The following is a 70965-nucleotide window of genomic DNA, read 5'->3' on the forward strand; positions in this document are numbered from 1 at the left end:
ACAATCTATATAAGTTGATGAAAAATATATGATTGAATTGTTATAATCTGAGAGCTGGATTGTTAAAAACTAAATTGCATAATTTGTATGTTTATTTTAACTCGTAGATTGTGATCATTATCTATAAGCTAAAATGAATAGGACCTTAGTAGCGCTTCAAATTACAAAGCCTGTTTCCACCATGTTTGGGGTCTTATTATTATTATAGACGGTTCTTGTTTAGAGTCGTTCATGATAATCTTTGCACAGACGGCTCCACAGAACCGTCTGTACATGATGTCCTACTAAATTATTTTTTATAGTATGTATATATATATATATATATATATATATATATATATATATATATATATATATATATATATATATATATATAATTCTCATCCAGAAATAAACGAAGAAGGCCGATCTCACGATCTAAAAATAATAATAATGATTTCACGTATCATGTTGAAAAGAATGACAAGAGGTGCCTTAATTCATTCAAAATAACATAAATAGAGTACACTTAAGAGATGAAGAACCTCATATACTAGAAATATACAAGAGACGAAATGGCACGCATGTATGCACATACTTATGTGGGCTCGAGCACTCGGCCCAAAAACACAGTAAATCTAAAGGCCGTCCAAACACAAATATGTTCGACAATATTTTTCAGAGTTCAAAGGCTTTCGACCCAGTCTCATTCTATTACTAAGATTTCAGCTACATCTAAGTCTCAACTACACACTTACTAACAAAGAAATCATACTAAGATGTGGATCATCCAAGGTACATTAGCATGACGTATTCCTCATGTTTGAATTGGAGTTTGAAACCAAACAAACTTCTCCTCAAAAGGATAGATGGGGCGATTCAGGTGAGATACCAGGGGAGGCACCACATCTCCTCTCTTCTCAAGCACTAGAGTGCATGCCATGAAAACAATAGGAAACCTTTAAATGCTCCTAAAAGATTAAGGATCCTAAACTATATAAGTAATAAAATTTAGTCCTCCTCCTATCTAACATCATCCATGCTACATTGCAGGTAATGTTGTTGAAGTTTCCTTACAAAATATAATTACTATCTTTATAATAAGGTCCATAGGCCAGTGTATAAAAAAACCTAAGGTACATAGTTTGGAATCTAAGGGGTATATTTAGTTTAACCAATTCATATATGATGATTTCTGGCAGACCAGTTGTCGAAATCCAAAAAGAAGTCTATGCAAATATAAGAGAGTACGTGGCCATTATTAGTTAGATGGGTTGCATAAGAATGCATAACAACATACTTTTAAGAATAAAATCTTAATGTCTACGTATCATCAGCTAAGCCAAATAGTTTGAAATCCAAGGGTTATATTCAGCTCAATATATTATATTCCACGTATGATGTTTTCAGATAAATTGTCTGTATACAATAAAAAGAAGTCTATATACATATAAGAGAGGATGTGACCATTATTAGCTAAAATAAGTTGCAAAAGAATGTCATTTCTCTAGCAATAACAATTAATCTTTATGAGAATAATAATGCCTAAAAGGTACTGCAAAAAAGGAAGAACAATCTACAAAATCTTCCTTTTGAGCCTAAAAAGAAACAATGAGCTCCATTGCACTAGTTTGATAATCCAAAAATGCAAAAATCATTGAAAAGTATCCGACAACTCGAATCTCCAACACATGTTTGACGAAATCCACGCTAATATTTATGTTATCCATCCTTATCGTACCCAGTGGAAGACACATGCGTAGCATTTATCCTTCGAGAGACTTCTCTTCAACACCGTCTCGTTGGATGCTTGTGGTTGATCAGTGGTTGAGAGCACAAAGCTTATTCCAGCTATAAAACTCACCTGCCATGTCGATTCGCTTGACAGATGTACTTTGAGCATCGGACAATAGTTGCGTATTTTTAAAGTTAACCACCTTGCGATAATGTATTTAAGCTGCAAAACGGTCCTAGTAATTGCTTGCAACTTTGGTCTCTCGAGGATCAGGACCCGAAAAAAAAAAAAGATTCCAAACATAGGGAAACAAACGGTACCCAAGGTTGTGCTTTGCATCTGTAGCTGAACTGAATCGACCGGTGGCTGCTTTTGCTGGACAAGATCTTGCTTTTACTCTGGCAGGTAGAGGATGATTGACACTTGGAATCCACGAGAGTCCTTACCTTGGACAAAAGTTAACGGCTCCCGAAAAAGCCAAGTCGTACTTGGATGACCAGGCCGTGTGCCGCCGCTGCCACATCGGGAATGCTGCATCCCATGCTCGTTTGCTACGCCGCGAACGTGCAACCACTGCGTGGCCGCATGGGCGTCACATGACTCGGCCAGACGGCCGTAGCCATTCTCCATCGGCCAATAGCAGGACGAGGGCTTCGTCTGATCTCGAGCCGTTGCGCAAAAGTTAACTGCCTGCAACAGTTCACGAACAGTTGGTCCATGCATGCCGCCGGTGATCGCCTCTGATGTAAGAATTGTGAACTGTGAAGCTGTAGCTGTAATTTCCCCATTTGTATACTCCTCTTTATCTAGCTAATCAGCAACAGATCTGTATTAGTAGGCATAAGTAGTTCAACTAATATGTATTATAATAAATAGAATAACTATTGTGAGTTATATTTGTGCGAAAACATAATAGATGTTAGTTTTTTCAATAAAATATGTATGCAATACTAGGAATGCAAGTTTACTAGTTTTTCTAATAAAATATATACGTACTTTTAGGAACCAAAGTTTACTAGTCTAGCTACACAATCAATGATAGCAATACAATAGACAAACATTTTTATTAAAATTGTAGGTTATTGACCGACCCGAATCGGTTTCTGTAGAGTGGGTCCCATGTTGTATAAAATATAGTTGATTGCTTTAGTGGTTCTCGAACTTATCGGGACATGCTAGAGCCATCATTTGATTGATGCTTGCCTCATAAGCAATGTTATACTATGTTAATTGTTATAGGATGTCCAATTTTAATAAGGATTTGAGTCGATTTAAACCATCTTTTATTTTAATTATGTAATCTGATGCTCTTTCTTTTTTACATAGTGGAACCACAAAATATATGCTACATCAGCGTTGGTCCATATTTTAGTTGTATTACTAAAAATGCTCAAACCTCACAAAAACCTCTGGTTCACTTGGGAAGGCTTACCTGCTATATATGTCTTTCATCGAAGCAATAACCCCCTAAGAGATGCACAAATTATTTTGCCTAGAATGCAGCTTAAGCTACCAACTACTATCGATCTAGCTCTTTCACATGTAGACGATCCATACCCAAGCACTCAAGTTTAAGATGGATCGATGATTACCAATAATCAACAGGGAATGCAAAAAACCATATACAAATTGGCTCACGCGATAGGTCCCGCAGGTGAGGCGCTCACGTACATGTGCATGTCTCATGCTACGCCATTGATCCATACGTGAGCTTTGGCCAGCTAAAACTCGTAAAGCCTTTACGCCAAAAGACGGATCTAGTGCGTCTCCTACGACTAGATTTTTTAATTGTCCTCGGTTAATCCATCAATTTATCAACTGCACATATATAGGCTCATTATCAGATTCGGTTCTGACATTTCGGTGGCCAGGGCGAGATTAAAAATGAGGCATTATTATTAAATATAAATCGTTCAGATCTAATTTTTTTAGTTTGTTTTGGACCGATATACACAATATACATATACATATGGGGCATTTGGATTTTGGGGGCCTGGGGTGGCCGCACCGCTCGACCCCCCTCCGGATAGGTTATGTTGTCATCTCTATAAAAAATAATGCCGAACTCTACGGAAACTGTTCAGAGGATCAATTTAACTGATTATTATTTGCAACTTTTTTTTACATATTCTTTGTATATTTGAAACAAGCTGCTAGCTAAAAGTGGATTAATAAATTGTAGCCAAGAGCTGGAAGGGGTGACGTATCATTCATAAAATCAAGTTGGCGCATAGTGAAGAAAAAGAAAAGGACGAGATAATGTGGAGAAAGAAGAAACTGTCGATCGAGATTGCACGCTAGATAATCCCAAAGGTTGCACGTAAGGTGTTAATTTCTCTAATTCCTGATAAGAACACGTAAACGTGAGGCCCAAAGAAATAGGTACATGATGCTTAGGCACTGTTTAGCGGCGCAATGTCTTTTCAAAAGCACTTATTTATTTATAATTTGGGTGTAGTTGCTTTCATAAAGCCTTTCATCAATTTATAGCAACAAAGTCTTTAATTAGCAAAGATTCCCTAAAGCTATATTTAACTTACCGCGTGTGTAAATAGATAGACACCAGAATTTGAACCCTGAGGAGCAGAGTTGTACTCTCATGGCTTCATCAATCTACCAAGAGGTGGTTCCCTAAGTGTCTTGTATTCGGCAAAGCCATCTTTTTCATATTTATAGAACCACACAGTGGAAGAACGCAAAAAAAAAAAAAAAAAATCGTCACAACTTGCTTTAGTTAATTAAAAGAGCAATGGATGATTCGAGCCATTTTGCCCTCTTTCGTTCCATATTCAGAAACGATCTATAAGTCAGAAAGACGAGTACGTACTCTACCTGTACTTCTCTATACTAAGTTCAAGTAATCTAACTTAATCACATAACTACTTTTTTCGAGGTAATCAGGTACAGCTAGTAATTAGCTTACGGAGAAGGAACGTCTTGACTTTGAACGGGACTATGGCTACTGGAACGGTTGGTCATTTTGTCGGTTTGTTCAATTTAGAATAATTAACCCTGGCCATTTGGCTGATGCCTGATGGCGCGCGATGTGCGTTAGGTTCATCACGGACCGATGGAATTATAATAGGCGCCATACGTGTGATCAGCGCGACAATTTTTGTGAGATGCAAGTCTCAGTTTAGTACTCGTTACAGTTTTTTAGGTTGCAGGCTATTATATACTATTGTTTAAAATGGTACTTCGGCGAGCTGAGGTACGTGATCAGATGGAGAGAGAGACAGAGAAGTCTGACCGACCTCACCCAAGGACTTCGATCCTCTGTCCTGTCCTAAGTAGATGTAGATATACAATCATGATAATTTAATTTAGACCACTCTTGATGTTACCTTGCTATCCTTCAAAATCAAAAGAAAACTATCATGGACATGTTTCTCCATATATTGATAAATTGGACATAGATTGCATTATGTCACATATGGCACGTTTCAAATATATTGCACTGACAATTGTACAAACTCAGATAAGTGGCGATTTCTCCATGAAGTTTTCCAATTGTCCAGTTAACCCAATAAACCATCCTTTTAGTTGTTTTACTTTACCCCGAACTACTAAAACGAGATCACTTTACCGGACATTTGTCTTTTTTTCCTTTATAAAAGTTTTGTTCTAAGTTGAAATTTAATAGATAATAGATGGCATAATGCCCTATGTTATGAGATTTTCAGCTTTTCTATAACTATTAGCATGCATTTTCATATATCTTGGGGGTTGTTAAACCGGTTTAGGTGCTCCCATAGTATTCATATATATAGTGATGAATACTATGAAAACATTTTGTAAGATAGGTTATGTTGTCATCTCTATAAAATTTCAACTTAAAAACACAACGTACATTGAGAGAAACAAAAAGGACAACTTAGTGTTTCTAATTATTTTGAAGCTAAGCAGGCATGGCACAAAAATCGACTGGATCTATTTATATAAGTTATATGCAATTGCTTGGATAAATAGTTTTGGCATGTGTACACTAAGTTGCGTGCATACAGAATAGAAAAAATTTGGTGAATTTTATATCATTGTTAGACTGGTAGACAACCTAACAATTCATATAGTACACGTATAGTCTCTCTTAAAAAAGTCAGCTCTAATCTCATCGCTGAAGTTTCCCTGTTAATAACTCTACACCCATTGAAGAGAGGTTTTGTCATGCATGCATGGTGAGAACATAAGAGAAAGATGGTGTTGGAAAATAGCATCGAAAATACCACACCCTCCGATCTAAGATACGAGTCGTTTTAGGATTGGTGTTGGTCAAAATTTATAGTTTTGACCATCCATATAAAAAAATTATGTAAATTATTGATAGCATAAGATTCATATTTAGAAACTGCTAGTCTGGTGCCAGCTTGAAGACTGTGCCAATGTCCTAAATGACTTGCATTTTGCACGAGAGGGACTAGAAGGATTTGAAGAGGCTGTAACTCATGTCACGTGTAGACGCCGTGGTGACGTTTAGGTACGGTACAGCATAAAATGCGGTGCATTTGGCAATGCCGTCACTTTAGCCTTTGTGCGCGCAACCAATTTTAGGCATCCTCTCTTTCCAGAAGGTACCAAGCCCCTTGGTTACCACCATAGTTTAGCATTTCCAATAAATTAACCCATCTGGTGACACTAGACAATCGGGAGAGATCTCTCCTCCTTGATTTCCTTGCTAAATAAAGGAAGGAAAGCAACTAAAGGAAAGACAGCTTGCAAAGCCACCAACAAAAGACTCATCTCTCTCCCGTCTTCTTCCTCTCTCTCCCCACTCCAACAATTCGACTCTCTGGGAAACCAGCTGGGATTCGCCTGTGCGAGCGCGCAAGACCGGCCGGAGCTTGAGGATGGGGCGGGGAAAGATAGTGATCCGGCGGATCGACAATTCCACGAGCCGGCAAGTGACGTTTTCGAAGCGGCGGAACGGGATATTCAAGAAAGCCAAGGAGCTCTCCATCCTCTGCGACGCCGAGGTCGGGCTGATCATCTTCTCCAGCACTGGCCGACTCTACGAGTACGCCAGCACCAGGTTATAACTGATTCCATGGAAGTCATGCATATCTTTCAATTTGCTTGTTTAGCTTGGTGTTTGCCGATCAGATTATTCATCTTCAATTATGTTCCTTTTTTAGTTGATTAGCTCCAGACGCGTGTGTATTCCTTCTTTCCGGAAATTATTTGTGCATCCTTAACTTGAATCGAATAGGGTTCCTCAAGTTATAGCATACCGTGCAGCCGCCGGTGGCCAATATCCAGTGTTTAACAAAAATATTTGACAAAATTATATTGAACTCTGAACTTCGGGTTCAGCTCGTTATTCAGCTTTTGTTTTCTCACATTTTTAGATTTGGTATCACTACTACAGAACAGTACATCACTGCCGACTCTAAAACCCTATTTACTGTCGGTTTTAAGCCGGCAGTGGGTAACTGGCAGTGATAGTTGAGGACTATCACTGTCGGCTCTATGGATCGGCAGTGAAAGGGATTATCACTGCCAGCTGAAGGATTCGAACAGCAGTGATTCCCAAGGTATTACTGCCGGTTGAAAGTTTCAGTCGACAGTATTGTGCCTCCTCCTTCTACTCTGGCTCTATCCTCCCTCTCTATCCTCTTTATCCTCACTCTCTCTCCTTGATCTTTCCGTTTCTCTCCCACTTAATACATGCATATAATGAGACATATGTAATGTAAATCAATAATAAAAGTACCTTCATTAATACATAGTAATTTATATCACACACACACATATATATATATATATATATATATATATATATATATATATATATATATAATAGTTCTTATAGGTCACCCCTAAAAAGTTAGTCGAGTTGAGCCAGTCCAGTATCCCTTTACCTCTCCCACGATGAGGACCGCGTCTCCGCATGGACAACTAATGACGTGTGTACGTGTGGGGACCGGGGGGGGGGGAGGGAGGACGATGGTGGTGGAGCGGAGAACTCGACCACACCTGATCGATCGCAGCATCGCCTAAGCTCCAGGCTCGCCAGCGTGTCAAAGACATCGAAGTCCGACTCATGAACGCTAGTACGGTTTGAGCATTCGGCCTCCTCCGCAATGCACTGACAGGTCACCCTCTCGTCCTTCTACTCCTGGGCACGCTTACGGGACACTGCTTCTTGCTCCTCCGCAACGCACAACTGACGGTCAGCTTCTCATCCTCCTCCTCTTGGGCGCACTGATAGGCCACTGCTTCTTGCTCCTCATTCGCATCATCGTTGAAAGGCCATTCAGTCGAAGAGTCGTTCGACGGTACTAACTTTGAAATACACTTTCATTAATATATAGTAATTTATATCCTATATTAATACATAGTAATTAATATCCTTCATTAAAATAGTATCATTTGGTTATATATAAGCCGTCTAACCCTCTGGTAGACTTCCTCCTTGTCACATACTCTGTACTAGAAGGTATAGTGTAATATGAAGGTTTGTCACTGGTCGATGGCACGATCAATTCATGAAACTCACCGTTTGGGTTGATAACATATTCCATGAAGAACTCGACGGTCTGTACTTGAATGGCATTTATTTCTATAGGTTGTAACTCTTTTGTGCATAGTTTGGAGCATTGCGTTTGAAGAATCGAAAGAATTAGTCCTTAAACACGTGTAGAAATTGAAAAGGTGGCATCGATATGTTATTTCACATCTCAAGATCATTGAACCTGACAGCGTCTCCGTCCGGGCTGAATCCGTGCATGAAAGTTATAACATAAAACGCGCAGATATTCTTGCTGGGTGGCTGATGATGAAATGATCGAGTTTACCTGTTTAGCATATTGATGAGGTTTTGGTAAGTCGTCGGAGCTCTCTTTTGTGAGTCCAAGACAATGATCTTGGTCAAGTCTGGGTGGATGACAAGGAGGATCCAATGAAAACTGCAGGAATATTATGTCACCATAACAAATTAGTATTAGAATTGAGTTGCCCATAAAAGCATAACGCTCTGGCGCGCAAGCACGTACTCATAGTTATAGGGTAAGAGTATGAATTTTGGTATTGGTGGTGAAACAGACATTTCAATATGTAGTTCTCAGTGAAGTCTGGATTCTCCCTTACAAGCGTCTGGTTCACAAACTCAGGATCGATGAATCCTACATTATGATCAAATTATTGTCTGCATGCGCGGTTCTGCATTCTATGAAATAGAGAAGTTAGCCATACAATTTCAAGTACACGATCATATAATGTGATTTATATGCATAAGTCACTTACATAGTCCACGTTTTGACTATAGCCACATTGAGAGCATCTTCCTTGTATAGCTCATACAAGTCTTTAAAATACACCCAAAAGGAGCCATCCCAGTTGAGGAAATATTCATATGTGTATCTTATGGGGAACGCCTGCAAACCCCGCCTAGATTGCTCCAAGTACTACTGATGTAATCGTCGCATTTGAATTGTAAGTTTTCTTTCTATATCTGATTTGACCAAAGGTTTGGTCAACTCAAACGGCCATGTAACATCCAACTTTGCAATATCCGCTCCCATAGTAAGCCATGCTAGTTCTTCTGCTGATAGTCCAGAAGTAGCTAGGAAGTCTCCAATGTTTGGAGCATCCTGAACGACTGGAGTTGATTTACTCTTAGCCTGTTTCTTACTGATACGTTCATAGTCACTCGGTGACTTACTTGAAGCCGCCCCCGTCTATTTAGGTTTTGATCATATTCATGAAAAATTTCATGGTATCGTTAGGCACAACAAGCTTCGGTGGAGGTGGTGAAGGATGGAAATGAGTCATGACATTGACATCCACAATCTTTTTGTTTCCTCAATAGTGAGTGAATAGACATACTTGGGTTCCGCCAACTTCTTAGATGCCACCGACTTCTTAGATGATATCGTCTGCTTGAATGTTGCAGAACCTGATCTTGTTTTCCGAGTTGATGGCTGGCTTTGATGGTGCTGGCTTCTTGAGCGGTGTACTTCTTTGAGACGATGGCTGAGGAGGTGGACTTCTTTTGGGAGATGGCTGAGGAGAGGGAGATCTTTGAGGCGACGGCGGCCTAGGGCGTAGTGGAGAGTAGATATTTTGGGTAGCTGTCCCTGTTGGAAATACTATGCAGGCCTTCTCCCACATGATGAATGTGTGCTCATTCTTTTCTATAGTGTTCGTCCCCTTCTCTGCAGGGTAGTCCACCTCAACATGACAGTATTGGTCAACTGCCTCGTATACTTGAACCACGGTATAGCCCTCCGGTATCAGACGTCTGTGCAAATATTCATGGGAGCCGTGGGGATAAGCCATGTCGGAAGTCACCTTGATGGTAATGTTTCTAGCACCAATGTGCAGTTCACACGGTGTTCGTTTTGTGATGAGGTCCACAGGATAGGTGGTTGGGTCAGCTCCTGGAACTCCCATGGATGCACAACTACTCCGACAAGCACCAGGGCTGGAACCCTCAACATTAGGAGACGCTGCAAGTCGTTCCTGATCGCTCACAATGGTGGCCCGTTCATGCATGAGGGCTTGTTGTACCACTTGTGCTATCTTTTCATCTCTATGTTCCCTCTCATGTTGTAGCGCTTGTTCAAGCATTTGCATCATCCTAGCTTGTTCTGCCTCTCGCTCTACATCTCGCTCTGTTTGGGATCTCTTTCGACTCTTGTAACTGTCGACATCACGTGAGATTCCATATTTTCAACCCATCACCCCTACGCCTCGTGTGCGACCACCGTGCTCCTTGTTTTCCAGGGCCAAGTTGAGCTCGTCCCTATCCCTGTCTGGCTTGAAAGAACCTTGTGCAGATTGCTTGTGGGCTTTCGCAAGTTTTTTTGCAAGAGTTTATGTCACTTTCTGGTCTTTGGAGGTCGTCAAGTATAAGCTTCCATCAGACGAGTAAGAAGCACCCCTCATAGGAAGGAAGCGCGTCGATCGATCGCTCCAGCCCTCCGTCTTAGGCGTGACACCTCTCTCTCCTATTTGATCCAGCTGTTGTTGCCACTACCATTCTTTCCTCACATACCATGACTGCCGACTTTGTAGGGGTAGAGGTTCTTCTTTGAGTTCGCTTTGTTCACCGCACTCAACCTCTATGCTTCTTCCGACGACTTGTACTCCACAAAGGCTTGCCAATGATTTTTCAGTTACGACCATTTATGGAAATCTGGCGTTGTACCTTTCTGCACATATGTTCTATTCAGTGTGCTTTTTCAGTTCTTAAATGAAATGCCCATGATCATTAGTGTCTTACGCTTAATTACTTCCATATCTGTCCCTTCAGGGAAGTCGAACTTCTCTAATATCTTGGGCGACAAGATGTCGTTTTTGATTTAATCAAGAACCACATGCGGATCACCTCATTCGTCAGTCTACAATCTGTAGATGATAGACACGTGATCCTTAACAGCAATCCCACAGACTCACTTGTATGGCCCCAGAACACTCTCAGGTGCAATTGGCTCCCCTGCTGGTGAGACCTCTGTGATCACAAATCGTCCCATAGACATCTTCCAGGGACTTTGGACACGATGCCACTACTGGGATTGCTCATTGTCGTGACCCCAGAGCATCAAGCATTTGCGCATAAGCAAAAGAAACTATTAGGAACCTATACGATAATATGTAGAACATATGCATTTATCTACTTATGAATTACCTCACGCCTCCATATGCGTCTATTTGTTCCAGGTTAAGGTGGTGGCTGGGGCTACTTTCTTAAATGTTTGACGGTGACACTACATCTCCTTCTGGCACCTAGGCCGGATCGGTGGTTGGTGGTGCCATTTCTTCCTGGAAGTTTTGCATACGATGACAACTAGTGGTTGAGTAGTCTACGTATAGAGAGCTGAGAAAGGAGGGAGATAGAGATAAAACCGACGAGGGAGGGAGAGAGACCGTCGAAAGAGTGAGATAACCATGAAGGAGTCGATACATAGAATGCATACACATACAATATTGTAATGAGTATGTTAGAACCACATTTAACAAAAAAAGTCACATCTAACGTAGCAAAATAGACATAAAGGTACTGACAATTGACACATTAATCTTATAAGTCACATTATCTTACATAGCAAAATAATAATGATTACAACTAGAACTAGGATTATGACATCTTTTATACGTGAAATCACACTTCTTATTTTCGAAGTTAGCCAATTTTAGCTCGGCTTGGATGACATGACTGTTGTATGTCACAACAGCTTCATATTTGAACTTGTATCCTTTGTAATATGCTCCTTTGAATCCATTATCTTGTACGTGGCATTCCTCTCAACTGGAGGATGCTACACTTTGCCGGCTACGATGGACAGCATACCATGTCATAGCAGTCCTAAATTTTAGATAATAGGCATAAATGATATACTGGGTAGTACTTTTCATACAAACTCATCATGACAGTGCATTGATCAGTACTAAAATAAGCATAGCATTGGTATCTATACATTAGGGTGCGTAAGAAGAAAAACAACAAACAAAAGCAAAAATAAGTCACCGGCATCATATGTAACCACCATCCAACAAAGAGTCTATTATTTGATTGATTCGTATCAGATTATGGTGATAATTATATACGATTGCAAGCTCGACTGGAATAGTAAAAAGACGTGTAAGGTGCATGTGTAATAACCATCCCAGTCGAGCTTTGCATTCATATGTTTGTTAAATAGTTCTCCAATTTCATCATTTGCAAAAAAGTAAAAAAAAGTATGAAAATAGTATAAATTTTAATACAACACATAACAGAAGTTGAACTATACCAGGGTTGAACAACATACCATGTCATTGAAGTCATAAATTTCAGAGAATATGCAAACATGATATACTATACAAACCACACTAATACCAAAAAATGTTACTACGAAGAAAAGATAGTGTTCATGTTATATTACAGCGCAGAGGCTCAAGCAAATGGCCTTATTAGGACTTCAGTACTGATTACCTATTCAGAAAGGAAGCAAATGACCTTATTAGGACTTCAGTACTTGAGAAGAATGCTAGCTTGCTCTCTGAACAAGTAATCAGTACTAAAGTCCTAGAAGTAATAAAGAAATACGGCCTCGAGCCATATCATCATCGTCACTATTTTATTGTATTTCAAAAGAAATGTTTGCTTCTCCGTAGAGAGCATAGCCTTATTTGGACTTCGATAATTTGCACCAATATCCTCTACTGACCTATCATATCAATGTACAGAAACTGACACCTCTTGTAAATAACATTTGAGCTTAAAAAAGTCAAGCTCTAATTGCTTGAAACGCAGAAAGCAAATAAATCTTTCCTAAGGAATAATTAGCTTGCATAGCACTATCAAAGAAATCCAACAGGATAAAGACAAGTTTGGTAATCCAAATAGTTGTGCCTAGCACACCTCCATGTTAGTAATTCTATATCTACATGCCATTCTCACTGCATTTTGAAACAAATAAAACATACAAAGTAATAAACTAGAGAAGAATCTCCATAACTTACTAGAAAAAAGGAACCAATGTAAGCCCATAAGGCCGTCAAATTTCTGCAAGGAAGCCACTATAATTTAGTCTCCATCCTGTTCAAGTTTGTATAATCAAACCCTTCTAACTCACTAGGAACAAAGTGACATATATCCATCAATTTAGGCAAAATATGAACAAATGTGATATATGAATGAACCTTATTGCACAATGCGATATGACAGTGGCACGATGGCCGGGCATCACAGCGACATGATGGCCGGCATCACACATAGAAGAAGGGAGGGGCATCACACGGCTTGGCCGGAACACCAGCTACGACGGCTCGGCTAGGAGGGGGATGGCTACTCACCACGGTTTCGACTGTCATCGTCGGGGAGGAGGCAGCCAGAGTTGGGGAGGAGGCGGCCAGAGTCATGGAGGAGCGCGGGTCAGGGATGAGCGCAGGCCGAGGAGGAGGCGGTCAGAGTCAGGAGGAGCACGGGCCGAGGAGGAGGACGACGACGTCGAGGAGGACGAGAATGGCGTCGGGGAGGAGGACAATGGCGTCAAGGAGGACAGGGACAGCGGGCTCGGGCTCGTGGTCCTCTGGCTGCGTGGGCTCCTTGGCGTCGGGAGGCGTTTCGTCGAAGGGCATATGAGGGAAGGGAAAAAAATTCTAAGTATCAGAGGGTGCAGGCGTCGAACCATTTTATCGGAGAGGGCTTTTACTGTCAGCTCAATATACTCAACGACAGTGAAAGGGTACATTCACTGCCGGCTCAAGAGGATGATCGGCAGTGGAACCCCTTTCATTGCTGGTGCCGCAGGGTGAAAAAAATTGTTTTAGTTTCGCGCGCGCGCAGAGAATCAAACCCACAACCTGCACCAAGTAAGATCGAACATACCGCTGCGCTACTCAAGAGTTTTATATCAAGTTTGTACTATCTATATTTATTAACATTTTATTGACCTAAAATCCTAATACGTATTTATTTAAATTTGAACTTGCTATATACCAAAATTAGGTTTTGCATATACCTAAATTTCCTGGTTCAATTTTCTAATTCAATAAAAAAATTAAAATAAATATGTTCATACCTAGGTTTCTATATTGGGGTTGAAGAGGATGATCGACAGTGAAACTACTTTCACTGTCAGCTTAATAAATCCACCTGTTGTGAAAGTAGTTTCACTGCCGGTTTAATATGTCCACTGGCAGTGAAACCCCTTTCACTGTTGGTACCATGGGGTGGAAAAAATTTGTTTTAGTTTCGTATGCACGCGCAGAGAAATTGAAGCTTTCATAACAAAAGTGAGGTATAATTAAAAAATATAATTGGAGCTTCCTATATATCTTAATTTCATCGATAAATATTTTAAATCATTAAAAATTGCTAATTCATTATTAAAAATCAAAAATCAATATACTCAATAATAAAGACATCTTCCACCATCGCCACTACAAATTGAAGCTTCCATAACAAAAGTGAGATATAATTGCATCTAAAATAAATTCATACATAGTAATTAATACAATTTAGCTACTTTGTCTTAACAATTTGCCCTTTATTATGATCATGACATACATAGGGAGGTTCGTCAGTGTCTTCCATGGGACTTAGGTCGATGTCCTCTCTGAAAGGAGATAGCGCGTCGAATTGATTGTAGTCTTCCTCGTCAATTACATTCTCCTCTCCGACAATCTTTCTTTTTCTTGAAGAACCATGTGACGCTCCTCCTTGTTAACCGGGTCCGGGTCCTTTGCATAGAAGACTTGCATAACATCATTCGCAAGTACAAATGGTTCTTCACTGTATCCAATGAGTTTTTAGTCCATTGTAGTCATACCATACTTGTCGATCTTCACACCCCCTGTGAGTTTGACCCATTGGCACTGAAAAAGAGGAACCTTTAACACTCCATAGTCGAGCTCCCAGATCTCCTCTATGAATCCGTAGTAGGTCTCCCTATTTTCGTTGCAGTTGTAGGCATCTATACAGACACCGCTATTTTGGTTGGAGCTCTTATTATCCTGAGCTCTAATATAAAATGTATAGCTATTTATGTCATATTCTTGGAATGTGAAAAATTGTAGTTGACGGTTCATGAGCTAACACATTCAATTGAGCACACTCTATCTGCTTATCCATCACCTGTCTATTTAACCAAGCACCAAAATGATCTCGGTGTTCTCGTGCGATCCAAACATCGAACTTCCCTGGGTTTCTGGTGCGTAGCATCTTCTGGTGTTCTTTGACATACGGGTCCACTATAATTGATTGTTACAAAACTATAAAATGTGCTTGCGTGAATGAAACATGGTCATTAGTGCGGAATGAGTTTGCACCTATCGTCCCTTTACCCTGTAACCTCCCCTCATGGCGAGATATAGGCACACCAATCGATTTGAGATTCATGTTATCTATGCAGAAATCAATGACCTCCTTGGTTCCCCAGCCCTCGGCCACGCAGCCTTCCGACCATACGAACATATTTCTTAAGAACTCCCATTAACCTCTCGAAAGGGTACATTTGATACAGAAACACATGACCAAGAATCCGTATCTCTTTCAGAATGTGAACAATGACATGCATCATGATATAAAAAATGATGGAGGGAACAATGCCTCAAGCTGGGATAGAGTCTCGACCACGTCTTCCTACAGCTTATCTAGCTTAGTCGGATCGATGGCCTTCTATGATATCGTGTTGAAAAATGAACACAGTTTTATGATTGGGTTTCGATCATTTGGCGGTAGAATACCTCTAATTGTAATTGAAGTATATGTGTCATTATCACATGACAATCATGAGTCTTCATGCTAGTTAATTTCAAGTCTTTCATGTTTACTAGTCTTTTTATGTTGGTGGAGTAACTGGATGGAACTTTGATTCCATGCAAGTACTTGCACATTACAATTTTCTCCACCTTGCTCAGATTGTAGCTAACGAAGCCATGATATTTGTTGCCTTCTTCTATCTCTTCGGGATATAGATCATGTCTGAGTTTCAAATATTTCATGTCTTTTTGTGCTTAGAGTGTATCCTTTGTTTTACCAGGTATGTCTAGTAACGTACCAATCAAGCTATCACACACGTTCTTCTCAATGTGCATGACATCGATTGCGTGTCGAACCACCAAATCCGTCCAATATGCTAAGTTATAAAAGACATATTTCTTTTTGAACATAGGAGTTCTAAGATTAGATTTTGGAACCGGTGTACTTCCGCGTCCCTTTCTAAGGATAACCTTAAGTCCTTTTACCATCTCATATACATGTCTCTCAATGCGATGCTTAGGAGGTGATAGAGTCTCAACTTTCTCATCAAAAGTTCTCCTGTTGCTGCGGTACGGGTGATCCTTACGAAGAAATTTACGATAACCTAGGTACACCATTTTTCGACTGTTCTTCAGCGACAAGCTCTGGCCCGATAAGTTGACAAGGGCTGGCCAATTTTGGATTGTTACGGATAGCATTGCGTGTAAGGTGAAGTTTTTTCGTTTGTATGCATCCCATACATGCACACTATCGTTCCACAGTATTATAAAATCTTTCATTAATGGTTTCAGGTAGACATCGATATCGTTGTCAGGTTGCATCGACCCTGGTATCTGCACCGACATCATAATGTAATTTCGCTTCATACACAACCAAGGAGGAAGGTTGTAGATAGATATAGTCACAGGCTAAGTGCTATGATTACTACTTATGTTGTTGAATGGATTCATCCCATTCGTACTCAACTCAAATCTTATATTGCTCACATCTTCTGCAAATAGTTTCTTATATTTTCTATCGATGTTTCTCCACTGTGTAGAATCAGCGGGGTGTCTCAGCATTCCATCATCCTTACGCTCATCAGCGTGTCATCGCATCAGTTCGGCATGCTTTTTCTTCGTGAATAAACGCTCCAAACGGGGGGCTATAGGAAAATACCATATCACCTTCACATGACATCTTTTCTTCTTTCCTTCACCATCGATATCATCACCGTCATGCTTGTATGTGCTGCACCACTAATGAGACACGCTTGCAAGTCTGCATGCTCTCCGCGATACAACATGCAATTGTTTAGACATGCATGCATTTTTGTACTTCAAAACCCAATGGGCACACAACCTGTTTGGTCTGATACGTGTTTTCTGGCAGTATATTTTCCTTTGGAAGCAATTTCTTCAAGAATAGTAACAACTCTGTGAAGCTTATATCAGACTACCCGTTGCTTGCCTTCAATTACAGCAGTGAAAGCACGGTACGCAATTTTGTGTGCTCCTTCTCACAGGCCGAGAGCAACGGTGTTTTAAAGTCCTCTACCATACGCTGTAACTTTTGAAACTCTCTTTCATTGGTGAAGTTCCCCTCCCCATCACGCAACATCTGCTCCAGATCATCGACGTCGGCGTCGGCCAACATCTCCTCTAGATCATCATCGGCCAACGTATCTCCGGCATGCGGTGTATCGATCTATTCGTCGACCGGCATATCGGTGCACATGTCTTCATCTTCTCTTCTAATGTATTGCCCTTCCTGTATGATCTCAGCTTCACCGTGCTTGGTCCAACGGGTATAGCCAGGCATAAAGCCCCTTAGTATCAAGTGGGAATGTATCTGCTGGGTGGTGGAGAACCACTTCTTATTCTCGTAATCGACGCATGGACAACACATGTATAGAGACTGTGTATTTGACTTGTGCACTGTGGCTGCTACCAGGAAACCCTCCACGTTGTTCTTGTACTCTGCGCTTACATGGCTCGCATCGTGCATCCATCTTCTGTCCATCTACAATTATATTATTATTGTAAATCCAAATTCAAAATATCTAGAAGGTTTTGCAATCACCAACAAATAAATTACCTCGCCACTCCTACCGTCAATTGGCTCGGGTTGGAGGAGCCGCCTTTTGTATACTTTCGTGTCCGCTTTCGATGAGTATTTGTTGGTGCCATCCCTAGAAATTTTCTTATTCAACCCTTATCTAGGACTCATTAAGAAAAAATGAAAAATAAATACGCTCATACCTAAAGTTTCTATATTGGAGGTTTCTAATTTAAATAAAATATAAAAAATACAATTGGATCTTGCTACATGCCTAAATATCATGGCTAATTTTTCCAATTTATTAAAAATCAAAAATAAATATGCTCATACCTAAAGTTTCTATATTGTAGATTTCTAAATTTATTTCTATGGTTCATTAGGATCAATTTTGAAGATTTACCTAGGTATCTATAGGGATAAGATCAACTTTGGTTTTTCAGGTAACATTTTGAGTTAAAATGCTAAATATAGGATTAACCTTGGGGATTTCAACTTACTTTACCTCATGAGGCTCTTGCTAGAAGCTTTCTTGTTGTTGGAGAAAAATCCAGAGTTCATTTGCCCTAAAAAATAAAGAAAATGCAAATGAGTAAATAGAGAGGAAAGAAAAGATTTTGTTTGATAGCTAGATAGAGCTCATCTAGACCTCCTTCTTGACCAAAATTGAGCTTGAGTGGTGGGAGAATCAATGCGGGAGAAGGGATGAAGTGATTGTTGCCATAGGAGATTTTATGAGAGAGAGAGAGTTCTGAAATGGCTCTGTTAGCTCGAGGTAGAAGAATGTGGGGAAGATGAGGATATCACTGCTGGCTCATATATTCCGCCGGTAGTGATGTAGAGATATCACTGCCGGTCAGTAGATTAAGCCGACAGTGATGAGGGTGGGTGCATCACTGCTGGCTCAATCCATCAACCGGCAGTGATAACCCTTATCACTACTGGTTTATAAGCTATGATGGTTGATTCTTCTCGCATGGCTAATGAACCGGCAGTGATGCCCTATCACTGCCGGCCCATGAGGAACCGATAATAATGGGCCGACATATAAGTCCAGTTTTGTAGTAGTGTATATATACATTACTTGAGTAAAAGTTTGAGGATATCACTCAAATTCCTTGCCTTTGTTTTTTAAAAGTTAATTAGTGCTACAGTTGTGGCCGTCTCCCCTCCCCCAACTGTCATTGTTGGAGGTGGAATATTAGGGTTAGGGTTCAGTTGGCCCCAAACCTTAGAACTTGGGATGACGCCTTACTGTTGCGGCAATGCGGCAATATAAAAGGGATGAGGTGGTTGAGTGATGGGTTAGATCATGTGGGCCGGTGTGAGAGGTGGTGGCTTAGGGTGGTAGATCTAGCAGCGACAGGCAATAAAGGGGAGTGGTAGAGGAGGTCAAACTTGAGCATAGGTGTGTGAAGATGTGTTGGAAGGGTTAGCTGATGGGACAACGACGTCTGCTAGGTGCGAGGTGGCAGCATGCAGATGAGAGTGGAGGGTATGGTGGCTCTGGTGGCACCAGCAAAGAGAGAGGGGTGGGGTAGGGTCCAAGACGGGGTGGTTGGGGAATATATTCGAGTGGTGGTGAAGAGATCTTGGTTACTAGATCTAGATTAATAGGATGCAAATTTGAGTAAATATTTTGGAAGAACAATGATGTATAGACATATTTCTATTTCTTTTTTATTGCATCCCATGGTTTCCGATCAGTACGCTCGAAACAAGAAATATAGATCTGGCTTGAATTTCCTGTTATGTATATATGTATTGCCTGTTATTTGCAAAGAGGGCTATTACCTAGCCCAGTATCCTCTCAAAACCATCCCAAAAACTTTTGGTTGACCTTCATAATGCCCTTTCAAAAGTGAGTCTCTAGCTTCCGTTCCACTTGGATGAATTCTTTACCTCCCTAGTACTTGATCATGTGCAGTTTCTGCCAAATCTCTTCCTCATTCACATGTATCCTCCCAAAACCTTATTTGGGTCTCATCTATTTGAAACGAACCCATCTCAGAAACTCTTATTTGACCTCCATAAGGCCAACTCCAGCAGACCCTGCAGATTCGGTGATACAGTGTTTTACGGTCACTGTAGCAGTGCTGTAACAACACTGTATCAGTACTGTCCACAGAGGCTGACAGCGGGACCGGAGAGAGAAAAAGAGGAGTAGAAGGTAGGAAATGGGGTAGCTGCTGGAGATGAAAAAATAAAGGATACTGTAATAGTGATAGGGGATGCTATAATAGTATTTTTGAGAATGAAAATTTAAAGTAGCTGCTGGAGATGGCCTAAGACCATTTCAAAAGTGAGAGTCTCATGCCTTCCCTTATATTTAGGTGTGTGTTTTACTTTCCAAGTACTTATTCCTAAGTAGTTTCTGCTAAACTCCTTCCTTATTCAACAGCTTGAATTGCCCATTTAATTACTGAGTAGGCATTTATTTTTTATTTCTAAATCATGGATGCCTTGGTCTTTTGCATGGTGTAAAACATTCCACTTAGCGTGCCTATATTTTCTTTTATGACTATTACTTCGCCAAAAGAATTTGGATGTGAAATAATATCTCTCTCTCGTGTGTGTGATATTCAACTTTTTACTTCATATACGAGAAAGTATGTTGTCTTAGTCAATTGGAGTACCTGTTTATATTAACCTTTTTCAGATTACATGTGAGTAGTGTTTTATCGGTATGGTGTTTTCTTGTGCAGCATGAAGTCGGTGATTAATCGATATGGCAGAGCGAAGGAGGAGCATCAGCCTGTGGCAAACCCCAACTCAGAGCTTAAGGTATGCTTTTATAACTGAGATCAAACATTTATTAGTAAGATATAGATCGATTGCAGCAGTGCTAGATTGGTTTTTTGCTAGTTTTTTGCGTTTATTCGATTTTCTATTTATGGATTCAACTAACGAAAGTCCCGAAGGTTTCAATCACGAAACTAAACTTTATAAGCTGTAATTCCTTTAAAGACAAAGTAGGTAACAAGTTAGATATATCAGATACTGAAAATTTTAAACAGACTGTTGTAGCCAGAAAATTGGTCTGTACTGCAAACTATAACGCTACTAGTAATACTGTCCTGAGACCTAAAGAACTGAGCCGTCATTAAACTAATATTTGAAAGGACGTTACCCAGCTGCATCCATATGCATCTGTATTGGAAAACGATTTCATGTCTTCTCTCATAGTGCAATACTTGTATTATCTCTTTCTGCAAACAATAAAAGATCAGGTCTGTACTAGTATGCAAAGTTAATTTTACCGGGAAAATAAGATTATAGCCAACACTAACTATGCAAAATGGTATTAGTTAGGGCCGGGGAATATACATTGATAGTTCATTGTCACTGGAAAACAGCTTACTCCCATGCATGCATATATACACATATACAGCAAGACTAAGGTTCTCAATGCAAAGTGTTAAGAGGAGATCAAATGGTCAGAGCTTGCTTTCTACTAGGCTCCAAAAACACTTTACATACGGGCAGCCTCCAAAACCTATCTGCCCAAGGATTGTTTTTAAAGCCAGATAGAGAAAAATACGTTCTAGATCTCGCTTGGTAGTACAGGTTACCTGTTATCATCGGGCTAATAGTTACGTTTTATACTCATCAAATAGCACTGTCCAAATTTTCGAATATGTGACAGCTAATCCGCTGGTTGCTGCTAATAACCATAGGAAAATGACAAGCTTATTTGCAACCATACACAAATATTATTTGAATCATATGTTGACTAGATCAGATAACAAATATTCAGTACACAAAATTGATATCAAATAATCAACTAGTCACACAGAGATGGGCTGAGAAGAAAGGCATCTTGTCTTTTCTTCTTTCAGTATGATTTATCTTCATTATCTTAACTTTGGTACTTTCATCAGCTTGCACACAAGTAAATAGTGACAATCATTAGAATTTTAAATTCAAGGCTTAATTTTCGACTGTTCAAATGATACTTATTTAATTACTGTATATATGTACGAGACGTTCGTTGAGATTAATTAGGCATTTGGGCGGGCGGGCGTAGCATGATCATATAGCTAGCTTTCTTACATATACCCAAGTTGTAGCAAGTCATGAGTCATTCTCGCTAGTCGCTAGTCAATTGTTGTAACCTTTCAAATATGGTACTTTTTTTTCTCTGTCTTAATAAATAGCTTCAGAAATAACTAGAAAAAAAATCTTATGTTTTACGGCCCTCTCTCTAGCAATTTCTCTAAGTGTATTTCCTGCTCATGGTTCAGAAGAAACATTGACAACGTGAAACAAGTTTCCTAAGGATGCAAGATTTCAAGGTATATATTTCAATTTCAAGGCTAACCAAGAATTTCGATATGAACATACCAAGGGAAGATATTCCACAAACTACTTGTGCTCTGAAACGTGCACAATTGAAACATGCACTCAGTGTGCACTTCAAACAAACTGTCCATGGAGTACAACAAAACCTAGATGGCTAGATGAACAAACTACAGTACAATTATCACAATTGACGCCTTGTTCCATACATAGATCCCGTCGATTTCAGCATGGATGCTTCTCTTCATCAACTTGTTTATAAAATGCTTCAGTGACCGAGAAGACTGCAAGCAAAGCATTTGTGAGTTCACAGGCATATTTAATCAACCCAAGAATTTTCCACAGGGCTGGACAGAATGTGCCTTCAAAAGAGGCTAGTTTTGAATTGAAAAGTAGCTAGCTGTTCTGTTCATGCACATGTCAACTTAGCACAGACTACAGAGTACCAGGAAGTTTTATCTTTTCCTAACAAAGATAGCAAGTAATTAGCACACAAGATAACAAATAGGCTCTGTGATAAATTCTGCTGGTAACAAACTGCAAAACCTGAGAAATAGTAGTTAGCACACAAGAAAATGCATTGAAGCAAAATTCCATATCTCATCGGACTTTGCACTAGGCAAGATCTGCATTTTGCTCTACTTCGGAACAGTCGGACAACCTCCATTCTGTATGAAAGTATAATCCTAACAGCAAGAATACTAGATCAAGTTCTACTTTGCTCATACCATTACACATTTGCATACTCATACATGATGCATCCTTATACATATTTGCATGCATGGGTATTGTACAGTAACATAACTAATTGCAAGTCAGAATTATAGAAGCCTGGACTGGAAACGAAATATAGAGTCAAGAGGTTAGAGCTCTGGAACCCATTGAATTCAAACCAAAAGAACAGTATCAACTTTGTATCGAAATGTAAGGATTACTAGGTGGTGACGATTTTGTATCTTCACCTATTTTTAGCACTCGTCATGTTGCAGTAACAAGAAAATGTTACATGTCAGCTAAGTACTTGCAAGGGGTCAAGAAAATGCATCGATGCAAAATTCCATATTTCACTAGGCTTTGCAGTGGATCTGACAACATATTTAGAGTTCAATTGCAAGCTGCAGAAGCAATTTAGGTCTAGCAGCTTCAGAGAATTTCTTGCTGTTCCAAGAACCAACTAATTTTTTGCCACTCTTTAACATAATTCTGAGAGCAGATGAGATCCCAAAAGAATCCGATCTACAGACCATGTAATCAATTTCAGCTAATCCTTTCCCTGAATTACTTCATCAACCCAGATGGCGCCACAACAGAGAGAAGAGAGAAGGAACAAACCTATCAGATGAAGGCGAAGGCACAGATGCTCTGGCCAAGGATAGCAACGCCTGCAGCCACCTCACCCGCAAGATCCTCAGCAACCAATTCCGCCAGAGCCCCACCTCAACCATCGCCAAAGCCGGGTGGCCAGGGAACTGGAGGAAGCCAAAGTTCCTCTCGTGCGCGGCCGAACCTAGCGGTGATTTTCGCCTCGTGTGCAAGAGAAGGCAGCGGTCGGCGGCGGCGTAGGACAGGAGGGACCAACTAGCGGTGGCGGAGGAGACCCCGACCCCCTCGGCTGTTGCAGCGTCGCGCCACCCTGCTAGGAGCCTAGGATTAGGTCCTCGTCTCGACTGTGCAAGGCATGGATTGGGGGCCGACCCAAACGAACCTGCAAAAGTATAACCCATTCCAACCCCACCCAACCCGCATGTCCTGCAAACCCAACCCAATAGCTATGCAAACCCGCTCCCACCCATCCAAAGGAAACCCAACTGTCAACCCAACCCATTAGCAGGCCTTGTTGTGGCAAGATTCTCTTAACAAGCTGTTAAGCCCTTTTGTCCCCATAATTTGTTCTTCACCACAAATTTGGCAAGCAAGATAGACATGTTGGTCAACTTAAGCATCCTCACTAGGAACTAAACAGAAGACCTTCGATCAAAGATCGAAGTTCTATACCGATATAATAAACCCTTTCCTCTTCAGTTGTACTCCAGATGAAACTTATTGAGGGTTCCAGGCTGAGATGCGCCTTGCTTAGCCTGCCCCTTTGCGTGAAGCTTGTCAGAAAGTCAAAGCTGGTGCTACCTGTGGCCTACATCCAAATGACTCTACATAGGTTATTTAGAAGATAAAAATATCAAGTTAAGACGGGATTGCATTACTTAGTAAGACGGTGTATTTTTTTCACTTGATCCGAATGCTTAAGTTCGTACATGAATAGTCTAATTAGCAGAAGTGAAACAGCTACAATGCAGATGCTTCCAATGATAAGAAACAACAAATGAATTGAAGAGTGGACCGTCATTCAACCACTTTGTTATGCGTAAACAACAAATGAATTGAAGAGTGGAGTCATTCAACCACCAAGCACCCTTTGTTACGCGTATGCAGAACTGCATATGCACGGCACCCAAGAACAGTAGAATTTATGGGTTGAGAAAATAGACTGCAAATGTGCAGATGATACAAATTGTTACTGAAAGACACTAAACGTGATACCAAAAATCCTTCTGAAGGTAACCATACAGACAGCTCATATATAGACAGCTCCTCTTAGATCCAAATGTTACTTTTTGTTGAAGGAAGCCAACCATACGATCCTTTTTAACCCCAGAATAAAAATATTCAAAAAAGATGAAACTATCAAAATACAGAACTGGTAAAGAGGCATATGAAATACAGGGGCAAAAAAAAAGTACCTGGTCCAAGTTCCCATCTTCTGAAAAGATCAGCATTCAATAAATGCTTTAGACCATCCTTTTTCAGTTTATATTGAACCTTTGAAGATGTTATTACGATCCTCTAATTTCGTGCTCAAACTTTTTCCAAAAAGATCATCACCAATTTCCTGACCTGTACTTTTTTGCCCCTAGACCCCAGCACATGCTGTTATGAAGCTAATTTAGCTCAATTCAGATGTTGGAGAACTTGTGTGTGAGAAGTGTGGATAACAGCATAGAAGACAATACAACATGTGTAGCATGCCAATATAAGTCCAGCTTGATAGTTCACCATCACAATAAAGTTCCTTAATATAAGTATTTGAATGAAATTGAATATTAACTTTCAAGTTACAAAGGTTTTGTATATGCCTTGTTTTGCTTCTATAATCGTTGTTTCCCCCCATCTTGTTACTATGCATACTGTATAGATTTCTCGATTGAAATAGTGGCATTTTATCTCATGTAATTCAGTTATTTCATAAGAATATACAATTTATTTAGCTAATAGCTCAGCCATGCTCCGGTACAATATGTCTATACCAATGCTACCTTTTGGCAATCCTGGATGTGGCATTGCTTAACTGTGCTTTCATATTCAATAGTTCTGGCAAAGGGAGGCAGCAGGCTTGAGACAACAACTGCACGACTTGCAAGAAAATCATAGGTATGTCTAGAAACCCCTGCAAGTTTTACAAATGTCCGAGTCAGAAAATTTGCCTTAACTTAAAAGAATAAAACTACAGAAACGGTCAGCATGAACACAAGTGCCTAACTTCTGAGTTAGGTAACTTTCAAAGAAGGAAATCCTTCCTACTATCTGTATCAAGAATATACAGAAGTTCAAAACACACAACTGAATAGAACCAACAAATGGTGAAATATTCTCAATTCCCAGTTGAATGTGCAATTGAAAGCTCACAGTCCTATTATAAGGGTAAAACTGATTTCTGACGAGAAAATTATGAATCAAATGCACCATGTTACAGATCATCCATAACACTTGGTGATGCAAGTCAAGGGCTGTGAGGTAACAAGTATACCTCCACCACCTAATTTGTGCAGTGTATAAATTTGTAAAACAATAGATAAGATGGATTTAGTATACTAGATGCATAAGCATACAACTTAAGTTTAAGAAGGTGATATATACTGATTCCATACATAGCAATATGCTTATGCGGACATCAGTTTTCACAAACAAATAAATGTAAAGGATGTAACAGTTTATGAATTTCCTATGCCAAGCCAAATATACGTCAAAACTGTACCTTTAGTCATTTAGCTGTTATTCATTCTGATTTACTACCAAAGAAGCACGGTACATACAAAAGGAAAACTGTGATATTATCATGTGTTCTTTTGACTAGTAGTTTATTTAGAGCACTCTGATTTTGTCCTCGCTTTAGTCCCAACCGGCACGACATTAATGCATGCACACCCAGACGCTGAAGCTTTAAAATCAGCGTAACAAGGTTAATAAATTATAAATATCTAGTACATTAAGATACAGTCAAAACAAAACAAATAAAGCCGTTTGATTGATTGCAGGCAATTGATGGGACAAGATCTTTCTGGATTGAGCGTCAAGGAACTTCAAAATCTAGAGAATCAGCTAGAAATGAGCCTACGCTGCATCCGGATGAAAAAAGTAAGCATGCTAACCATATTTCTTTTGTTACCAGATGGCCTCATCCAAGAATACAACTGAGGATCACAATTCTTACTTTCAGGACCAACTCTTGATTGATGAAATTCACGAACTGAATCGGAAGGTTCTGGAGCATTTATTACTATGAAATACGATGTCTAAGAGTGGATTTCAGTAAGCTGACTCCGTAATGGCTCATTTGCAGGGAAGTCTCATACAACATGACAACATGGAACTCTACAAAAAGGTCAACCTGATTCGTCAGGAAAATGCGGAGTTATACAAAAATGTATTGTTAAATCGTGACAGATAATTTCCCAAGGTATACGCCACATCTTATGATTGACTATGATATATTTCTATGCTCAGCTATACGAGAAAGAAGCAGCAAGTGGAGTCAACCGAGATTCACCAACTCCATACAACTTTGCAGTTGTTCAGAATGCCAACATTCCTGTTCATCTTGAACTTAATACTTCACCGCAAGAAAACGATGTTGAGCAAACTGCACCACCTAAACTAGGGTAATACTGCATTTTCTGTGTAGGATCTATTGACTCTGTTCTTAGTTCTTTAGTGGCATCTCATTATTCTAACTGAAAACTTGCAGGTTACAACTAAATCCATGAAGAGATGCAGTATGGCATTGCTTATGTTCTCATTATTCTCAACCTCTACAACTCAAAGCAGCCAGAAATATGATTGGTTGTAACAAGCCTAAACATATAGCAAGACAGACGCAGTATGTATGCTATGGACGATCGACAATGGTAGTGTAAATCTATTTCAAATAGATGCATTTTATTGAAGAACACAGCAAATAATTTGTCATATAACTACTTGACACATTCTGCAAGTTTGTTTACCAACATGAGTACATGACAGCTACAAATTTTAATGCAAACTTATTGACAGAAAGATATAGCGTGTAAAGTGTGTATCGGAAGAATTCATGTACTACTTTCTCTGTCTTAAAAGTTGTGCATGGCAGAAGAGCAGACATGTCATTCCAGTTTATCCGTGCAGACATTCCAGAATAAAGAAAGGACCATAATAGGGATCAATATAAATATATGGATGTTCAATAATCATTTTTTTAATGTTCCTAAGGATAATAACAGTAAGCCATTTAGTCATTTAAGCGTAGAGAAATTAGCTGGAAGCAACTAATTGTACTAGGAAAAAGTCCAACTTTCAACCCCCAACTATAGCCTTGGTTCATTTTTCAACCCTCAACTCCAAAACTGTCTAAAACAGGACCTTGAAGTATCAAAACCAGTTCACTCGGCACCCTGAGCCATTCCAAGGTGGTTTTGGCTTGAGTTGGCGTTCACGTAGACTCGTCTCTGCTGATGTGTCATCGACTCATCGTAGGCAGCTAACAAATAAAAAAGGTATTGGGGCCCATCTGTCAACCCCTACTCTCTCTCTCTCTCTCTTCTCTCTTGCCTCTTCTTCCTCCAATCCTCCTCCATGGCCCGCTATCTCCTCCGGTGAGTTGGGTGGTGAGGAGGGAGCCCCGGATTTGAAGTTGGGAACAAGCACGTTAGTGACGCCATCTGTGTTGTCATTGCCGGAGAGGAGGCATCGTCCAATGAGATCGAGATAAGTCCGTATCTCATCCGTGCCTCACAGAGTGGAGAAGAATCCACAACCCAACAATGGCGAGCAGAGCCTCACAGATTCACACGCCGTGTCCCGAACCTAGACTCGCCAATGTGGATTGCATCTGTTGGGTATCACGTAGCACCCAAATCCACAAGAGAGAAAAGGCATTGAATTTGACTGAGAGCAAGGCAATCTATCCAAGCAAGCTAGGATTGCTACCCATTTAACAATGAAAGAAAAAAATAATCCATGTCTAGATGTACTCCACTCGAGTGGACAAATGTAGGAGCGGCCTTGCTATGGCTTGTACTTGTAACCTTGTACAGGAGCCGCACCGGCGATACACTTGCATTTTGCTTAGCTGCTTTAGAGAACAGAGGAAGAGCAGTGGGCCCCACCATTGGATTAGGTTAGAGCTAAGTGAGATTAGCTAGGGTTAACTAGAGACTAATAGTAGTCAGACTGGTGGTCTAACCATTAAAAATTTAATTAAATGTTATTTTCGAACTTGTCTCATGATAGGTAGGCTCCACAAACCAAAATCGGCATTGTGAACTCAGTCCACATATACCAAGGCCATGTCACAAGAAACCATCTCGGTTTGGGTTGAGGGGTGTAAAGTGAACGAATTGAGGAAGAGCAGTGGGCCCCACCATTGGATTAGGTTAGAGCTAAGTGAGATTAGCTAGGGTTAACTAGAGACTAATAGTAGTCAGACTGGTGGGCTAACCATTAAAAATCTAATTAAATGTTATTTTCGAATTTGTCTCATGATAGGTAGGCTCCACAACCCAAAATCGGCATTGTGAACTCAGTCCACGTGTACCAAGGCCATGTCCCAGGGCTTGTGTCAAAAGCATGCCATGTCACAAGAAACCATCTCGGTTTGGGTTGAGGGGTGTAAAGTGAACGAATTGGAGAGTTCAAGGTTGTAAATTAGACGGTTTTGGAGTTGAAGATTGAAAAACGAAGTCAGGCCAAAGTTGAAGTTTGAAAAGTGGACTTTTTTCCATTGTACTATGACTAGACACAAGACAGTTACACAAGCTTAAGCTTATACAAGAAATTATTTGGCTTGTTCCTACGACTCGGAAAAGTAAGCTTATCACCTTAACATCACTGAAACTCGATGGTTAAATGAGTATAGAACAAAATGCTTTTATCCTGGACCCTAAGACATGGTCCCTGAACAGCTGAACTTCCAATTATACCTCTTAAACAACACAATTTGGAATGTATGTAGCCAAACTTTGACTATTGGTATCTTTATGATCATTATGCTACAATTCTATAAGGTTTTACAAATATATTACAAAAGAAATTCATGGTCGAGTTTATGTTTCGGAGACTTTGTCAATGTCCAAAACACCACTAGCTTGGAAGAGCAATGAATTGGAGGAAACATTTACTATCACTGCTCAACTAAAAGAAACTTCCATACTCTATGACAACATCAATCATTTCTAAAGTAAATAATTCAGTTATAATCAAGGCGGTTGAAAGCGCACAAGGCGTGCGCTTAGGCGCTGAAGCAAGGCGCAGCGTAGCTATACCGCCTCTAGGCTCTCCAGGTGCAGCGCCATCGCTCAGGAGCGCGTCTTCTGCACTTAGGCGCAAGGCATTAGGTGCACAAGCGCTCGCCTTAGGAATGTTGGGCTCTCAGGTTAGAATATGGCCTAGTAAGGCAGATGGGGGTAGAGATGGACCTATGTGGAGTAAGAGATTTTATTTTGCATGGCCAGATTGTGGTTTAGAGACTAACTAGAAAGACAAGGAACCTTAAGAATCATGGCCTGATATTTTGTTGATACTAGGTAACTTTAACCATGGTATCAAGTAGTGGTAACTAGAAAGTAGTTCAGGCATGGCTTGCTATATATATTAGCAGCCTAGAAGTCTTTATTACAATATTAGCTTGCTTGCATTTGCTGAACATGGCATATTTATCTCAAATTCTCAATGATGACATGCAAAAATTACCTTATTTTGTTGACTAACTATTTAGCTATCATCTACAATAGTTGCAAGAATCAGGTATGTAACTTGTTCCTTAATATTCTTTACCTTATGCATGGAATTCTAATTGTGATATCTAATATTATATTGTGTACTGGGAGAAGCATTATTGTTTTTTTATTTGCGCCTGGTGTTTCGCAGGCACACGCATTTTTCGCACCTTGTGCGTAAGGTGATTTAGGGACTTTGCACATTAAGTGCGCCTTGTGCTTTCAACTGCATTGGTTATAATCAAGTAATTGGGTGTCTACTGAATCCACACGGTACTCAACAGCATTCACAAATGTAGACAAAGCAGCTATAAACAAAGATAATTTAAGCAGCCTGAATCGACACTTGGATCTTTGGCAAATTTATAATACCCTGAATTCAGAGTACCTCTACACAAATCATGTACATGTCAGAGAACTGCAAAAATATTCAGGTCTTTACAAAGTTATGGTACCTTGAGTTCAAATAAGATTAATAAAAAGATCCATATATATTATATACACACCAAAATTCAACATTTTTCAGGTATATAACAGGAATAGTAATCAAGTAACTTACGATTTTCTTGCAAGGTATGCAGTTGCTGCCTCCAGCTTGCTGCCTCCACTTGCAGCAACTATCAGAAAAGGGAAGAGAAAAAAGTCAGGTTAAAAGCTTTCAGCCTACAGCCAACTACTTGAACTGCAGTGACTGCTAATGCCATTACGAACAATAAATTGCCGTACAACCCCAGCAGGCTAGTTCACTTAAGTACCAGACACCAATCCTTCGCTAAGAACATCTAAAATTTGCACCAATCCTCTACTAACTGCCAGATACCAACATTACCACTACTACATGAGGCTACAAACCAATTCATCTCGACGTTCTTTTGTTGACGCACATCTCAAAGTTCTTTTGTTAACGCAAAGATTTCTCGGCTCCTGATAAACTGTCTTTATATCATTGATATTAGTCGAAATTTCTTGCTGGATGGTGCTATGAATCTTGCTATTTTGTAGAGCCGAATAACATGTTTTCCACCCAAGATTGGTTCCCTCCTTTAAATATAACTAGAATGTTCTTCTGTGGGGTTATTTTTCTTTTCCATTTTGCCTCAGCATTGTGAGTCTTGCCATTATGTTCTTGCGGTCCACATAAGTTTCTCAATCGAGCTTTAAACCCCTTCAGACTATCGATGTTCTATTTGTCGTCCTATGTAGTTGCGTGCAACCGAGCTTCGATGAGCCGAACTCAAAGCTTAGTCAAGCTTCAACCAAGCTAAGCTCGAGCGCAACACCAGCCTCGAACGGACAAACCCCTACCTAGGCTCACTCAAGCTCAGCTTGTTGATAGGCTTGCAGATTTGCAATAGACAGGCGTGGTAGTGCAAACAAGATTCGCAATATACAGGCGTGGTGGTGCAAACAATCTTTACCAAGACCTTTTGTCATCAGATTAAGGATAGCAAGTGTAGTATCTCATTATACACATTCATTTCACGAGTTGATCATGGTGAACTAGAAATTGCCAGAAAGCTTCAGGTGAAGAGTATACTATGTGTTGTAACTTAGCAGTAGCACTTCTATTTTGTTTCCTACCTATAGCAGTACTGACATCCATTTGATGATACAAATTAATATTAACCACTGCAGCAGGGTTAACAAACAAGCCTCGTCATTTCAAGCATGACATTGGTGCAAAATGAATCCAAAAGAATATATGAAGGTAATCCTCAGAATAATCTAAGACAAAGTTTCAGGTTTAAGCTCGATTTGTGCTTCGAGAGAATTCTATTATCCCTAGTTTTTGTAGCACCTAATAATTGTGAAGTACTTCTCAAGATAAATTTACTAGTATTGTTTTCATACATCCAATGTAAATGACCACAAACAGCTTATTGCTTAAAATGTAAATGATTTGACAACTCATTTCCAACGGTGACAGTCATCCAACTAGAAAATAACAGTGGAAACTTACAAATTGAGCTATGACATCAAGCATGTACATGTCTTAACAAATGGCCATGTGCTTTATATTTTCAGTGAATTAACTGATCACTTCTACAATAGCAACTGTTGGCAGAATATTTTGAATTTTTGGACTACCATGCTTATACATGCACCTCCGTGAACATATTGCAAAGATACCATCAAACAAATCTGAAAATATATAAAGTTATTGCATAAACGCCTTGATTGCTGCATAACCACCAACAAAAAGACATTATAATATTCTGATTAACACTGAGTAAGTCATCCAAAGAGATATATCTAGGGTAGTACCAAATTGCATTTGTTCTTTGTTGAATCACACATGGGCTACAGAGAGAAGGGATTATTGAATTTCAGTACACGCGCACGCACCATATCATATTGTTGTGGAAGTGTTGTGCAATATGAGCACATAACCAAGTACAACCCATCTTTCCTTAATCACAAATGCACCACAAAGAGAAAGGAGTGTGAATTTCAGTGGCATATACGAGCACGCACCATGTCATGTTGTTATATAAGTACTATGCAAGATAAGCACACAACCAAGTACAACCCAGAAAAATTATCAAAGCTCTCACAGCTAGAATTTTCTCACATCTCATATTCCACCACTCGCAAAAGGAAAACATGCTGTGAAAACACTTCATTGGCACGGACTCAACAGAAACACTAATCCTCTCCCATTTCTGTTTTGAGACCCACCCAATCACTAGAAAAATAAATATCAAACAAAAAATAACAGCAGCTCCTGACATCGTATCTAAGATAAGAAAAGAAGGGCTTCGGACATGATAACATAATGGAGTAAAAGTGTACCCATGATCATATTCCGGACCAAAAATATAGCGCCACTATAACTAAAAGCTCAACAATCACGAAATCATGCAAGACTACAGTGACATGTCACGCATTGCTGCACAAATTTCAATGCTCACTCACACCTGCTAGCAAAAATCTCCTACCCACGGTTCAAACCAGCAGAAATCCTCACAAAAACTAGCACTCAGTACCTCTGGTTCCAGTTCACTTGGAGTCTCCAAAATCACCGCTCATACATGCCATAATCAAGCAATACACTCGTAATTTTATGCTGCGATGACAGCTAGTTGAACTTTTAATACGGATGACAACAAAAATACACACAATTGCACACGCGCACAATTCACTCAGTAGCAACGACCACATAACAGGAAAGTATAATAGAAGACAAACTTGAAGATCAGAATAGATGTGTCACCTGAGACGCCGGCGCCGAGCTTGAGCTCGAAACCCTAGACTACGGGGACGGGGTAGAAAAGAGATTTCAAACCCCAAACCACCGCAAAACGATGCGAGGGAAGTGAAACTGGGAAGCGCGAACGGGGAAGCAATGGCACATCGGGGGAATTCCGATCTGAGAGGGCGGATCGGCCATTCATGGCGTGAGCTGTGGAGGCAGCAAGGGGGCGGCTCCCGCTGCCACGGGACAGTAGGGCATGCCAGATCGGTGAAATCCAGGCGAAGAGCGAGGCACGCGCGGCGCGGTAGGGAAGTACCAGGCGGCGAGAGATATTCTAGCCCCGGATTTGGATTCGACGACGACGGAAGGGACGGCCGAGGATCCTGACGTCACGCGCGGATGCTGACGCGTCAGCGATGAAATCATCCTGTCGTCGATGTTAGACGATCTGGATCTGAAAAGGACGGCGCCGTGGTGCTCGAGAGAGAGTGGAGGTGCGGAAAGCGGAGAGAGGGGGAGCAGGCGGGGTTTTCGGGAGAAATTTCTATTCCATATCGGTTACATAAATCTGTATGCCACTAAAAAAGCTTAAAAAATCAAAAAATATGATAGAGTGAAGGTGGAGCATATTATTATCTATCATCTTATAAATTTTGAGCTTATAATAGCAATTTATATAGAGAGAAAAAAATCAGTGATTCATATAGAGATACCCTTCACAGATGGAATTTCTCTTTTTTATTTTTCTTATACAAGTTGTTACTTGAGTTTAAATTTTATGAGATGATAGCATATTTTATATTATCATATTTTTGTCAGAATTTTTTACAACTTCTAGTATAAAGTTTTGGTTGGTTGGTTACACAAACGCAAACTGATTTGTGTAACCGTTAAGTAGAATTTCTTCAAGTGGGGGTAAAGCAGGAGTGAAACCGAACACATGGTAGCCTGAGGTTTAGCCTAGGGTTTGAATTCAAATTTTTATTGAAATTTATTGTATAAATAATATATTTTTTAGATGTAGCTCAAACTTGAATGGAGGGTTTGACCCATGACTTGTTCCACCCCTAGGCGGAGGAGCGGTACGTCGCCCAGCCATGTTGCCCTGACGCCATTTTCAAAGAGGGTGCTACCGCTTTGCTAGGGGTAACCTGATAGGTCTACCTCTACCTCTGCCGATCGGTGGTAGCCGAGGCGACACGACACAGTTAGCTCGCTGCCTTTTGCAGGGTGCCACCGAAAGTGGACATGTTGGTCAGCGTGTGCGAATGTGTGTCCTGCTTGTCTTGCTGGTTTGCACTTCAGCCCGTGGTGGAGCCGGGACCATCGGTGGGGCAGATGGAAGGGAGCGATTTCGCGATGAGGTGATATGGCCTAGGGGAGGGAAAACTTTGCAGCGCGCATCTATTCGACTGAATCAGCACCAATTTTGTAGATCAGGAGAAGACTGCATAACCTGTTCGGTTCCTAGTTGTATATCGCCACACTTTGAAATTGGCAAAATTACTGATTTAGTCATTTGTTCGTTTGGTCAGTTTACAAGCATGTTGCAAGATTCTTTTTCTGCCGCAGGTTCAGACACACGTAATTCACAAATGAGGCAAGATTTTTCTTAGCTGGCTAAAGTACATCGAAGAATGTGGTCACCTTATGGCAGATGAGTTTTGCAAAAAAAAAAGGAAAATAATGTGTTGTTGACAACATATTAGTATGCATCCAAACAATTCATGTATGTTTACACCGCTAAGATGATACATGCCCATCATTTTGCCACTTTTTTTTTGTCTCTTCTTGTGTATGCCACCATCACATGTACCTATTTATTATCTTACTATTTGGCTAATAAAGAAAGCTTGCCACATCGCTTTCACGGTCTAGAAATTACCCATCAATATTATTATAAAAAAAATATCAATATACCCTTATATCTACTTCTCTATTACCCACATTTACTATTATTAAAAAATAAACTCAAATGCTGGCAAAAGGATAAAAATGGCATGCCTAAAAAAAGAAAAAAAGACAAGGGAAAGGAAAAAAAACATACAGCACACCTGGAAAAAATGCACGTCTGAAAAAGAAAGCACACGGCAAAAAGAAAAGGAAAAACAAACCGCTTAAACACAAAAAACTCATCAATGTTTTTATTCCGTGTTGCGGTGTGCTTTGGTCATAGCCATCAATCCTGAGTCCCAACATACTTTTGCAGTAGCCCATCAATCCCAAGTCCCAACATGTGGAGGCAAAAAAAAAAGAGTAGATTCCCGGAGGCAACGGCTCAACTCCAAGTATTGATGATTTTTATGGCTTCATGGATGAGAACAAGCTCTCCTGCGGGTATGGATGGTAGTGAGGAACGCTCCCTTTACCAGCCGTGGACGAGGTCTCAAGCAAGGAGGAGAAGGGAACCCGACCATAACGTGAGGCCTTCATGGACTAAAGCATATATAGGGATACAAGCGTCAAAGATAAGGAAGTCATCGATCTTAATACCATCACATATGAGAATAAGATCTTTTATGAGTATGGATGGCGATGAGGGAGGCACCCTTTACCCACCATGGATGAGGTTTCGAGCGGGGAAGAGGGAAGCTGAGCATGAGGCGAGGCCATCATGGATGACCATCATGATAGCGATGTGCGCGTCAAAGATGAGGATAAGCTCTCTGGTGATCCCAAGTGGTACGAGTAAGGTTGAGTGTGTTACCAACTGTATAAATCCTTTTGCAATTATTCCAGCATATCTGGCAGTGCCATCATAGTATTGTTTGGGTCTTGTGATACTATCGTGAAGGCGTGTTTGCATATCTTGGTGAGAAGTCGGTGCAAGTATTGAGGATTGCTCCGATACCACATGAAAATCTAAAGAAGATCGAGATCAATTGTTGAATCCGTACAACTGAACCACGACGACTCTGCTTGTATTTATAACTATTTAATTAACAACAAGCTATTGTCGGACGCAACAGTACTAGCTATAAATTAGGGATCAGTTAGCACTCTAACGCATGTCTCGCATGACCCGGTTGCGATCTTATAAACTAGGCATTTACAAGTGCGTGCTAACAACTAACAATCATGAATGAGTACACACACTACTGGGTAATAGGAGGATCAATCGGACGAGTCTTTTAGACTGGCTGAGTCATTCACACTGGGCTTTAGACTGAACCATGCTTCATTCTTCAACAGCCTCCCTCAATCTCAGCCAAGTGCAGTTAGGTTGAGATTGCTGCAAAGTCTTCTCAGATGGTGAGCTGCCAAAGGTTTAGTGAATATGTCAGCCACATGATCCTTGCTTGAGATGAACTGTATATCCAATGCCTTCCTTGCTACATGCTCACGAACAAAATGAAAATTGACCTCAATGTGCTTGGTATGAGCGTGGAAAACCGAATTAACAGACAAGTAAGTTGCTTCCAAATTATCACACTAGAGACACGGTGCTCTGCCTTGATATAATCCAAACTCTCCAAGAAGTGACTGCACCCATATAATCTTGGTAGTGGCATTTGCTAGAGCCTTATACTAGGACTTCGTGCTTGATCACGAAACTGTAGTTTGCTTCCGGGAGATCCATGAGATGAGATTGATGCCAAGATAAATAGCGAGACCACTTGTGGATCGCCTATCATCTGGACACCCCACCTAATTAGCATATGAGAAGGCGTTGGCTAACTCTGAATTCAACTTGTTGATGGAGAGCCCAATTGAGGAAGTAAACTGGATATACCAAAGAATGCGCTTCATAGCTCTCCAGTGGATATTTGTTGGAGCTGCTAGAAATTGGCAGACCTAGTTAATTGAAAATGTTATGTCTGGTCCGGTGAACGTGAGGTATTGGAGAGCCCCAACCACACTATCATACTTTGAGGCATCTTCAGAGGATAGTGGCTTCCCTTAGGTTTTTAGTAGCTTTTCTGAGATGGACATCGGTGAAGTAACAGGCTTGTTATGAGACATATTTGACTTCTTCAGGAGATATGTAATGTACTTAGTTTGAGTGAGTAAGATCCCTTGTGTTGTTTTCTAAACCTCAAGTCCAAGGAAATAATGTAATTCCCATAGGTCTTTGATAGCAACCTGAAGAACCTATGACTATTATGTCATCCACATAGATGAGTACAAACATGGTGACATCAGATGTGTGAAGGATAAATAGTGAAGTATCTACACGAGATGGCTTGAATCCCAATTCTTGCAATTTGAGCTGAGCCTTTCATACCAAGCACGAGGGGCCTGTTTAAGTCTGTATAGTGCTTTCTTCAGTTTGGATACATGAGTTTTGTGCTTTGGATCTTCAAATCTCGAAGGATGCTTCATATAGACCTCTTCTTTAAGAAAACCATAAAGAAAAGTATTTTGTACATCCAACTGTCTAAGGCTCATCCATGGGATACAATTAGTGATAGGATCAGTCGAATTATGGCAAGTTTAATGATTGGGTTGAATGTATCATCATAGCCAATTCCTTGCCTTTACTTGAATCCTTTAGCCACAAGCCAAGCTTTGTATCTGTCGATGGATCTGCCAACCTTTCTCTTGAGCTTGAAAACCCATTTGCAATCAATCAGATTGATGCCTCGAGGAGGTTCCACTAGTTGCCATGTATCACTCTCAATCAATGCATGAATCTCATCATCCATGGCCTTCTTCCATGGAGCAGACTCAGGTGCCTCTTTGTGATCCACTGGTTCAGCAGTAATTATTCCAACATATCTGATAGTGTCATCATAGTATTATTTGGGTCTTGTGCTATTATCACGAATGTGTGTTTGCATATGGTGATGAGGGGTCGATGTAGGTACTGAAGCTGGAGCAGGTACTGAGGATTGCTTTGAGTTGATTGCAGATTGATGACCAGCCGAGGAAGAGGATGTAGGAACTGGGTCATCTATCGCAGTGATGTCCAGTGGATCAATAGACGGAGCACCATGATGTGTAGGACTAGCTACAGCATCAGGAGACTCCACTTCAGGTTCTGAAGAGGGTGGCATGTTGCAGTTGTCGGCACCCGCACGCCCAGCTGCAATATTATGCAGAACAGGTTCAGAAATAATATTGTTTTGTGCATGAACATCAGCTAATTGGTTAGTCCGAGACTCACAACCCCTAAAGTGATGTGAAGGAATAGGACTGAGTAGGATTTGGGATTCGGATATAACAATACCAGAATTTGGAGACATTTGCGTGAAAGGGAAAACGGTTTCATCAAAACAAACATCCTATGAAATGTAGACCCTTCCTGATTTGGGGCCCAGACACTTATATCCCTTGTGTATCCTACTATATCCTATGAAGATATATTGTGTGGATCGAAATTGGAGTTTGTAGTGATTATAAGGGTGCAAGTTAGGCCAACAAGCACAATCGAATGTTTTGATAAAAGAGTAAGATGCCTTAGAACCTAACAATTTTTTAGCAAGAGTTTTTGACTGAATGACTTTGCTAGGCAAATGATTGATGAGAAAACATGCGGTTTGAAAGGCCATGGAGCAGACTCAAGTGCCTCCTTGTGATCCATTGGTTCAACAGTAATTATTCTAGCATATCTGGCAATGCCATCATAGTATTGCTTGGGTCTTGTGATATTATTGCGAAGACGTGTTTGCATATGGTGGTGAGAAGTCGGTGCAGGTACCGAATCTGGAGCAGGTATTGAGGATTGATCTGATACCACTTGAAAATCTAAACCAGATCGAGATCAATTGCTGAATTCACACAACTGAACGGTGGCGGCTCTGCTTTATTTATAACCATTCAGCTGACAACAGGCTATTGTCAAATGCAACAATACCGATTATAACTCAGGAATCAGTTAGCACTCTAATGCACATCTCGCACGACTCAGGTTGTGGTCCTATAATCTAGGCATTTATAAGTATCTGCTAATAGCTAACAATCATGACTAAGTACACACATGACTGAGTGATAGGAGGATCCATCATACGGGTCTTTAAGACTTATTGAGTCATTCAAACTAAGCTTCAGACTGAACCATGCTTGATTCTTCAACATGGAGCGCGAGAGTTTAATAGAAAACATGCCAAGATTGTGGACGCCCAGCAAAATTCCCAATTTGGGAGATTTAGTTTGATAATACTAACATGCTCACAATGAAGAAGTACTAACATATCAACGTTCTTAGCGTACATAGGTACGATATTCAGTGATTAAAAAGCACATACAATCTTTTACTTTACACATAGCCGGTCTTATTGAAAAGAAATGAAAGGTTGTCCACACCATTTAAACATAGATCTCACGTACGATAACAACTAAGAGCAATTATTGCAACACCAAATAGCTTGAAACAAGACAACGCAACAAGAAGACCAGAGTAGAAATTGGAAGCCTCGGCATGTATGCCTACATATCGGCTCTGGCGCATGCCGATGGACTACCGTGTCATCCCTGGATACATTTGGGGCGAGGTAGTTGCAGCGCCTTTACCCATCCTCTCCATGTTCACGTGCCATCCTGCGAGATACAGCCGAGAAAGCTCGTCAACACACACTACAAGGAAAATGAACTTTTGCCACGAAACATATGACAACAATATATGAATTGTGGTAATACATAACAATATATGAATTGTGGCAATAAGTTGACTAAATTGCCATGAATTTCTAATGTTGCCATATTTCCAACTTTCGTTGATAGAGGTTGTTATGTATTGCAACGGAAAAATATATTGTTGCATTAAGTTGATTATTTTTTCCATAAATTGAAATTGTTGTGATAGTTTTGTTTTTCGTGGCAATATATCATTTTTATTGCGACACTTTATTTTGGCATGGTAATAACAACTTTTATATTGTAAGGATATATTACTGTGGCAATATATGAATTGGTTGCAACATAGATGTGTTATTGCCACGAGTCAAGAATCATTGCAATATAAATGTACTATTTCCATGATTTTTAACTGGTGCCATGTTTTCTATGCATGCCCACTTTTAAGAGAGAGGTCAAAATGATATTATCTACATTCTATACATAAATAATAGATTTGGCATGGTGGTAAAGCATTCCGTGCACAACTACAAGGTCTCAGGTTCGACTCTTGATCATAGCAATGAAACTAACCATAAAATTATCATAATTTTCATTTATAATGATTTTATTACCATAAACTAATATTGTTGCAATAGTGACTTTATTGTCACGATAATAGGCATTGTAAATGGAGCCTATTGCCATGCTGATTTTGTGGTAACATAAGCAATTGTCAAAAAAAAAAATGTTGCAAAAACTTTAGAGCATGCTACTACTTGCAACAGTAGGCAACAATTTTGAAGTTGTTGCGTTCTGCACATATTGCAACGATTTTGACCATATTGCAATGTTTTTTCGTCATGGCGAAAGCTCAATTTCCTTATAGTGACACTGACACAACACCACAAACTGCTATATGAGATCCCAACCGGCCCCACAAGTGACCAACCCAACCACCGCTATAGGCCAACCGACGGGCAGCGTTCGTACATGTGTGATTGTGCGATGCGTTCATGTGAGGTTGGAGACTATGCAGATGCGTGCGCATGTATAGTATAGCTAGCTATGCATGTACCGATGGCCATGTCGAAGCTGCGAGCCTTGAGCTCGCGGTACTCCTGGCAGAGCGCGCAGGGCTCGTATATGTTATACTAGTAGCTGTTTAGAGTAGCTTTAATACATACACGTGGCTCCCTTGTCGACAATCCTGGTGGTCCTCCCGAAGGCGACGCACGGGCAGAAGAGCATCAAGCAGCATGCAGTAGCAGCAGCACGCATGTGCATGCATAAGGTCACGGCCATAGACGAAGCTTAGCTAGTGGCTAGCTCGCAAACCAATTCAAGCACTGTAAATTAGAGTACTCTGGTTGGACTTACAGTCGCCAGTGTCATCACAGTTGTCATAGAGGCTGGTGGACCACGCGCCGGCCACCGGGTTCCCCGGAGTCGGAGTTGCCGCCCATTTACTCCTCCTTCTCCTCCTCCTCCACCTCCTCGTCATTGTCGATGTCAGAGTCATCACCCATCTCCTCATCCTTCTCCTCCTCACCGTCGTCGGTGTCGGAGTCACCGCCCATCTCCTCCTCCGTCGCCAAGAGGTGTGCGATGGCCTCGTCACTGATGATGGCCTCCATTGTTCCCTCTGCTTCGCTGATGAGTTCCTCCTCATGATCGACGCGAGCGATCGCCTCATCTATGGCAATCGCTTTCTACTTCTCTTCTTCTTCCTCCAACTCCAGCATGAAGAGGTCCCAATCGATGTCATCATTGTTAGGGGCTGGCGCTGAGGATGATGACACCAGGTCCTTGTCGTTGGCGGCCATAGCCGATGATGGATTAGAGGAGCAGAGATGAAGAGGAAGCTTAGGTGTCGAGGAGGAAGCTTAGGGTATGTAAATCAGACGATAGGGTTCACGGGCCTATTATTTATAAAGAGATAATTAGTGACGGGTGCATTTGTCACTCCATCACTGGACTCGGTCATCAGTGATAGGTGGTAAATTCACCCATCACTGACGACCTCTTTAGTAACACGTAACGTTATCACCTGTCATTAATGTGTTGATCCCTCCACGGGATTTGCTTGTATACTGGTTGCATCCTGAAGCAAAGTCAAGATTTGGCAGCTATCTTCTCTTGCAAACATATCACACTAGGAAACATATTTATGGACCATTTGAGGTTACATTGATTCATATTTGAAATTCAGACTTAACTGAATATTACAAATATTACAAATTTGACGTTACATTGATTCATGTATCATTTGTCATGTACTTGTTGTTTCCGTGCTTTCTTGACATAGATCCCTTCATTATGATCGGAACATAGGTATAAAGTATTCTTGTTCTATGCAACATGTGGCATGATTGCAATAGCAAAAGGGGAGATTTCATCAAATTGATTGTACTTATCCTCATCAACCACGTCTTTAACTTCGATGATCCATCTTTTCTCAGCAAGAACAACATGAAGTTTCTTATTTTCCATGTCAGCTACATAAAACACTTGGGCAATTTGTTTAGAGAGTACGAAAAGTTCACTCTTATATCTGACAAGTTTGATATTAACGCTAGTGAATCTGTACTTATCTTTCGTAATGCTCTTTGTCCCGTGTACCCAACGGCACTGAAGCAGGGGTACCTTGAATCCCAAGTAATCCAGTTCTTAGATCTCCATTATCCGACCATAGTATGTGCTCTTGTGCATGTTGTTATCATAAGCATGTATATGGATACTGTTGTTCTGGTATGTGCTTTTCTGATATTAGGAAACCGTGTAAAATATGTAACCATTTATATCATACCTTTGATATGTTATAATTGTGTATATAGGGCTTGCTTATACTTTCCTAATCAAATCACTTGTAGGAGTACTCGATTCATTGATTCAATCTTGAAACCAAGTGTTGAAACTTTGTATATGTTGCTTCGCAAGCCAAGCTTCGGTCCACCCTGGATTCTCTTGAAGAAGCAACTGCTTGTGCTTACCGATATATGAAGACACTTTGTTGCAACATGAGGAAATGAGCTTGGTTGTGTGCCTTTGACTCAGGAGTAATTGCATGTTTTTCTAGAATGCCTTGCCCTGCGAGCATTCACTTGTGGCGGGAATAAGGCACATCAATTGGGTTATCTGGGTCCATGTAATTAACACGCCACTCTACTACCTCCTCTGTAGAGTAACCCTGCGCAATGCAACCCTCAGAAAAAACTCGATTTCTTATGTAGGACTTGAGAACTCCCATGAATCGTTCATATGGATACATCTGATGCAGGAATATTAGGCCAAGAAAATAAAGCTCCTTCACAAATTGAGCTATGAGATGGATCATGATATTAAAAAAGGATGGCACGGAATACATCTCGAGAAGACATAGAGTCTCGAAGTGTCTTTTTTCTAACTCAACTAGTGCTTCTCAAACACCAATTACATTAAAAAAAGCACAAGCTCATGATAGCCTCTCGAACACCAATTGACAACATGTTTCTAATTCCAATCACAATCATCTGCGTCAGCATCACATAGTAATCATGAGTTTTCATGGCACCAACCATTTTAGCTCTTTCACCAAAACAAGTCTTCTAATGTTGAACGAGTAACCAGAGGGAACTTTCACACCGTGCAAGAACTCGCAAAATTCTTTTTTCCTCCTTCTTGAAAAGGGTGGTGCAAGATGGGGTAGGAATTTCCCTTTATCCATATCCTTGACATAAAGCTCTAGCCTTAAGACCATTTCTTCAAGATCAGATCATGCATTTCCATGATCCTTTGTTTTTCCCTTCATGTTAAGCATTGTATCGAGGAGACTATCACAGATATTCTTCTCTACGTGCATGAGGTCAATAGAGTGGCCAACGTCTAAGTATTTTCAATAATCAAGCTCCCAAAGAATTGATTTCTTATTCCACATTCCATTTTCATCACTTGTGGAGGATCGTTTTTGCTTACCAAGGACAACATTGATACCCTTAACCTTATCATATGCATCTTACTTGCTGAAATGCCTTGTAGTTGACGCTTTCTTCCTTGTGCCGTTAAACTGAGACTTCATTTTCCGATACAGGTGGTTCCTTAAAAAGGAAATATCTATGGTGCATATATACTATTTTCTTTGACTCAATCAACCACAAACTCTCAATGTCATCTAAGCATTGGGGGTTTCACCTTTTCTTTTACTCTGCCTTAACAAGTTATGAAGTGTAGACAGGTCATTGATGGTAACGAACAACATGGCATGTAGGGTGAAGTATTCTCGCTTGTACTGATCCCAAACCTCAACACCTTCATACCAGAGTGTTTTAAGATCATGCACCAAAGGCATGAGGTACACATCGATGTTGTTGCTAGATTGCCTCGGACCAGGAATTAAGGTCGATAACATATTGTATTTTTGCTTTTTACAAAGACAAGGTGGAAGGTTATAGATAGACAGTACAACAGACTAGGTGCTATGTGAGGGACTCATATTACCGAATGAATTCATGCCATCTATGCTCATAGCAAGCCTAATATTTTCTTAACTCTTTAGTGAACAAAAAAAATATGGAATCAATGGTTCGCCACTGAGCTAAATCTGTAGGGTGCTGTATCACTATATCGTTCTTACAACCCTCCTTGTGCTGCCGCAGCAATTGGAATTTCTTTTTTATTCAGGAACAAACGCTTCAAACAGGGAATTACAAGGAAATACCACATCCTTCCTAGGAGTTCCTTTTCTCTTGCTGCCTTTCTCCACGTCACCACCGTCATATCTACGCTTGTATCAATGGGTTTCACAAACAGGATATTGATCCAGGTCTGCATACTCTCCACAAAACAGGACATAATCCACCTTACATGTATGTACTTTTTCTACGTCCAATCCCAAATGACAAATTATCTTCTTCGCGTCGTAGACAGTCTTGGGCACCTTGTTCCCTTCTGATAGTATATCCCTTAGCAGATGCAAAAATGCTTTGAAACTCCTATCTGACCAACAATGATTACCTTCAATTGTAGAAGCGTAAGCACCGCAAACAATAGTGTGTATTTCACCTTACAGCCAGGATAAAATGGTGTCTTCGAGTCTCGCACCAGTTCCTGAAATTTAGCAAACTCATCATCACTATACTCGTCGTGCCCCCTGGCATCGCACACCATTTAGTCCACATTCTCCACAAAATCCACGTAGTCATCATTAAATCTTAATATGTCTGGGTCTCTAAGGTAATCATCCATATCACTGGCTGGCGGGAGTCCTTGATCCGTACTGTCATCTGGGAGGACCTGATCCATTTCCCCTTCGTTAAGGCATTTCTCGTCGTGTTTGTTCCAAATATGATATCTCTATTTGAATCCATGCATTAACAAGTGATCATACACATTGACGGGTTTTGGAAACTTCTTCTCATTCTTGCAATCACAATATGGACACCACATTACCGTTTTACCCCCAACCTTCTATATCCACCACAGTGGCACTCATGAAAGACTTCATCCCGCTCATGTACTCGTTACAAGTACATCAATCAAGGTACATCCAATTTCGGTCGACAACCTACAAATTGAAAAAAAATATTCATTCTTAATAGAAACATCAAAGTAGCTAGAATACGTATAAAAAATCTAACTCAATTTAACTAAATTAAGTGTGTACTGTTCTAGTGATATTAAGCTAACAATTAACATCCAGATATGATACATGTTATCTATGATGAAGGATCCTAGCTAATTTATAATATACAATGTTAGGTCCTAATCACATTCGAGGATATGTGGCCCGAGTAGGTTTTCATGGTCTTGTACGGTTCTAGAGAAAATTTTGGCAGCACTTCCTCTCTATTCTCCAAATACACATCTCGACAACAAGTCGAGGGGGTGTGTATCTGAAAAACAATAGGGAGACTCCACCTAGAGAGGCCGAAGGTCGACCCGCGACGTCGGGGGGGCAGGATGGGTGAAGATCATGGCGAACCTTCGGGTGGAGGCCGAAGAGTGACCCGCGGCGTAGTCACGAGTCTGGCCGAAGGCTCCCAGTGGACGTCGAAGCCCGCATAGTCACTCAGGGTACAGTTGTAATTATGCAAATGTACTTGATAGTACCATGATGCCCCTGAATATGTCGAGAATGTGGCAGTTGAGGGGTGAAACTGTAAATACTAGCGTAGAGTGGTTGAGTACAGGCTATAAATAGGGTCATACTGTAACTGAGGTGACCGAGAAATTAAGATTATTTCACCCTCTAAACACGTGTCACACCTAGGAGCCTTCGGCTTCCCCTCCAAGCAAAGGCCTTCCTTGTTTAGGGACTTAGGTTCCAACAGCACAAAAACAGAATTGATTCAACTATCCAAACAAGCCCTAAGCGTTTGACCTACAAGAGCACAGAAACCTGCTACTCTGACAATATATCCTCGAAATATCCAAAGTACGTAGACAATTCAGGAGCATTTTCTTATAAATACGATGAGTTACCAAGTTATATTTATAATCAAACACTCTCGAACAAGAGATGTAGGTTATACATGTATACTAAGGGGGACAATCCACATATATTAAGATCAGGGAGAAGGAGCAAAATTGATGGTTCTAAGTACTCAAATACTAGAATCCACCATGCATATATGAGCAAGAGAGGGAGGCAAACCTTCAAATGCCAGGGACAATCTTAACTTTAAATCACCGAGATTTGATTTGCTCTCAATAGAATCACCAAAAAAAATCGCCCCTCTGTTGTGCAGTCGGCGGGCAGACACTGTCAGATCGAGCTGCTCGGCGCACAAAATAACAGTAAACATCAATAATTAGTAACGTATTAGAAGGATACATGTCACTAATGATTTAAAATTAGTGACATGTTATAAGTATACCATCACTAATGACTTATTAGTGACGGATTGTAAGGAAACACATCACTAATGAATTTAATGGCACATTAGTGATAGGTGAAAACTAAGACTCGTCACTAATGACTTCTATAAGAAGAGATTGACTTTAAGAATAAAGGCACGTATGCAAACAAAGAGTACTTCAATAGAATAGAACAGAACGCAACTTCAATGGATGACATCATAAAGTAATGTCAGGGTTTGGCAGTCGTCTTCACATTCAAGAACACAGATATACATTCAGAAACATCAATTTATCTCAAGTCAGTCATACAATATAGTTATGCATACATTACGTACTTATCCAAATATGCATATATCATTACACTTGAGCATTTGTAGCAGCACGTAACCTGGGATATTTAATATAGTTGAAATCTACAATATTGTATCCTAGTACTTCATCGATATAAATTAGCGCATGAATTAGTGCACTCTCTTTTACTTGACATGGACGACCTGATGCTTTACCATAAACAGTAAACAATATCTTATTAGCTAGTTCATTTTCTCTTAGATGAAATATTATATCTGGCTGGAAGTTGCCTTCAGTAGTGAAGTCCACTCCAGAGACATAAAAGCTTAATCCAAGATGATTCATGGCTTGATCTAAGCTTAACCCATCTCCATCTCTTCAATTATGCTAGGGACGTGCTCCTCCTCATCGGCTACACCCCTCGGTTGCATCTCACGCACATCCCCAACATCTTGCATGTCCCCGACATTTGCTGGGTCTGATTCATCTACCACTGTCTAACTTGTTCCCGCTACTGCTTCCGCAGAGTTTATCTCTATTCAATCCTTCTGGTACGCATCAGCTAACAAAACCAGAGGGAGATCACGGTCACATGATATATCTACATACTGCCTCTAAATAGAAGTCGCATTGATCGGGACGAGCTCCCCAAAGTAGCCCTGTTTAGCATGGCTTAGCACAGCTCTCAGCTTAAGATTGTGTTACTGGGGATCCAGTTGAAAATATCGCATCAGCCACTTGGACACGCCCACTATGGTCCTCTCATTGGCTCTACTAAGTCCCTTAACGACATGCTAAAATCCAGAAAGATCTACACCGCTATGATCATAACTAATTTGACCTTCACCATAATATATTTGAAAATATAATTTATCTGACATCCCTGAAAACATCCGAAAATATATCCAATATTAATATCATTCTATAAAATCTAGATATTCGAAACTACCCTACTCTGAATACTACTATGCATCTGGTGGCTATCCTACCATGTCGTAATTAATATTTACAATATACTACAAAATACAGCATATTCTACATTTCTAAATCCTATGTCGTATCTAATATAGCTATTGTTATACCGCTAAATCCTAGATCTAGTGGTACTTTAATTACTAATAAAGACATAAGTATAAAAATTTACCGAAAAACACGATTCAAAATCCACAGATCGAAAATAGTAGAGCTTCGCTGTGCTTCTCCCTTTCCTCTCCTCTTCTCTTCCTCCTTTCCTCTCATCTCCCCTTCCTTTCTTTTTTTCCAGATTAAAATGAGCATTTTTATCATTTTTACAGTTTATATAGAGGAGAAGGGGGCGGGGGCGGCTCCCCTAACCGCTCCTGAGAGGGCAGCAAGGAGGCTAACCGCTCTCTTAATGGGCAGTTAGGGTGATGATCGCGGGGGAGGTTCCTACCTACGGTTAGGGCGGCGGGGGTCCCACTTGCCCTCTGAGAGGACGGTAAAGGTCTTTTACCGCCTCTTTCAGAGAGCAGTAGGCGTTTATTTATACAAATCTTACCGTAAGAAATCTATTTATTTAAATATTTAATAGAAAAAATATTAAGAAAAACTCTGCATGTGTTTGCCACTGAAGTCCGAGGGAGCCCCGCTAAACTTCAGACTTCAAGACCTCGACCGCGCTAGGGACTGAGGCCGTTCCAGAGTAGTACTACTATTACTTACTAGTATTATTGCATCGAGCTAGCACGAGCGATTTTAATGGGCCGGACCGGCGGAATTCCAACGGAACTCCAACGCTATCGGGCCGGTTTATCGAGGCTGACAATGCTGCGACACGTGCTCTATTTGCTGTTAGTGTTAAGAGGGCAGCTACTGCAGTCTGCAGGGCACATGAACGAATCGGTTGATTGCTTGTGTTTAGTTTGTTTGTTGGCTGTTTCTTTTTTCTTACCAGTTCGAGTAAGCCAAATTAGCTCTTCATCGCTGGTAAGATTAGCCTCGCTTTGCAAGACGAGCAAACGAACCAAATGCACGCTAGATTACGCCTCGAGCTGGTGAAAGAGCACGAGGCAGACATCGTAGCAGAGAAAGTAAACAGTGGTTCTGAACTGAACGTGGCGCTCTGAAACTTTGCAGGTGACGCATACGAATTCAAATTCCGCAGGCTAAACAATAAGCGGAAGCAGACAGACAGGGAAAATAACGAGACAAACAAACGGCAACTTGCTTTCAAGTACTAGTACCAGTATACAGATCGTGTGGGCATTGTTTTGTCCCAATTTTGAACTCCTCTACTAACACATCTGGACGTTGACGAAGATAGATTCCCAAACAGAAAGTTAATTTCGTATCAGACATATTTAGGGCACGTTTGGACGGCAATTCTCAGCCGATTCTCAGGTGAAACGGGAAGTCGCCGAACCCAAACACGCGAAAGTAAAAGCAAAATTTTATAAGATCTTTCTAAAAAGATCTTCGTAAGAAACTAATCTAATCGTATATACTCTGATCCAATAACTTAGACTAAGAAAAAAGAAAAAAACATAAAATAGATCTTTCATATAATCCAGTTATATAAAATTTACTTCCCGCGCAAACGAATTGTTTCTCGATAATCACCCCCGAAACCCGAAAAGGCCGTATCTTGGAGAAACGGGCGGGCTCGTTGTGAACTTGGGCATCCACTTCAATGCAATTTACAGATAAATACCACTGTGCAATAATGCTCATTGGGTTTCTGTTGGCCGCAGTCGGCACCTTCCAGATCTCGCGGCCGCGTTGGCCGTTGTGAACCACGTATGTATTATGTAACCAATCATTTGCTATGTTGTTATATCGTAAATAAACCAAAAAAATAGCAAAACAGCACAAGGAGCAAAGTCATCCGTTGCACCACCATCCTCTTTTCAAGAAATGAAATCCAAATAACTAGCTAAAAGGTTTTTTAAAAGTGATTCTGATTCACATAAAAATATTTTCAAAGAGAATTTGTAACTGAAATGATTCTAAACGAATCTGGATCTCTACTAAACATACGCTTAGTTTGCGGTATCAGATTTGAGCACCTGGCAGATCGATTGAGTGCTAAAGCCTATGTTGGACGCGAATGCACGTAAAAAGGAAGGAGAGACATTCAGACATGTTTCTGATCTACAACGAATTCATTCCTAGCCTCACAAGATCAAGAACAACGCAAAACCAAGAATTACAATGTTGTTCTTTCCCCCGTTTTGCAGTATCGGTCATACATTATTCAGGACAGGATTTGATCCATGGCAATTCTTGGCTCCCCTCACCTCTTTGCACACCCTCTCCAGCACCCCTAAGAAGTCCCTGACAATGACGAAGATCCTGAGGGGGCTCGCCTCGTCCCTGCCGACGTCGCCGTGGTAGTATTCGGTGATGGCCCTGACGTGCGCCAGAACCCGGCGCTCGCCGTCCTCCAGCTCCCGGATCACCTCCTCGGCTTGGCTGACAAACGGGGCCATCAATGCAACGAAGCACTGGCTCCTCTCGTCGCCGGATAGGTTCTTCCCTACTAGCTCCTTGATCCGGGACAGGCCGTGCGACAGGCTAGACACCGAGGAGGTGAGCACGTCCAGGTCGACGGTCGCTGTCTTCTTGACGTTGGTGAGCTCGGCTGCGAGCCCGGCGACGAGGTCCCCCTCCGCCGTGCGCATAGGTGGCCTCTGCGACCGGATCATTTCTTGGACCACGAAGTGCAGCAGCGTGGTCTTCCCGTCGGTGCCCTTGACGTCGGCGAGCTTGAGCAGCGCGTCGAGCTTGAACGCCATGGCGCCGCCTCGCGCCGTCCCGACGTTCATGCGGTTCCCGGTCTTCAGCACGGCCTCCAGCAGCTTCAGGAACAGCTTGCTTGACATCAGCTCCGTGCACGCATCCTTTCAGACACGAAGAACGTTCAACGACGTTAGAACAGCTTGGTCACAAGTAGAATAAGTAAACCAGCATTTGCAAGAAACTCAAGATCTGCCCTGTATCTCTATCGCTTACCTCCAGCATCGCAAACGACTTCCTGATGTGGCCGACTTCGTCGGTGAAGGTCTCCCGGTACAGCATGGCCTCGACGCGCACGAATGCGCACGGTATCGTGAGCAACACCTTGAGGAGCCTTTCGGCCGGGACCAGGCTGCCGACGTCGCCGTCGTAGCTCGAGAGCTTGTCGACCTCGTCCTTGGTCGGCGCCATCTTCATCAGTGCCTCCAGCTGCTGCACCGACAAGCCGTTCCCTGAACCAACCCGACCAAACCATGTAAAATTGAGACAAAGATCCGTACTTGTTTTCGCACTTACATATCGATGTGTTGATCCACGCGCCGTTTAGTTTACTTACCCTGCAGCAGAGCGGCGTAGATTTGCTCGGCGGCGGCGTTCAAGGCCTTCATTAGGATGGTGATGTTCTGCAGCCTCTTGGGGTCCAGGACGTGGTGGCCGAGCGAGGGGCTCCGACTCTGGGCCTCCTCGTGCTTCATTGAGCTCCTCGCGGCGTTGTAACCGAACAGCGACTCGATCATCTGTTCGTCCAATCTGCGAAGCATCAAGTATTAGTTACGCTTCGAATTCATTCATGATCACTGGGGAGTGCGCGGCAAAAGCGGTATGTGAGGTGATTCAAACTTACTCGAACGAGCTGGATCGGATCCTATCCCACACCATCCGCCGGTTGGGCGCGGCGCGCACCTTGTCCCAGTGCAGCGGCTTTAGCTTGGGCAACGGCACGCCGTTCCTCCCGACTGGTGCGCTCTGCCTGAACAGACCCGGCGCCGCGGGCGGCGGCGGGCGGACTGGACCGCTGCTCTTTTGAACATTCTGTTGTTGTGGTACTAGCAGTGGCGGCGGCGGCGGCGGCGGCGGCGGTGGGGGGACAGCCGGACCACAGGTTGTCTGCACGCTCTGCTGTTGTTTTACCACTGGCGGCGGAGGAGGAGGAGGTGGCGGCGGTGGCACAGTATTGCCACTTGCAGCATCCGAGCTCACGGTGTCTGCCTCTGCTTCTGCTTCTTTTACGTGGCACGCGCTGCTGCTCTGAAGTTTTGACTTGACGGATTGAGCAGTTCCCTGGAGCTCCTGATCATTGAGCGACTGCGCTGTCAACACGGACGCCGACGAGGAAGGGGAGAGGGCACGGCGGACCCTGTCATCATTGCTGGGCGTGCGCGGGCACAGCGGCGAATACGGTCTCACAACCTTCTTCATGTCTGAAGGCGTCGTCGGGGCAGAGCTCCGCCGCTTCGACCAGCCAGAGGGCGACGGCGATACGCTGTCGGCTTGGCTGCCTTTCGCGTCCCGCAGCTCGGAATAGGCGAAATGCGACGACTGGAAGCAGCACGACGAGTGGACCGACTCGGCGCCGTCGTCGGAGCAATCTCCATTGCCTTCCTCTTCGCACTTGGGTTCGTCATCCTTCGGCTCGGCCATTTCCGGCGGCGCCTTTCCCCCGCCGTCGTCGTGGCCAGCCTCGAGGTACGGCTTGATGGTGTCCAGGTAGAACAGGCCCGGGCCCGGCTCGAAGCTCACTTTGTTAGTGCCGTTCAGGTCCTCACCCCTGCGTCTCCCCTGAAACTTCCTGCACGTCAGGAACACCACCAGGACGGCAAGGAGGACCAGCGCCGCCCCGGACAGCGCCGCGGCTGCGGCGACGAAGACGAGCTGCATGTTTTTCTTCTTGCTTCCGTGCTCAGCTCCCCCGTCGCGCGGGCTCTGCGCCGTGGCGTTTCCTTTCTTGTGCGCGACTTTTCTGGGGACCGGGAGCCGCGCGTCGTTTTTGTGGAGCAGAGGCAAGTGAGCGCGTGCTGGAGCCGGGGCTGGAGAGAGTCCATGGCTATGATTCTGCTTCTGCCTCAGGTTAAGAGTGTTAAGACCACGCAGCAATCTAAACTTTGCATGGCCATTGTCAGGTTCCCTCCTCTTCTCGCTGTTGCTGCCGATCAAGAAGAGAAGACCGGCTAAGCATGCGATCGAGAAGAGGCAGAGCAGGAGGCGTCTGGAGAGACTGGACATGGCTGCAGGCATCAAACCATTTCAAGGGGAGGGAATGGATTGACAGAGGGAGAACAGAGGATAGGGTTCTTTGCTCAGGACTCAGGAGTGAGTGTGGTAGAAAGCTGAGAAGGCAGTGAGGTGCAAGGAATGGCGCCAGGCAAGTACACAGGCAGCTAAAGTAGGCTTCAATGCCACTCCAAGAAATCCCAGAGCAATGGCAGGTGCGCGCAGCAGTGCAGTGACGGCATTGTTGAATGTACCTCTGCCTTTATGCTTTTGAATCACCGTAACCATGCACCTGTGTCTTGGCTTCTAACTTGACTACTATCTCCGAGCTGTTAATTGCTATTTTTTCTGTTAGAATACTCCTCCACAGATTGTTTTTTATTTTTCAGAATGGAATTAACAGATGAGTAGAGTTCAGAAAAGAAATCCGCAGAGATCTTGACATGATTGATGGTGTCTGTTTTTGTAATATCAACTCACTGAAATTTCTTTTGCAAGAAATCAGCGCGCTTTCAGTTTTACATGAACATGCATCCGCTATTCCTGAAAATACTAACCCTGCTACAGTATTTTCCAGCCAAGCAGGAGTTCAGTACTGCTGAATCAGATCAGATAGACACCGTTGGCGTCTTATCCTATACCATGATCCGTTACGACTCAGTTTCAAACTTATAAAAAAATCAATTTGGCACGAATTTTCACAACATTTCTTATTGTTCGCCTCCTGTTCTTCCTGTTGTTTTTGGTTCACCTGTCCCTTTGTATGTTTGTTGTGTGATCTGCAGACTTGTTTTTTACCCTAAGTCTCCATTGGTCCCTTGCAATAGCGTTACCCCATTGGATGTCTTTTACTGGTACTGACCTGAAGACCATTATCTCCCCTGGAAATGATTCAATGCCCCTGTTCTCAGACATTTGAATCGGTGGTCATACTGAGCTACTGCATGTCAGGAGCTGTATTTATATAAACTGTACCATACCCTGGCCTGTGTGTTGTTGGATTGGTAGCATCTAGCTGGGTGTGTGGGCTTGTGGGGTCCTGTCTGTGGTTGGAATTGAGGGGCTGTTTGGTTAGAGGTTAAAAGTGAGCTAAGCTAAATTTTAGTTGTGTTTTGAAATTTTGGCTTTCGTTTGGTTTGAGATTAAAATTTGGTCATATCTTGAAAAAAATTTGACCGGCTAATTTTTTTATAACGTTTCTAGACAAATCTTGAGAGGCCAAATCGTCCAAAATTTTTGGCCAGTCAAATTTTAGTTTGATCTCGAACCAAACACTATTTTAACGGTCAAAAATTAAAACTGCTCTAATTTAGCCTTTGACCAAATTTTAACTATTGAAAAAAAAACAAACAGCCCCTGAGTGTCCCCAAAGGGCATCAATGTGGAAGTGCCAAGTTTTTGCCCCAGATTCATCTGAACACATATTGCTACAGAAAGGCAAAATAAAAAAAAGGCCAAAAAAAAAACAGTTGAAAACACATTCGAGGGGGGAAACACTGACTTGGCAAAAAAAAAAACCCGCTATAGAGCATGATTTAAAAGCAGGGGATGCTACAATGATGTGTCCCTCGTTCCGTGTAGCTACTGAGGACATATTGTATGATACAAATTGACTATAAGTACGGAAAATATAAACCATCCTCTCGCAAAAATATCAGAATTCATCACATGCAGCTCCAACTGAGAACCACAAAGAAGCTTACCCCGAGTAAGCTGAGGGTTCGTTTAATAGAGCTGTCTAACCTTTTGATTCTATGGTGAAAGTGATTTTGTGGTAAAAGTGATTTTGTTTGTGAAATCGTTTGGTATGTTAGTGGCGGAAGTGATTCCTAAGAGAAAATTATGTTAAAATTGAGGAGAATCAACCGGGAATCGATGGAAGCTAGATTTTTCGATTTTCACCTTGCAATATAAAACGTGAGAGTGATTTGGTAAAACTCCCGTCAATTATTTAACGAAATCAGCTCTAAAACTCCACTAAATAGCTCCGAAAACTCCCTCTCGAGGGTACTGCTTCATCAATCCTGACTTGATTCGCCAACTAGTAGCAGCATCCGCAAGTAGCTGCCTAATTTGGTGGCTTACCACACCCGCCCTTGGCTTTGATGGCATCGAAAGCCTTGCGTTTTGCCGGCATGATCCTATCAGTCTTAACACCCTCCGACGATAGGTGAGCGTGGAGGCAAAGGCTGAAATGGAGATGGCTTGCTGCTGCTGCGTTCTCCAGATCGACCTGCCATTACGCGTGGCTTTCAGTAGCCGTACCTGGGTCCATGTTAGTTCAAGGTCTTCACACTAGCATCAAACCGACGAAGCCGACGAGTACTTCCGACCGAAAAAATAGGTACGGGCTGGTGCATGTGACATCGATAATGGACTAAATCATCGAGAACTCATCAGATGAGCGTGGAGCCATCCTTGATCCACCCTAATTTAACTCAATGAGTCACATTAATAGCATGGCTAAACTTGTTGTAATATTTGTATTATAACATTTAATTCAAAATTAGTTTTTTATTAGTTTTATTTTATTTGGACTTTTTATTTAGATATTTTGCTTCCCAAACTGAATAGAAATCGAACTGCTAATTTTTCATAATTTTTAATTCCGAATTTAACTATTTATTAATCGTATTTGAAACGAAACTTTTGATGTAATCTAGACTGTTAGATGTTCATAACAATAAGTAGTCTAAATCTTTTTTTTTTCCATTAATATGATAGTTTCGTGACTTTAAGAGTGAACATAATAGCTCATTTTAACACTAAAATAATAAATATAATAGATTAACTAACTAGTCATCATGACTTTGTCAAAGTTAAAATGACTAGGATAATCACAGATCGCTCCACGCCTAAAGGTGGCAACAAGGAGGGTCAAGGCCAGGTGGAGCCATAACGCACGCGACCTGAAACTAAAAACCTGACTTGAACCCGAATATCAAACAGGGACTGAATACACACTGCCCTGGCCCCTGTGGGGATCCAAAATCCAACCAATTTACTTTTATTCCTTAATCTTTGCATATTCAAAAATCACAAATCAGAAAAGCACAACCGCACAACTAACACTTTCATAAATTCACAAATAGATAACAATTCACAAGTCGCATACTCATGATTCACAACTTCACAAGTCTCAATTACGATAACCAAGCTAGATAATTAGAAAACATTATCCAAAAGCGCACAATTCACTCGAAATAAAAGAAGCACATGCATAAAGCATGATGCACCCATCAGATTGTACTGCAACTTGTAAGGATAGCACACTAGCACTTTGATCAGCTTGCCAGCTTGGTGTCAACTCTCTAATTGCTTGCCATTTGCCACGCCAATATAATTTCTTGAAAAGACAAATGTAGTTTAAAAAATAAAATTTCCATGCACTATAATCAATAGCAGTTTGCATAAATGACAAAGAACAACTATGGTAACAAATGCTGAATTTGCACTTGTTGAAAATCTCATGCCAGTTTGATATTGTATTTTATCCTTTTTTGTGATGCAAGAATGAATTGAATAAATGGACATTCCTTTTTGCAAAGCAGTGTTGTTTCTGCCTAAAGAACGACATGATATGCAGCCATATTTTTTTAGCAAGAGCTAGATTTCCTATATAGTATCAACTAAATCGTACATTTGGTCCAAATCGTTTGAACTAGAATAAACAAAAAAAAAGACAAAGTCACACACTCTAAATTAGTATTATCAGTGGTGTTGTGTGAGAAGTCATCAGCTAAAAGAATGGTGTTGAACCTCTAGAATCTCTACCTACCAGAACAATTCATATGCCATTCTAAAATAGCTGCTGACTGAAGGCAAAACCCAATTCTTGCGAACTAGAAAAGAATACCCTAACCTCTAACTATGCTTACAGTCTGAACAATGAATATGATATACAAAATGTAGACTGACCACAGAAATAAATTCATATCAAAGTTCAGTCAGTAATTATGCCTAAACAATCAAGTGTCATCTTGAACTACCTAGAACAACAGAGCAACACACCAAGAGATGCTGCTACCATACCAGTAAGAGATTATTTTACTCCATCTAGCATGTTATCTCAAAGAAATGAAGTTGATTATGCTATTCTGTGCAGATAGCAGTTTTCAGAAACTTGGTTAGACAGAACGATACAAAATACACATTTACACTTTGCAGTGTATTGTTATTTCTCCCCGAGTCCCTGGTCTAATTTGCCCAATCAAGCCACTAATTGCCCTATCAGACAGCAATAGAAACTACCAAACCATTTAACCATGCTATAGTGCTATATCCATTTCTCCAGCCACATCTACCTCTAAAAAGACATTCCAAATACAGAATGCTAGCAAAGGATAACATCTACTAAAAATCTGAAACCCAAGCCACAACTCTACCAAGCTCAAATAATATTATGGGACCTTTTCAAAAGAAATCAGAATGTTTAGTGTGTCTGATTCTAGAGTTAAGAGTCATGGCTCTCCTATTGCAGATTTGCTATTGCTCATCAAGCTCAAATGAAAACTACTAAGCCACGCTATACATAATGCTAACAAGAATTCATGTAATCGTGACAAATAAGGAATTCAGAGCAAGCCCATTCACACCATAAGGACACTGGGATTAAAAAAATCGATGCGAGAGACAGATAGAAACTGCAATTTCTGTATAAGCCTATAAGGACACGGATTAAAAAATCGGTGCGCGCTGGGAGCATCCAGAAATCAAAAGAGCCAAAGAATCGAAGAGAGGGGGACGGGAGAGCACTTACCCCCGTTGGGCCTTGGTGGTTGGTCGGTTGGGGGAGTTGCAGAGCAGCGGAAGATTTAGGCTTGGATGCGACCGAGCCGCCGAAGGGGCGAGGAGGAGGTGCTGTCGTAGCGCTGCAAGCCCGCACCACCGAGCACGGAGGGCCCACACATGCCGCAGGACGCACACGCACACGCGCCGCTCGCTGCTCAGTTGCTCCAACCTCCAGATCTACCGTATCCCGGTGTCAGCGGATGGCGGCTCAGTGAGGGGTGGGCGGTCACGGGTGGCTGTAAGCAAATTCACCTGTTATCCTTTTCCCGTGATGATAGTACCTATTTTTCCTTTCTTTTTTAACCTGCTATTAAATCACAATATAAATAACGTCGATGGAGTCTTGGGTGGCTTATGCTTAGGCGCGAGCATCACTAAGGTTCGCTACTTCACTGCTCGATTGGGCTAGAGGACATGATAAAAAGGTTGGGCCGTGAAGTCGGGTGGGTGGGTGTCGGTGAATCAGGAACCAGGGGTCTCCGAATCCCGAGGCCAGGTCAACAATCCGCCACGTGGCGCCCTCCTGTAGAGGTCATCTCCGCGAGGTAAAAAAGACTAAGTCCAGGGAGAGGGCGCTCGGGGCCACAATCAGTGGTCCTCGATTGCTCGGGTTCCCCGATGATCTGCGAAGACTAAGGTGACTGGGGTGAAAGTGCTCGGGGAGGTGAACAGTGACCCCCGATCACTCAAGTCCCCCGACGACCAGGAAAACCAAGTACCGGAAGGGGTGTGCCCGGGGTTGCGAGCAGTGGCCCCCCGGGCGCCCAAGTACCCCGAGGACCCAACGAAGGTAGTTCCGGGAGAGAGTGCTCGGGGTTGTGGGAAGTGACCCCCGAGCACTCGGTTCCCCGAGGATCCGTACAGTCAAGGCCGGGAGAGAGTGCTCGGGCCATGAACAGTGGCCCCCGAGCACTCGGTTCCCCGAGGACCAAGAAAGGGCGTTTTCGGGAGAGAGTGCTCGGGGGGGGGGGTGAACAGTGACCCCCGAGCACTCGGTTCCCCGACGACCCAGGAAGCCCCTCCGTCAGTGGCCCCCACAGGGGTCCAGCGATGAGGTGTCAGCTGGTGAAAGGTCCGAGGCCGCATTTAAGAGCGCGCGTGGACTGTCACCTCTAACTGCTCCCGCCACACTCGATGTCAGTTCTTGCCATATTCTGGCAGAAGGGCGTGGGGATATTAAATGCACGGGTCCCATCCCGCGCTATCCGGCGCGCTTCGGGATAGCGTCGCAAGGCCCGAGGCGTTCCGTCTGCCGCGTTGTTGTGGCAGGCGAACAAGACCGGACGAACACGCCAGGCCGCTCTGCGGCTGCCCGGTTGGTCCTCTCCACGGCGCCCGTTGCCAGCGCCATCATGACGATGGAAGACCGGGCACGGGACGCGTTTTCAACCCCCGTCACTTCGCTCAGAGACCATGATGACGCCTTTTCCATTTATGGCACCTTGGAACTCGTGCCCTCCCATTCGGGGCACGCTACCGCCGGCGGGTATTTAAGAAGCCGGCAGGCGCGGACAGAAGGAGAGAGAGCTCTGAAGGTCTGAAGTCTAAGAAGTCCAAGAGAGAGATCGAACTCAGCCTACGGTGAAAACAAGCTCGAACACAGAAGCGTACTCAAACCCAACAGACACACACAGATCGAAGAACACCTTCTTACGAGCATAGAAACCGAAGAACAAGGAGCCCCCGGCTCTAGGATAGACAGACATTCTTGTAACTAGCACAAATTCTGAGAGACATTCTTAGGACATTTATAGCATCCACACAGGAGTAGGGTGTTACGCCTCCGTGCGACCCGAACCTGTCTAAACCCCCAGTGCATTTACTTCGTTCCGCACTAGATCGTTCCACCCCACCAGCCATCACATTTACATCCATTTATTTCTCCAGCAAACTTATTCAGAATCATCCCCCGGCCGAATCTTTAAAAAGGGGTCCCTCAGGATCCCTGCGACAGGAGTTAACCCTCCGACAGTGGGGCAAACTGATTTTCGGATTTTGGTAGCACCTGTGGTGAAAATTCCAATTCAAACCCGATTCGTGTCGAGATCTCGATTCATGATCTAGTTTTTTCATCGAACCCAACTCCAATCAGTCTGAAACCTGCAAAAATCCGACCAGACCTAATGAGATAAATTGCTATCTTTTTTTAAAAAAACGAATAGACATGAGATATACCTATTTTATTAAATAAGTAGGAGAGGCTAAGACTGGCTAAGATTCATAAAAAAGAGGAAAACTGCATAGCAGCCCTCAAAAAGGGTGGAGAGAGAGAGTTACATCAGCTCAACCTGCGCTAGATGTTTCGCACCACCCATAGCCCATAGCCTAAACTCTTCTTTAATCTTGGCATACGTTGCGACCGAGGTTGAAACCTTTTGCCTGAAGATGCGCACGTTTCGCTCATTCCACAAGATCTAAGTGACAAGCATCAGGGTGGACTTCACAGCTTTCTTTGGAGTGCCAGGATCCTCAACGATAGCAGACCACCAGGCATGCACAGTCTCAGTGGGAGTCCAAGATTGTGGGGCGAGACCAGATAAGGAGAGCCACTGCGTGACAGAGTTTCAGAACCATTTGCTGAATATGCATTCAGCGAAGATGTGAAGCGCCGTCTTATGAGTGTGCCAATATAGGGGCAGTAGACATTATTCTCCCACTGTCGTGTGACAAGCCTGTCTGAGGTCTAAAGACGATTCTAGATGGCGAGCCAAGCGAAAAGTTTGCATTTTGGAGGTGCCCAAGCTGACCAGATTAGAACATGTAAGCTTGTTTCTGTCGATCCGATGAACTGCGCTATATATGCGGAGCTTGTCATGTACTCGTCTTTACCCGTTAGCTTCAATATGATGTTATCTTGGTGGCCCGGCCGCAGCTAAGTGGCGTTTACTTGCACTCATAGGTTTATTAACTGTTGGAGGATTTGAATGTTTGGACGATGTAACGGGACGTGAGGTAGCTAGGATTCTTCTAATAGGACGTCCTTCACCGATTTATTATTGGCCTTTGAGATGCTGTAGACGTCAGGTACGATGTCTTTGGCATTCGACCTAGGAGCCAAACTGCTATCTTTATCCATGCCTATCCCGACCTGACAGGTTTGGATTAGATAGGTTCGCTTTGAACTATCCAATGACACCAAGTGTGCTATACTTTGTGCGATTTGCCAGTCTACCATCCTCTGATCATGAGATGCGTTCATGCGGTTGTACGTATTCTCAAAAACAGAAGCAACAGTTGTGACTAAGGACTCAGAAACAGAAGCAACAGTTGCGATCATGAGATGCGATCATTTTGGATCTCGCTTAGTAGTTCTCTGTTGACTTCGGTGGCTGATCGTGCTGGCAATCACGACGAGATGGTGTTAAAGCGCATTGTTTAATGGTAAGTACGAAACGTTACCTAATGGAGTTTCACATCGGCCTTTAATCACCGTTGTGCACTCGTCAATATGGTTCTGTTCAGCGCCGTGGCTAGAACAGTGGAACTAGAAGGCAGGGAGAACCAAAATGAAGTGAAACACAGCTCCTGCCGGCCCAACTAGCAAATATGGACCTTTTATGTGCTTTCAACCAAACTAGCAGAGCCCAGCATGCATCTCCAGCTCAAACAAGTGATTCACAATAAGTGAGAGCAATCGTTTCCAAAAAAAAAAAACAATAAGTGAGAGCAGGCTGACACTGAAGTGCTAAAGCTTAAAGGTGGCAACGGATCAGAACCGGATGGAGCGAGAACGTATTTAATCCAAAATTTAACATACCAAACCTAAAATCCGACACTGCGATGACAGGCCGTGGGTGGCCAGGGCGTGGCCAGGGCTAGGCAGCCGAGGCGCGTCGACGGCGTGCGGTGATGACATGCGGCCGAGCGATGCGACGGCGGGGGTGGCCGGGAGGCGCGCAGCTACGAGGGTTGGGCACGACAAGGGCGAGTGTCCAGGGCATGAGGCGATAACTGTCCTGGACGCTACGACAACGACCTACCATAGCACGACCATCGGTTGGCACTAGGTTGAGCTGGCTGTCTTTTTTGGGGACCTGCGGGGGCAAACGCAGTCCTGGTCCTGAACCTGATTTAGGTCAGGGGCCTAACCCGATGGTCATGCAGGGCCATTTTTCCATCTAAATCTGCTCCCGTTGGGTTTGAAACCCGTGGGGACTCGACCCGACAGGGTAAACTGCCATCCCTACTAAAGCTTGCCTAACAAAAATTAGCAGATTTAATTGTATTCGGTCACTATTTAATTCCTACCGATATTTGGTGAAATATTCACCTTACTTGGCGACCTAGTTTCTTTAGCTGAAGTTGATCAAAATCTGAATAGCCAGTTGGGTGTCCTCAATTTTGGCATGCCATAATTCAGCTTGACTGTCATGTGCTTCCGTTGAGGACATACCAAGTAGCTCTGGAGCCTTAAACTTTGCTAACCCAATGCATGATCAGCATGGTCAATACTTTGCTAACCCAATGGCCAGTAAGGCAGTAGCAGTTAATACCAGTTCACATGGAACACCACCCTGTGAAGAACAAGCACACCATTCCTATGCATGCCCATTGCCTACTTCGCCAATCGAATCCTAACGCTTACACTCACACAAAACTCTCCATCCACCATGCAGGTCTTCACACAAATCTAACAAACTTAAATGCATGCCAAGTCCGGTTCACAGAAATCACCACCTCAGGAACACACCGTTCGCATGCATCTCCGTTGCTCCGATGCTATAAAATCCCAACCCCATTGCAACAAGATCACCGCAAGAACTAATCGAGAAATCAAGAAACAGAATTTGCAGAAAGGCACAGAGAGCTGCAGCAATGGCCTCAGCCGTTGTGTTCTGCGTTGCACTGCTGCTGGCTTTCATCGCCGGCGTCCACCCGGTGCCCCAGGCCGGCACGTCCAGCTGCACCACCGACCTCTTCCGCCTCCTCCCCTGCCTCCCCTTCGTCGACGGCACCGCCGCCGTGCCCCCGGACACGTGCTGCTCCAACCTGGGCAGCATGGTGCACGACGAGCCGCAGTGCCTCTGCCAGGCTCTCAGCCAGCCCAGCGCGTCCCCTGTCGCCATCAACATGTCGCGGGTGCTGGCGATGCCACGCCTCTGCCGCCTCGACCTCCCGGCGTCCGCCGCTGGCGCCTGCACTGCAGGTGAGCCCGGCATTACAGCCTCGTATCTCGTGTCCATTACTCCATTTCATCTTCATTGTAATTGTATGCGCTCGACCTACGTTACGTACATGCAAAGTGTTTTTCTTTCGTCTCAGAGAAACATTCTCTTTGATCTCCCTTGCAGGGCTGCTTCCCCAGGGACCGGCACCGCCGCTGCCGGTGAGCGCCCCACGCCCAAGCGCGAACTCCACTGCCCCATCGACGCTGACGCCGGCAACACCGACGGCACCGCATATGACTCCGTCACCGTGGATGAGTAGCCAGCTACCGCGATACAGCAGGGGGTCCAAGGTGATACTTGATGGCTTTTCAGTTGCACTTGGTTTCGTGGCATTGGTGTCAGTCCTAGCTTTCTGAAGAAATCGGCTACCGACTGCAGCGATGGGCCGAATTAGTCAAAAAATTAGGATTGCGTCGTAGAGAAATTTAGTTGTCTTCTGATGTTTTCGTAGAGAAATTAGCAGTCCATGGAATGTATTGTGTGTTTTCATCCTGATGTCCAGTCAGATAAATGTTATTTTCGGTTGCATTTGTGCCAATGAATTCTCGTTCAAACAAGCATTCCTGAAAGAGAAATTCTTGCTGAAATGCTGCCACCAAGTACAGAATTCACTCAACTGCGTACCAATCGATAACCCAAATGATCACAGAAATTTACAAAAATATAGGTACCAGCTAAGCCTCTTCCTCTAAGCAAAAGAGGTAGGCCACTAGGCCTATAACGGGGACGAACCTCACTACATTCATAAACCCAGTAGCATCTGCCTTCACGTTCTGAATATTGTCTCCAATCAACCATGGCTGGAATATTGAGTACAGCAATATGTCCCAGAGTAATGCGTAAGCAACACGATCCGAGAACACATAACTCTGCGCAAACTGCCACCGTTCCACAATGCCTCCGAAACCAGCATCTGCACGACCAAAGAGAGCCCAAACAATCGACAAAACGCAGACGAGACCGCCAATGGCGCCCACAACCGGTGCACCTTTAACCATAACTGAACCCAATTGTGATCTTGGCGGTGTGGACCGGTCCGTGTCCAGATCGTTCAGTCGGATAGCCATGTAAGGTATCAAGAAAGCTGAATAAACAAATTGTTGTTAGCCAACCTGAAATGTTCTATCCATGAGCTGCAAAGGCTTTCCTTGCCAATGAGATTATGATATCATACTGTTTGTGAGGAACATCTGAATGCCCCACAAGACGTCGAGCGATCCCTTGTACCGGTCCCTCCTAGAATCCGTGAAGAGAAGCGGCGCAAACAGCAGCGTCCAAGCGAGCACAAAGTTGAACAATCCTTCGGCCATCTGGGCAAACAGGCACAACCGAGTCAGTGCACATAATGCGCCCGCGACTACATTAACAATCTTGGCAAAAAAAAAATGGTTCTGCTGCTTACCGGGTGAAGCACCGGCGATTCGAGCAGCTGAACACCAGCTACACTTCCCAGAAAAATTCACCAACGGAGTCACGCCCGTGATGTTGGTAAATAACCTTGAATTCATACACTTGGAAGATACTGGATTTGCGTACCGGAGTTGAGAAGCGGCAGGATGAAGAAGAAGTTGAGCGAGAGGCCGATGAGATCGCTGACGGTAGCCTGCGAGATTGCCCACACCGGGTCACCCTGCGTAATGCTGATCAAAGTTAAAGACGACTCTTTTCTCTGTGATTCATCTGTCGGGACACGATTGCATCAAGATCGCCAGCGTTGCAGCACATGATATATGTTTGCATTGTTCATCACAAAAATTCACTCCTGAAGGCGAAATATACCGAAACCTGCTGCCTAGGGGACATTGCAAATACGGACCGGTGCGTAGGGGAGGAGGAAGAGCCAGATTATGTAGGCAGCCTCGGCGCCCCACAGCACTGTCCGAAGCAGCCGGCGAGAGCCTGCCGCATCTTCTGCGGCCAGTTCGCCGCGGCCGCGCTTGGCCGCGGACGGCACGGGGGCCCGGGCCAGGGAGCGTCGTGGCGCGTCCCCCCCGCGCGCGCCGAGGTAGCCGCGGGGTAAGGCCAGCGGCCTCGCAGCCCCGCGTCTGGGCAAGGTTGGAGGGGCGATGAGGGCGAAGGCGCGGTGGGGGCAGTTGCTGCAGAGGACGGGGACGTGTTGCGCCGCCATGGTCGCGGACTCGCGGCCAAGGCCAAGCGGTCGGGGCAGGGAGGGATAAGCGGTTTTTTGGGCGCGACGTGGTGGCTGGTGGGTTGACAAGCCAGCGAGGCTATACCATGTTGCTACGTGGCCTTCTGGTCACGCCATGCGCCCGCTACTTCAATTTTGACCGTCAGATCGGACAATGATGGCTCAGACCATCTATCTATTATATTATTATTTAAATATAAAAAAAATCATACGTTCGTTTTTAAAGTTACGAAATTATTATGTTAATAAAAATTCTACAATACTCACTGTTATAAACATCTAATGGTCTAGATCAAATCAAAGAATCAATACCAAATACGATCAATAAATAGTTAAATATGAAATTAAAAATTATAAAAAATGAGCAGTTCGATTTCCATACGAATTAGGAAGCAAAATATTTGAATAAAGAGTCTAAATAAAATACAATAAATAATAATTGAAATCGAGGTTATAATAAAAATAAAGAAGGATCCTATCAAATATAGTCTTGGAAAAAAATCAAATTATTATAAAAATCAAATACTTAAATAAAGAGTTTATATAAAATACAATTATTCAAAGGTTATTGTAAAAAAATTATTATAGCGATGCTAGTCATGCTAATATGCCACTTGTTAGTGTTAGATTGTTTCAATAACTATCAAGGATTAGTAAAACGACAGTGCAGCATTTGTTTGGGTAGGAATCAGTTGGTGGATACTATTGACTAGACCTGTTTAAAGGCCAAGCCGAGCTTTGAAAAGCATGACGAAAAAATCATAAGCATAAGCCTAGCCCAAGCCTGATGCCATACTAGACTTCTAAGCCTGAACCTAACCTAATATCGGGTTTTCAGGTTGAGCTCGTGCTTTTTCAGGTTTTTTTGGGCTTTTTCAGGTTTCGAACCTATTTTTGAAGCCCAAGCCTGACCCTGTGCATTAGCCAGACCAGGTCAAGCTTACCAGGCGGGGCTACCCATGAACAAGCATACTATTGACTATAGATTGTAAAGAGAGATAAGCGATATAGACAGATTTAGACCTCTTAAAGGATAATAATCTTACATTTTGCGTGTTATCTTGAAACTTATATTAACTCATAGAGGATTACAACGTAAAATGTCTAATCTAAACGCTATGCTATTTGACTTAGTCTTTCGAGCTTGTCGAGTTAATTTCCTAGGCTCATGCATAAATCTGATTGTGTTAAACTAATTTGAACTGAGTTTTTTTTTACCATACCTCTACCCTGGTTATATAATCGGGCGAAGAGCTATCGTATCCTATACAGGGTTCAAAAAACCGTCGGTAACCGCCCAAAAATTGCGGTTTCCGACCTTCTCGGTCCGGTCTGGTTTCAGAAACCGAACGGTAACCGAAATTTGAATTCAAAAAATTCGAAAAAATAAAAAAATTCAATTTTTTTAAAAAAAATCTTTAAAAACACTAGACATAATTCTAAGACCTTTTGTGAATAAAAATTTCAAAAATAATATCGTTTGCATCATATTCTATAGGGAGAAAGTTTGAAAAAATTGAAAAAAAATTGAAGCGTGCGGCTCAGTTATTAACTCACATTAAGAAAAAGTGTAACATGCAAACACATATTTTTATTGTATAAAACGTATTTTAAGAGAATCTTTAAAATTGATTTCACTTTATTTAGAGTTTTATTAAATTCTCTATGATTTTTACAAAGTTCACGAGCATAAAGTGAATATGTTAAGAAACATCACTGTAATTAACTTTTTCATGTCTACTATTATTTTTTCTACGTAAATTATAGTATAAATAAGCTAATGAAAGTGGTTTCACTAATTTTTGAGGTGTGATAGGTCAGTTATGAATTAATCTAGTCGCAACACATTTACACAATCATGCATGTTACAATAACTAATTCATGAGTTCATGTAATGTAAGAAGACTAACAAAATTAGTTTCATGATTTTTGGATTAGCAAAGAGTAAACTATGTATTTAGCTTGGTTTAACAAATAAAATTTCTCACAGAAAATTTTGAACTTTTTTATGAGTATAAATACTTTTATCATGTAGATCATGTTACAAGGAAGCCAAAAAAATTTGTTTCACTTGATTTGAAGCTCAGATGAATTAGTTATTGATTTTACAAGATTGAGCCCTTTTTTAGGTTTTTTGTTGAACTGCGCTGAAATTTGATAAAACCGCTCGATAAATCGAGAAAACCGAGCGGTTACCGACCCAAACCGCTCGGTAACCGACCAAAACCGAACGGTTACCGAGAGGGCAAAAACACGATTTTTTCGCAAAAATTCAAATTTTGTCGAATGAATTTTCTCCGATTTTTTTTGAATTTTTGACCGGTAACCACGGTTACCGCGAGATTTCGGTTACCGCCGGAGCTCGGTAGGTAACGTGAACCTTGATCCTGTATGGAGTGCTGGGTGTGATTTGATTTGTATCTCTCGAGGTATTTGATTTTTTTTATCTAGAGCTCTTTTTTAAGTATAGATAGATACTGCACTTGAAGCATTATGTTGTGTCATACTCCTTGCATAAAAACTGGACAGATATAAGATGAAGATTCCATCATTAAAATATATGATATTTTTAGTATTTAAATTATTAATTATATATTCCGGGTCTATAACCGAAGACATTTTTTTAGCCTGACAACAGAAGACACTATTCATCTGATCTGCGTACAGTCGTACTCTGTACGCGCCATGAGGTCCATGATGCAGACAGATCGATTCACATTTCACAATCGTAACATTATTTGTCTGTTCTGCATGTTACAACTACGACTTGGAGAAATCCGCATGGTTTATTCAAATTCTGAGCAGGCCCATCGCTGAACCACACGCCGATTCATTTGTCACGTATTTTCCAGCTAGGCTTCGACAGTTGAAGCAGGATGAATCCTCGTGTAAGCGTGGTCTTGTACGCTCCGTAGACAAACAAGTACCGGCGTGGCGAGGTTCGATTTGTTCAATCTTCCTCTGCATTTGTCACGTACGTGCAGGCGTCAGGAGTAGAACTGGAACGTCGACGCATCTTGGATGATGCTCCGTAACCCGCCGATGGTAGACGCAAATATCAGCAGCACTCCGATGGCGATGCAACCCTGCAAGAGAAATGCGGGCGGAACAGGTAAGCAGCCAAAAACTAGTCCCAGCTCTGAAGATCCGATCTTCTTCAGAGTTCAGAGTTGCTAGAGAAATCCGTGTGCCCTACCCAGTTCGCGAACCACGACGCGCTGAACCTCGGGGGCTTCTTGATCTTCAGCCACAGAACGCAGGGGAGCTTCAAATAGAACCGTACAAGCTTCGTCACTGACGACCTTGGAAATCTAAGAATTTTTTCAGGGCATGTGAAGGCTCCTTACTAAGTAGGACGTCGGCGTGAACCCAAACCCTCCGAAGAAGCCGAGGAGGTCGCCGAAGAACGGGAACGTCACCGCGATGAACAGAGTGAATGCTGCAGCGGCGCGCCCGTGGCCATCCATGATTCAGATTCACAAACAGGACGTCAGTTCCAATCGACGGGCAGATTGTTTCAGGGTGTCAGACTGTCGGTTCTTACCAACATAAGCTGATCGAGCCACGAGACGGAGGAGCACTCCTGGAGGGACCCTGAATCTTGTGATCAGAACCGTCTCGATGCTCTCGAATATCGGCATGGCGTACACCTGCAAAGTTGCAGGTTCAAAGGCTAAGTTTTGTGTTTCAGTCGGAGCTCGAGTATCAGCCACGCGTTCCGTCTCCAGTGACATACAGGAATCGATGCGCCATTACGTGTAGAAATGCACAAATTAACGCAACGTGCCAACAGTTTCTTACCTGGTAGCTTCCGATGACGTGGATGACCACCATCATGTTGGCCGCGGCGACGAGCCAGGGCGGCCGCTGCAGCGCCACGAGGACGTTGTCGCCGACGTCGCGCCCGAACGTCCAGTAGCCGACGAGCGCGACGGGGAAGTAGCACGTCGCGGTGACGAGGTACGCCGCGACGGTGCCCTTCCACATGGGCACCCTGGACGGCTTGGTGGGCGTGGACGGGATCGTGGCCTGGATCTCCAGCACCACGCCGTGGCCCGCGTACGCGAACGCCACCTGCCCCAGCGCGCTGAACACCCGGAACGTCGAGTCCGCCGCCGTGCCGGCCTTGTACGCGTAGCTGACCCCGCTCACCGGCCCGCGCGCCAGGCACGCCGCCCACGAGATGGTCGAGTAGCTGCACGCACGCCACGTCGTCAAATTAACATTCATGCACGTCATCCACGTACATATGCATTATGCAAGTGTTGCTGTGGAAGCATCGGTGCATGCATGGACATAGGTAGCTCACCTCAGAGACATGGCGGCGGCGGCGAAGGACACGGCGGTGATGGCGTTGAGGTTGGGGAGCTGGGAGAGCAGGAACTGAAAGGAGCCGAAGATGCAGATCCAATAGGACTGGTGCAGCGGCGCGCAGCGCGGGCAGACCGACTCGGCGAACTTCTGCAGGCACTTGCCGCCGGTGACCATGTACACCATGTCGCAGCCGAGCTGCACGATGAGCTGCTGCGGCACGACCACCCAGGGGCCCAGCCGCGGGCCCAGCGCGTGCGCGCCGAGGTCGCGGTACCGGTCGAACCGCACGCCGGGGACGCACTCGTGCAGCTCGATCAGCAGCCGCAGCGTGTACAGCGTGATCCCCCACGACGCCAGCAGCGCCACCGTCCCGGGGCCCCTGAACAAACAGAAAAACACAACCTCACATATACTGACTGCTTAGTTGCTCATGGCGCGTGCGCGACATGCATGCAGGAGCTTACCATCCTAGGTGAGCCATGGCGTACGGCAGGCTGAGCACTCCGGCACCGACCATCGCGGTGACGTTGTGGAACGTGACGTACCACCATTTGGCGCGGCGAGGGGTAGCCTCGATAGCATCATCAACGACCTGAAAATTAGCAGCAGATGAATCGAAGCGCAAGCAGCAGGAGGGGACGTTCGTGAACAATAGGTATGCATCCATTCGTAAGACCATCAGAAATGCACAACAGGTCAGCGGTGTCTATGTCAAGTGGTACTCCCAGACCTTAGGAAGAACTGACGAAGGCGAGACCATGGTCCTTCAGGTTGCTGCACGCACCAGCTGATACAGGACCTGCAATTCGGCATCGAGGAACTCGTATTTATAGCGGCTCTTTACCCGTAGTGGGTGGCTGCATGGTTCCTTCATTTTTTTTCTTGGAAAAGAGTCCCGGAATTTAGGTGCTCGCACTGCAGACATAAAGCTGGCGTGATCATTAGCGTTCTCCGTAAGAATGATTAGTGCCGAAACTAAAGGAGAGGCCTCGGTTCATCTGCGAATTATGAAATCCTATCGTGGTTGAAAAGATGTGTGGAATAGATCCCAAGGAATCTTTGTCCCATCGAGCCGATGTATATAATCTTTGATTAAAGCGGCGATTTGAAATGTTACAATGGGATTCTTCGGCCATATAGCACGGAAAGGCTTCGAGAGGATGAGCTGGTTCCGTTTGAATAAACCTAGAGCATAATGCCGTCCAGATCCACGGGAATTCTGGCGATGATGGCTGAATTTCAGTGGCGAATACACAGCGATTTGGTCGTACGATCTAGGTTCGGTGAAACACCTAAAGAGGAGGCAGAACTGAAAGGAACTTGGCTTCATCAGGAACTCCCCGAGTTTCGATTGCTGCGTACAAGTATAAATTCTTCAGTGGAAATTCTCGAGTACAATAAATTGTACGAGGTAAGTACCGATGGTTTGTAAGAACAGACGAGGACAGCGCAGGGTTTCTAGCATGGCGTATGACCAAGCATTGGCAGAAAAGAAAAT

The 70965-nt window shown here is 42.7% G+C and overlaps 6 protein-coding genes and 1 long non-coding RNA gene across 8 annotated transcripts; 2 read left to right on the plus strand and 5 right to left on the minus strand.

Moving 5' to 3' along the window:
- The first annotated feature begins 6381 nt into the window (after nucleotides 1–6381).
- Nucleotides 6382–27565, plus strand: LOC133888043 (MADS-box transcription factor 27-like). 2 transcript variants are annotated; one of them, XM_062328137.1, is made up of 8 exons: nucleotides 6382–6740; nucleotides 20642–20720; nucleotides 25600–25661; nucleotides 26546–26645; nucleotides 26728–26769; nucleotides 26851–26934; nucleotides 27015–27169; nucleotides 27256–27565. In XM_062328137.1, the coding sequence occupies exons 1-8, from the start codon at nucleotides 6559–6561 to the stop codon at nucleotides 27272–27274; spliced, it is 723 nt and encodes a 240-aa protein (XP_062184121.1). In that variant the 5' UTR covers nucleotides 6382–6558; the 3' UTR covers nucleotides 27275–27565. The 2 variants fall into 2 exon arrangements, with proteins under 2 accessions (XP_062184121.1, XP_062184122.1); XM_062328138.1 differs by having other exon boundaries at nucleotides 6383–6740; nucleotides 26851–26892.
- Nucleotides 22225–33961, minus strand: LOC133888044 (uncharacterized). Its single transcript, XR_009903688.1, has 4 exons — nucleotides 33474–33961; nucleotides 30819–30876; nucleotides 23568–25677; nucleotides 22225–22519 (listed from the first exon to the last, which is right to left on the minus strand). It is a non-coding gene; the product is annotated as an uncharacterized LOC133888044 (long non-coding RNA).
- Nucleotides 33962–39855: 5894 nt separating this feature from the next.
- On the minus strand, nucleotides 39856–41255 carry LOC133889499 (cell number regulator 2-like). Its single transcript, XM_062329998.1, has 3 exons — nucleotides 41134–41255; nucleotides 40586–40659; nucleotides 39856–39935 (listed from the first exon to the last, which is right to left on the minus strand). The coding sequence occupies exons 1-3, from the start codon at nucleotides 41253–41255 to the stop codon at nucleotides 39856–39858; spliced, it is 276 nt and encodes a 91-aa protein (XP_062185982.1).
- An 8871-nt stretch (nucleotides 41256–50126) lies between these two features.
- Nucleotides 50127–54150, minus strand: LOC133887754 (formin-like protein 2). The gene is made up of 4 exons (XM_062327729.1): nucleotides 51679–54150; nucleotides 51391–51584; nucleotides 51051–51286; nucleotides 50127–50938 (listed from the first exon to the last, which is right to left on the minus strand). Exons 1-4 carry the CDS (start codon nucleotides 53067–53069, stop codon nucleotides 50282–50284), a joined length of 2478 nt encoding a protein of 825 aa, XP_062183713.1. The 5' UTR covers nucleotides 53070–54150; the 3' UTR covers nucleotides 50127–50281.
- Nucleotides 54151–62651: 8501 nt separating this feature from the next.
- Nucleotides 62652–63400, plus strand: LOC133889707 (non-specific lipid-transfer protein C6-like). Its single transcript, XM_062330163.1, has 2 exons — nucleotides 62652–62982; nucleotides 63128–63400. The coding sequence occupies exons 1-2, from the start codon at nucleotides 62652–62654 to the stop codon at nucleotides 63358–63360; spliced, it is 564 nt and encodes a 187-aa protein (XP_062186147.1). The 3' UTR covers nucleotides 63361–63400.
- Nucleotides 63401–63564: 164 nt separating this feature from the next.
- On the minus strand, nucleotides 63565–65211 carry LOC133889706 (uncharacterized). Its single transcript, XM_062330162.1, has 5 exons — nucleotides 64821–65211; nucleotides 64541–64634; nucleotides 64407–64444; nucleotides 64179–64314; nucleotides 63565–64088 (listed from the first exon to the last, which is right to left on the minus strand). The coding sequence occupies exons 1-5, from the start codon at nucleotides 65130–65132 to the stop codon at nucleotides 63679–63681; spliced, it is 990 nt and encodes a 329-aa protein (XP_062186146.1). The 5' UTR covers nucleotides 65133–65211; the 3' UTR covers nucleotides 63565–63678.
- A 2496-nt stretch (nucleotides 65212–67707) lies between these two features.
- LOC133888818 (lysine histidine transporter-like 6) lies at nucleotides 67708–70264 on the minus strand. Its single transcript, XM_062329190.1, has 8 exons — nucleotides 70198–70264; nucleotides 69932–70059; nucleotides 69463–69846; nucleotides 68955–69348; nucleotides 68698–68803; nucleotides 68501–68592; nucleotides 68350–68418; nucleotides 67708–68239 (listed from the first exon to the last, which is right to left on the minus strand). Exons 1-8 carry the CDS (start codon nucleotides 70225–70227, stop codon nucleotides 68141–68143), a joined length of 1302 nt encoding a protein of 433 aa, XP_062185174.1. The 5' UTR covers nucleotides 70228–70264; the 3' UTR covers nucleotides 67708–68140.
- Between the last annotated feature and the right edge of the window lie 701 nt (nucleotides 70265–70965).

This window comes from Phragmites australis, chromosome 13, assembly GCF_958298935.1.
Source record: "Phragmites australis chromosome 13, lpPhrAust1.1, whole genome shotgun sequence".
Taxonomy (NCBI): Eukaryota; Viridiplantae; Streptophyta; class Magnoliopsida; order Poales; family Poaceae; genus Phragmites; species Phragmites australis.

Bases quoted from the DNA above. Each gene is read 5' to 3' on its own strand.
- LOC133888818 (XM_062329190.1), bottom strand. From the start codon at position 70,227: ATGGTCTCGCCTTCGTCAGTTCTTCCTAAG. The intron at 69,349-69,462 runs GTGAGCTACCTA...GCGTGCGTGCAG, and splicing joins GCCGCCGCCATGTCTCTGAG to CTACTCGACCATCTCGTGGG. The intron at 68,593-68,697 runs GTAAGAACCGAC...GCGCCGCTGCAG, and splicing joins GGCTCGATCAGCTTATGTTG to CATTCACTCTGTTCATCGCG.
- LOC133887754 (XM_062327729.1), bottom strand. From the start codon at position 53,069: ATGCCTGCAGCCATGTCCAGTCTCTCCAGACGCCTCCTGCTCTGCCTC. The intron at 51,287-51,390 runs GTAAGTAAACTA...GGGTTGGTTCAG, and splicing joins CTACGCCGCTCTGCTGCAGG to GGAACGGCTTGTCGGTGCAG. The intron at 50,939-51,050 runs GTAAGCGATAGA...CGTGTCTGAAAG, and splicing joins AGTCGTTTGCGATGCTGGAG to GATGCGTGCACGGAGCTGAT.
- LOC133889707 (XM_062330163.1), top strand. From the start codon at position 62,652: ATGGCCTCAGCCGTTGTGTTCTGCGTTGCACTGCTGCTGGCTTTCATC. The intron at 62,983-63,127 runs GTGAGCCCGGCA...TCTCCCTTGCAG, and splicing joins CGCTGGCGCCTGCACTGCAG to GGCTGCTTCCCCAGGGACCG.
- LOC133889706 (XM_062330162.1), bottom strand. From the start codon at position 65,132: ATGGCGGCGCAACACGTCCCCGTCCTCTGCAGCAACTGCCCCCACCGC. The intron at 64,445-64,540 runs GTACGCAAATCC...TGGGAAGTGTAG, and splicing joins CCTGCCGCTTCTCAACTCCG to CTGGTGTTCAGCTGCTCGAA. The intron at 64,089-64,178 runs GTATGATATCAT...TTGTTTATTCAG, and splicing joins TCAGATGTTCCTCACAAACA to CTTTCTTGATACCTTACATG.
- LOC133888043 (XM_062328137.1), top strand. From the start codon at position 6,559: ATGGGGCGGGGAAAGATAGTGATCCGGCGGATCGACAATTCCACGAGC. The intron at 6,741-20,641 runs GTTATAACTGAT...TTTCTTGTGCAG, and splicing joins TACGAGTACGCCAGCACCAG to CATGAAGTCGGTGATTAATC. The intron at 20,721-25,599 runs GTATGCTTTTAT...CATATTCAATAG, and splicing joins ACCCCAACTCAGAGCTTAAG to TTCTGGCAAAGGGAGGCAGC.
- LOC133889499 (XM_062329998.1), bottom strand. From the start codon at position 41,255: ATGGCCGTGACCTTATGCATGCACATGCGTGCTGCTGCTACTGCATGC. The intron at 40,660-41,133 runs GTATTAAAGCTA...CCACAAAATCAG, and splicing joins GACAAGGGAGCCACGTGTAT to CATGGCAATAGGCTCCATTT. The intron at 39,936-40,585 runs GTAATAAAATCA...TGTATCTCGCAG, and splicing joins TGCAACAATATTAGTTTATG to GATGGCACGTGAACATGGAG.